At 38.9% G+C, this 72,089-nt stretch overlaps 1 protein-coding gene across 2 annotated transcripts; it reads right to left on the reverse strand.

Annotated features, from left to right (window-relative positions):
- Nucleotides 1-2,881: 2,881 nt before the first annotated feature.
- Nucleotides 2,882-51,826, reverse strand: LOC131326319 (uncharacterized). 2 transcript variants are annotated; one of them, XM_058359061.1, is made up of 17 exons: nucleotides 51,726-51,826; nucleotides 51,389-51,686; nucleotides 51,143-51,276; nucleotides 49,413-49,470; nucleotides 45,274-45,489; nucleotides 42,366-42,641; nucleotides 40,720-40,854; nucleotides 40,512-40,637; nucleotides 38,960-39,004; nucleotides 38,208-38,315; nucleotides 11,547-11,689; nucleotides 11,332-11,455; nucleotides 9,948-10,022; nucleotides 5,901-6,272; nucleotides 5,663-5,755; nucleotides 4,105-4,264; nucleotides 2,882-3,371 (listed from the first exon to the last, which is right to left on the reverse strand). In XM_058359061.1, the coding sequence occupies exons 2-17, from the start codon at nucleotides 51,599-51,601 to the stop codon at nucleotides 3,073-3,075; spliced, it is 2,577 nt and encodes an 858-aa protein (XP_058215044.1). In that variant the 5' UTR covers nucleotides 51,602-51,686; nucleotides 51,726-51,826; the 3' UTR covers nucleotides 2,882-3,072. The 2 variants fall into 2 exon arrangements, with proteins under 2 accessions (XP_058215044.1, XP_058215043.1); XM_058359060.1 differs by lacking the exon at nucleotides 51,726-51,826 and having other exon boundaries at nucleotides 51,389-51,696.
- Nucleotides 51,827-72,089: the final 20,263 nt, after the last annotated feature.

A 72,089-nucleotide genomic window follows, 5' to 3' on the forward strand; every position in this document is an offset into this window, starting at 1 on the left:
CACAACATTTACTACTCATAAAGAAAGGACTATATCACGCATGCTATGCAAACTTTCCTACTACTATTTTTCACCAATTATACTCCTTACAACAGTACACAACAGTAAATTCTAATAATTTGCATTAAACAGTTTGTTTAAATCACTCGCGTCCGAATCGGTTATCTATTTTTCACAAGTCACCGAACTATTTTTTTTCCTAGGGATTTGTTGTTCATTCTTTTGCTTTGCATGTTTAATCTATAACTCGCATCTTATTGCCGCTTCAATTGTCGTGGGCAGGGTACAAAACAGACTTAATGGCTATAAAAATGATTAGCCAACACATAATAATGATTAGCCGCTTCAATAACTACTAAACTGGATGATTGATCGGTCATTTGCTTCAATTCTTTTGCTAAATTGTATGCCGCTTCAATTCTTTTGCTTTTGCATGTTTTTCGTGTACGTGTAAGGGGGGGAAAATGATTAGCCAACACATAAAAGTTAAAAAAGTAAATCAAGGCTTACACTGGAATTGGAAGATTGCTCGGTCTTCCTCTAAAAGAAATTGTATTTTTTCAACCAATAATTTAGAGTGTGAAATTATAGTCACAGGAAGAAAAACAATAGCAACTATATGGAGATAGTAACATTAAAAAATCAGTGTTCATATAAAGTAAATTAAACTTACCTCAAACTGCATGTAGTTCCAGAGCAAAGGTAGGGAACGTAATGAGAAGAAGTGTACAGAAGGATTTTCAAATCACTGCTTTTGGTAAATTTGTTTCAATAAAAGAAAGCATTCGAAAAAAATTTGAAAAATTACTGGCTTGTATAAAGAAAATTTTCGTAGAGAGAGAGAAGGAAGATTAGGATGAATTTCAAAATTTGGCTGATTACCATAATTAGTCTCTAATTTTTGAAAAATTAGTCAATTAAAAAAGAGGTTTCATTCAAAGGCATGTAAAAAGATTCAAAGGCATGTTTTGTTTCCCAAATTTGAGAGAGAGACAGAAGATTAGGATGAATTTCAAAATTTGGTTGATTACCATAATTAGTCAATTTAAAAAAGATATATATTGAAAGAGATTTCCATGAAAGATGGTAAAAGATGATAAATCCACGTGTGTAAAATAAGGTATGTATTTTGGTTAGAATTGTATTTCCAATCCAACGGTGAAAAATATAAACCACCCTCCCATATTATATAGATATATATATTTATTTATTTATTTATTTATTTATGGAGCAAATCAATGGTTAGGATTTATAATGAGATAAGATTCAAAAAAATTTCTCCCTTATTATGTATGTGTATATATATATATATACAGCACATATAACATTTAAACCCCTTCACTAATACTACACTACAACTCCCACAATTAACAAGTTATCCCACATTGACTCCTACATTTTTATTCGCTTTATTAAACTCAAGCTCTTTTTAATCATTAAAAAATTTCAAATAATGAAATTTAAATTGCTGTTCTCTACACTAGCCACCCAAGCAAACTGAGCCCAGGCGGCTCCGCCCGCATAAAAGTTTGGTAGGGGATAAAAATGGATTGGGCTTCGATGTGAAATATCAAAGCCCTAGTTTTCTTTTGACATACCACGTTCGATGTCTCAACACGCAATGCTCTAATAATTTTGTTATATAGCATGTCTTAAGAATAATGAGAATATTTTTTTCTATGGCAATAGAACTTTACTCTATTTATTAATATCTCATCAAATTTTAATTTTTTTTTTCGAACTTCAGTGAAGAAGTTCTATTTACTTAAATAATTTCCTTATCTTTTTTTGTTTGTCCACTAGTTTGATATTATATACATTATATTCTAATATATTATATTACAATATATATAGAAAGGAGTTCTAATACATATGGAAAAAATAGAAACTAAGAATGGGAATTTTTCCCAAAGGGAATCTGGAATCGTTATTATCTCGACACAAGGAAGGGTGTGGCAAATTCCTTTTCTTATGTGGAAGACTAGGAAGACGAACAGATAAATACATAGAGAAAATTTCGAAATACCTCCCAACCTTTACACCAAAATTCAATTAGACTCTCAACCTTTTAAAAACTTCAATTTTACTCCCAATGTTATCTTCCGTTAATCAAAACGCCCCCTTCCGTCCGAATGACTACCAGATTTCATAAAAAGCTTTGTTAAATAGCTTTCCGATTGCATTTCGATGATCCAAGTAGTTCAATAAAAAACTGTCCAGATGAAACCCTTCTTGATCTTTATTTTTTTGCTGATTTCTAGCGGATACCCTTAAAATCACGTTCTAATCACATTGAGCGGCTCGGATCATCGAAATTTGATCGGAAAAAGGGAGGTATAGACCGAAGCAAAATCCGGACGTCCAGACTTGAACAAAATTCGGATCGATCCGCACCTCCCCTTTCCCAATCGAATTTCGATGATCCGAGCCGCTCAATATGATTCAAACATGATTTTAAAGGTACCCACGAAAAATCAACAGAAAAAATGATCAGGAAGAACTTCATATGAACAGTTTTTTATTGAATAAACTGTTTAGATGAAGCCTTTTTCAGTCTTTTTTTTTTTTGATTTCTCACGGGTACTCTTAAAATCACGTTTTGAATACATTGAACGGCTCGGATCATCGAAATTCGATCGGAACGCTATTTAACGGAGCTTTTAACGAAATCCGTTAGTCATTCGGACGGAAGGTAGCGTTTTGATTAACAGAAGATAACGTTGGGAGTAAAATTGAAGTTTTTAAAAGGTTGAGAATCTAATTGAATTTTGGTGTAAAGGTTGGGGGGTATTTTGAAATTTTCCCAAATACATATGCCAGAATAACTTTCAATACATATGTATTTTCACGTGAATACTTGAAAAGGGGGACAAATAAGTACACGATAAAACGAATTGTGCCAAAAAAACTCAGTTATCCAAAAATAGGCTTCCATTGCTAAGGTAAACATACAGAGGACAAACCTATGACTATATTTTGGTATAATTTTGCAACTTCTGTATTCTTATCTAAGACATCTTAAAAAATTTACCTCTTGAAATATAAGTTGTAATCTCGTCTTGCTTGGGTAAACTATTTTCTGAGCAACATCTTTCTGAACTCATCGTTGGACTTTGGCTTCTCGTCTTCACCTTCCTCAGCTACCTCCATTTTTACAATATTCTTGTCGGTCCAACCAAGAGGCCTGACAGTTCTTGGCACTGCAAATGTGTTCTTTCCTTTAAGCTGGATATTGTCACCATCATTATGAGGATTTGTTGATTTAGGATCATGTCCTCCCGTGGCCCCTTTTGATGTATCAGATTTATCTTCCTTAGGATCAGATTCACCGACTGTACTTGTTTGGCCATTCGCATGCTTTGACATTTCACCTTAAAAAGGGAAGAAAATTTCAAATGCTGCTAAAAGTGCAAGGATGAACCACGGAAAAGAAATAATGAAAGAGAGCACAAACACAACCATAAGTGAAGCGAAATAGCACTTGACAGCTAATTTTGAAGGCAACATTAAAAAAATCAACAAAAAATGACGGGAGCAATGAATGTGAGTTATGAAATTTGAACTCCAATGACGTCAAAATCTGACCACATGGGCTTCACTGAAAATCCAAAGATATATCTCATAAGATGCTACCTAAATCTCATAAGTATGATAGTGAAACACATTTCAGTTATTTTTGGCATTTGTGAGAAACATAAAGCTAATGATAGTCAACATCCTAAAGAATTCCGTTAAAAAAAATAAAAACCATCCGTAAGAATTGTTTTCAAATTTCAATGAAGAGAAAGAGAGAAAGAAGCCGGCGGCAGTTCATTATTGTGTGTGTGGGAATGGGAGGGGCTGTAGTGCACCCGCCGCACTACACCGTGTAGCGCGGCCGATCCGACCATCCATCTCAGTGCGAACGGCTTGGATTTAATCCGAGCTCCTACAAATCCTAGCCGTCCATTGTTCCGATGAAAATCCGAGCTGTTCATTGCCGAGATGGACGGCCGGATTGACCGCACTACACATGTATAGTGCACCCCCCGGATCCGTGTGTGTGTGTGTGTGAGAGAGAGAGAGAGAGAGGCTATTCCTGTGAGAAGAAGAATATAAGCATACCATGTTCCACAGGGGCATGACGGCCAAGAGATTCCCTTGTTTTCCGCTGCTTTGGATCTGAGCGCGCAATGCTCAATCTCTTCCCGAGTAGTGTCCGCTTGTTCTTTGCCACAGCGGCTTCAAGGTGTGCGTCATTGGCAAAATCCACATATGCCAATCCCTAGGGATTTGATAGAACAGCAAAACTCATTAAACTGCTTAGAATGCAATGCTTAAAAATTAAAATGCACGGATAACCCCCATAAATTTCAAACCCTTCACCATCATTAGTGCCAATGTGACTTTACCTTCACCTTTTTTATATCAAGGATGAGTAGGACACATGGTAATATTTGCAGGTATCACTGCCCATCTCTTAATCGTCAAATACATCGATATTAAATCACACAAAGACAGGTTAGCTAGACCTTCTATGACAACCACTAATGCCAGCTCTAAATGACGAGAGAAGATCTTTGACCTGGATGGGAAAAATGACCGAATATCATTGACCAGCATCCAAGGCTCAAATTCAAATCAACTATGTTAAATGGTCACAAGTCGAGTCACTGTAGAACATAAATAACAAGACCCTGGTTGCACATCTAAGATAATGCTTGTGTTTATTCGGACCGCTAGAATTCCAAAGCGGCACTAGTTGGTCTCCCTACACTAGCGTGAACACTAACTGCGATCATTTGGAAGCTACAGTACCACTACAACAACTAGTTAGAGCTGCTGAAGTGCAATATATTTGTCAAACCAGTCAAAAGACCTGACAAGTGCTATCCACTGGAGCACGGGGAGCTTTTTGGCAAAGAAAAGCAGCAAAAGCCAATGCAACCAATCTTAGCATTTGAGTATTCATGTGCAAGGACTCACCTTTAGATCAACATGTCCCCACGTATCCCCAAAACCCTGATCCATTCCATGCCCTTATATGGTTAAAGGGGAAGAAGGTGTATCTTAATTTGAGTCCAGAACCTGATTCGTTCTCAGATTACAAATACAAATGTCCAAAACTAAGACAACCAAGATAATAATTAAGGAGCTCTTTTAAGAACCGTGATATTATCGTCAGTTCGTCTCAATTTACACTCAATAGCATTGGTCAGCACTGCAGTCATCATTCTGCTACACTTTGTCCATGAAGAACTGCCACAAAGATGCATGTTTAACTAACTGCTTGATAGGACTCATGTCTGTGACTTCTGGTATGAGATTCAAAATATCTACCAACATGAAACACATAAACAAGTGCTATTGGGTATGGGAGAGCCTCTCCCACGCCCTTCTATAAGCTTCCATGTGCACTGGGTAAGACACTTATAACTTGAAACACCTAATCAATTCGCTATTGTTTTAACTTTGAGACTTCCAGTTTTCTCATTTCACATTTTGGAAAACATCTGCACCCCCAAGAACTGAGGAAATTGTATATTACCAAAGAAGAGAAAGAAGTAGATAGAAGAGAAGCAAGGCCATAAAGAAATCTTTAGAGGATAACAGTGAGTATCAGCAAATGTATGTGTTCGAAACTGAGAGAGAGAGAGAGAGAGAGAGAGAGAGAGAGAGAGACCCTTGATTTTCCACTGTATTTGTCCTTTAAAATGCGGATAGCAACTACTCCACCAACATCACTGAAGAAGCCACGTAGATCATCGTAAGTTGCCTGTGCAAGGCATCCTTAGATGAGTTAGTTCTGATACCGAAGGAAACCAATTCCGTTACTGATATGTATATGCAGGTGCATGAGAGAGAGAGAGAGAGAGAGAGAGAGAGAGAGACTCGAACAAGTGGGGCAGTTGGCAACTTGCCTGGAAGCCTAGGTTTGATACAAAGGCAGTGCACTGGTCCTTGTATTTCGGTTTTTCTGGGGTCAAATCTTTGGTTTCTTTTCCATGTGCACTGCTACTTTTGCCATCCTTGACTTGGGTATTTTCAAGTGTTTTTGTTTCAACTGAGCTCTTCTCCCGAGCTTTATCCTCTCCCTTAGCTTTCCTCATGTCTGGAGCTGTATTTTTCTGTCGCTTTGCTTTTGGCTGTTCATCACCTACATTTGATCCTTGCTTTCTCTTTTCAGGTGTATTTCTCTTGGAGATGTTTTCTCTCTGATTTGTCATCAAACCAACGTTTTTGCTTTCCTGCTGCAACCTGAATAACTGCAGCTCTTCCAGACGTGGAGTCAACTGCAAAGAGAGGAGAAAAATCATGCATAACTATCCAGTTAACAGCTGTCTTTCAAGTTTCAATACTTAACCCATCAGAGTTACTTAAGTTGAAGTTTGCAAGAAGACTCCATGATTTACAAAATTCATGCGGGCGAGGAAACAAAAAAGGAAGTAAGGAACAGTAAGCATTACTCCCTATTAATTCATACAATCATTACAATGTAACCATTCAAAGAATGATGTGGAGCTCCCTTCAATCCCCAATTTCTTGTGGAGCTCCCTTCAATCCCCAATTTCTGACAAGTAATTTGGATGTGTAAGTAAGCAGCCAGTGAAATCTCAAAATGTACTATGTAGTTTGATTTCAAGAGTTAATGTGGATACCAATCCCTAGAACCAAGGTCAAATCATGGATAACTGATGTTAAGCTTGAATGAAATCCAATCTGAGCCTTGCTAAGGGTGTAATAGGGGAAGAAAGAGCTTTTTCGAGACAGAATCCAATTCCCATCTCGCTCACTGAAGAGTACAACGTACCTATACTTTCTTTCCTACCTTTAAAAGGATGACATGAGGTGATGTGAGAAAAAAGAACATTACTTTGACAATTCCTTGATAAAACATAAATTCATTCTTTACCCTTTTTCTGTTTACTGACACTAAGCTGTTACACTGCATGCTCTCTGTTTCACAGGCTGTCATGCACTCCTAAAACATAAGTGATAAACAACACAACCAGCTATAAGGGAAACAAAGTATTTCAACGAAGTACAACATTGACAGGGGAGGACAAGAGGTCCAACAAAGGAAACATGGAGAAATAAAAAATATCTAAGATCCAACCTACAAATCGTACAGCTCCTTCAAATCTCTACCCCAAAAAAAAAAAAAAAAAAAGGAAAACAACTAAGGAATTCCTTCAATGGAGAAGATATCAAAGCCCAATAGGTGTTTCAGATTCAGTTGGTTCGATCACATGTTGTACCAACAGCAAAGTTGACTGATAAAATTGATGGCAATTTGAGGATACAAGAAAACCAGAAACAGCACAGAGAATCCATACAATAGAACTCGAGGTGGTTCAGACATGATCAAATGCAGCAGCAGACTTAATAACCAATTGTTTCTCCTTCAACTGCTTACTAAACAGCATGTTGATTAGAAAAAAGTCACTTACAACAAACATGATGAGGACTCCGTGCGAGTTTAACGAGTATTTTATGATGAGTGAGGACTTCATTTGATTTTAAGAATTATGCTATTCTCTATGACTGTAAATAACTGACGCAATATATAATGATTCCCGAAGCATAATTCCAGAACGAATAAATAATGATTGAAGGGAAAATTCAAATAACCAGTCTGTTTGCTACTCATCCATACTCTATTATCTCCAAATACATCTATAAATTTGGTCAACTAACTGATTCCAAAAATTTATTGTTGTAAACACTCACACCAATACCACACAAGCCTAGCTGCTACATTACGGTAATTATCCACCCAAAGAATAAACCATAGAACTCCAGGTTTGCGTCTAAACAGTTTCATGACAAACAAATCATCAGAGAATCTATGGAGCATCTGATATTTCTCAGAACGTGGTAAGTACCACTAGACTAAGCCCTGTTCCTCAAGGCTAAGTTCATGAAAAATACAGCAGGTTGATAAAGCTTGATGAGTGACCTATGCAGATAGATTTCACACCGGCCATTGTTTGAAGCAAAACTGAATGAAGCCAAACGTTCATAAAATATTAGTGGTGCCAAAGTGCTGGCCTCTCGTGTTTGAGGAGCTATAGGTGGGAAAGGTACCAAGGAAAAACTTATAACCATCAAAGGAGCACTTTATAAGTTTACAGGAATTCATTTGTCTATCAAATCTAGATATCATTCTTCAGATTATGCGCAGTAATTGTTAATTTTCACTTATCTGGAAAAGCAACTGTAACTTACAAAGGCAAGTTTAAAAACATTATTCTGAAGGGTTAATTTTAGAAATAGTCCCTCTAGTTTGAGTGCAATCTCAATCTCGTCCCCTAGTATTAATTGTGTCATTTAACCCTATAGTTTATATTTTGTCCCTCTCACTGACAGCGTTATTAGAACCAACTCTGGGGCAAAATTGACATTTCCCTCATAGAGGGACGAAATTGAGACAAAATGCAAACTAGAGGGACTCTTTTAAAAATTTTACATTTTATTTTTTATTTTGCAAAGACAAACTCATACCTAATATCTTTCTCACCTTAATTATTTTTCTTTGATTGAATAATCAAAATATGTTGGGGAAATTCAAAACATTATTTTAGAATATAATATAGATAATATTATGAAATTCGAAAAGCATCCCTTAGTTAAATAACATTTCATTGGGTTTTTTCTTTCAATAGATTTATCATGATTTTTACAATCCCATTATGTTCTTTTTTACGCTATTAGAAAAAAGAAAAATGTTTGGTAACAAAATGTTTCATCACAACTTTTTCCTTATTCACCAAAAAAAAACTTCTTTTTCTTTATTTTCGCTATTAGAAAGGAGGGAAATATATACAAATGGTCCTCCTAGTTTCATCCGAGTCTCATTTTCGTCCTTCAAGTATCAATTACAACTCTTTTGACCTTCAAGTTTGGTTTTCGTGCCAAATTAGTCCAATTGATACCTTCTGTCAGCCAAACTAGACGGAAATAATCAGATTGATGGTAGTTTGGACGTTGCAGTTCATACCATGTTGGCCCAATTGATGATCTATGCCCTCAATCTGATTTTTTCCGTCAAGTTTGGATGTTATCAATTAGACCAACTTAATACGAAAACCAAACTTGAAGGTCAAAAGAGTTGTAATTGTTACTTGGAGGACGAAAATGAGACTTGGGTAAAACTAGAAGGGCCATTTCTATAAATTTCCCTAGAAAGAAAGAAAAATATTTCATATAAAGATTAACAAAGTGTTTCATAACAACTTTTTTTTCATAATTGCATAAAAAAGAACATATAAAACGGGATTTTAAGATAAATCCATTGGAAAAAAATTGGTGCAAAGATATTTAACTAAGGGATGCTTTTCGAATTTCATAATATTATCTGTAATATATTTGAAAATAAATTTTTTAATTTCCTCAATATATTTTGATTATTCAATCAGAGAGATTTTAAGTGTAGGTCTGTCTTTGCAAAATAAAAATTAATGTAAAATTTCTAAAATAATGCCTCTTGTTTGCATTTTGTCTCAATTCCGTCCTTCTAAGAGCAAAATGTCAATTTTGCCCACGAGTTCTGTTAGTTTTAATAACGCCATTTTAATAACACCGTTAGTGAGAGGGACCAAGACAAAATATAAACTATAGGGTTAAACATGACAGTTAATACCATAGGGACGAAATTGAGATTGTGCACAAACTAGAGGGACTATTTCTAAAATTAACCCTATTCTGAATGGTCGTACAACTCTTCTGATTATATGAAATAATTTAACTTCCAAGGGCATCAGATGTCCACCAGATGTCCACCAGATAGATACAGACAATATATTGCAACTCTAAAAGAATCAAAACTGCATGCATACTAATTATTCTCTACGTCTACACATCCCACACGATTTATTGCCATTGCATTCAATAAATTATCAAAACTAACAAATAAAAAACATGGTGTCTGTCAAGAATCGAAAAGAAGCAGCAGCAGGAAAAAGTACCTTTTGTATAGCACGATCAAAATCTTCCAGCATGCCAAACTCCCTCTCGAAGCGTAACCAGGAATGGCATATGTCCTGAATGATTCTGTTTTTTAGGAAAGGAAGGTATCATCTAATCCAAATTGTACTTCTAAGTTCTTAAATAAACCTTTGTCCAAAAGTCAAAACCAGCAGTTAATGAATAGAACAAGAGTATCCTTCGATGAATTACTTCTCAAAAAAAAAAAAAGAAAGAAAGACATGCTGACCATCTTCAAATTATAATACCCCGAAAACTGATACTATAACCCTCACTGGGCCCGAGTATTATAAGCCATGGAAACAAAGAACTAAAAACAGTATAATTTCGTATAAACAAGATGAAACAAAATAAGTAATGCAAAATCTGGATCTGAGGACAGAGGCATCTTATTCCTCAAGTGAATGTTCATTAAACCCCTACCAACAAATTGGCGATGCTGAACATTGTGAACAATAATTTAGAAGAAGAGATATTCTTAGATAAAATCAAATAGTGAATATTAGATTGCATGGGTGAACCCACAAAATTAGGAAAATTGGGCCACAGGAAAGCTTAAATTGGCAATAGAGTTTAACTGATCAAAATTTGCGTATCATTGGGTTTTGCAAGTAGTCTTCTGATGGAAATTATTAGGCATTGTATACCCCGGTCGTTGAGCCTAATCGACTCGACAATTTATTCCTCTGGAACATCTAGGAACAAGAATATTCAATCAGAAATAATGGTTACAGTCCAAGGAAATTTATAAAAAGAAAAAGAAAAAGAAATCATCAATGGGTCCAATTAAGTATAGCGGATAGAGTCATGATTCACCTTTTCTTTTGTTAGTTGATTTCTGATCTTTACAGTGGATTTGATTGGCATAATGGATAGTAGAGATATTTGCCGATTAAACAGTTGACTTATTTATCATTATGGATGAAAATTACAATTTACTAAACAATGTTCGACTTTCGAGTTACTATACCATTATCATAATAAAGTCTGATTGAGCACAATCTTGTCACACCATTCTAGATAAACATTGTTACACTCCTGAATCCTGATAGAACTACACCGTGACAGACAACAATTTTTCTCCCATACTGCTATTGAGAATAATGACCTCTTGTGATTTCTATCGTTTAAGTATTGCCAGTCTCTTTAGGTTAATATTGTGACATCATATATCAAACAAGTCATAGATCCATTGCACGATAAGCGCAATTTGTCATTCCGATACGAACTATATTTGCTTTGGCAAGGATTAAGTACACTAGATAAGTGAGATCTAGTAAGCAATTCACAGTAAAGAGGAACTGGTGGAAGAAGACGACAAAATGGAAAATATGGTTGACAGTTAGAAAGCAACTAGAAACCAACCTCTGACCCCGTCCCAGGAAATCTTTTGCTGTAGCATCTCCTGTAAAGAGATCTAGCTTCATTTATGTTGCCCATTTCGGCTTCCATTGCTATATAACCTTTCCAAGCATCCAACATAGAACCACTGCGTCATAAGCAGAGTGTGACAAGAAAGCAATGCGCTAGGAATGCAAAGCAACAAGGACCTTATGAACAAGGTAAAGAGATTATCGAACCTGATTTTAAGCAAGCACTCCCAGACTCCACGAGCTGCAACTAAATCTTTTCCCAAACTGGACTCTAATCTGGCCCAGTAAGAGTGAATTCGCAACAAACCATCCATGTCCTTGAGGTGTGGTGATAAGTAATCAGATGCACGCTGGAATCAACAGTTTAACATGTAAGGACATTTACTTAATAAAACCCAGTTTTTTTCCTACTTTTCGCTAAACGTTGGATGTTAATGGTTAAGTTGGTTAGATTACTACTAGGGGTGTCGATGTTGCTCCATCAACTTGACTCCAATGCCGCACACCTCAAAGTGGTGCTACATGACCGCTGGGCCAGCTGCCCTGTTAAAACCCAGCTTACTTGCCATGATATGCACAAAAGTTATTGACATGGCCAAATTAGAAGAAATTTCTTCCCTATTGTTTGTAAAGCACAGACCATGGAGGCATATACAAAGTTATTTACCTTTTCCAATGTTCTAAAAGTCGCTCGGCGTTCGTCGCTCGGTCGACCACCTTCGAGCTTCGAGACCTATTAATCGTCGATTAATCGGCTTATAGCAATTAGTCGGGTTTTTATTTATTTATATATAAATACTCCTCAATGACAACTCTCATAAAAAATTGAACATTCATCTATCAATCCAACAGCATCAATTGTTTTTCAAATATGACATAGAAATCTCTCCTTTACAGAAAACTGTTAACATGATTATAACACCAGCTGGTACTGGGTATGGGCCGTTCATTTATTAGTCACTTACCAATTATAATAACTTTATTTATATACACCAAACAATACTACACTTCGTGTTAAGATTTAATAAAAAATATTACTACACTATGTTTCCAGAATCACTAACGTGTTGATATGGGTATGAGCTTTTAAAAAAAAAAAACACTAATGTTCGAGGTTAGTGGAGACGTGGAGTGAGAGGAGATCTCGAACTTGAGAGAGAGAGGCGATAGGCGACTCGGAGATCTCGTGTTTTACACAGAGATATGACAGGTGACTCCGAGATCGATCAATCGATGACTGGGTGTTGAACAAGCCCTAAAAACTGTGATTCAAAACCCTTAAACTGGTATGAGTATATAACAGTTACACCCCCTTAATTTTCCAAAATTATAGATTTTACCCCTATTAATCGCCGATAGCCGACTAATCGCCCATTAACCGATTAATCGACTTATCGCCGTTAGACGCCGACTGACTAATCGCCGGTTAATCGCCGACTAACTCCGATTAACCTCCTGACCTATTAATTCAACCTTCTAGGCATTAATCTAATCGGCTAGGCCAAATTTCTGATTAATCGCCGATTAATCGGCAATTAAATCCGTCTTTTAGAACACTGACCTTTTCCATAGGTTTTTTTTTGGGTAAATACCTTTTCCATAGGTTAGTTAAGGAGATTCTAATTTGGGTCTCTTTAATGGGGGAATGCAACTGCAACAATGACGGGTGTTCTATGAGGGACAACTTTACACAACAATAAGCAGAAAACTATAGCCTATATGCTGATAGAGTGAACACACTTAAATTGTCTGGACCAAATACGAAAAAAAAATCTTAAAGTTGGAAATTTGAGATTAATCCACTATTCGAATAGCTGCAGCTCTCAGAATGTACAGTTGCTATATCCCAATGCATGAACAAATACACTTACAGCCATTTGGAGGATGGAGAAGGGAGGGGGTCAAGGGCCACGGAGTCTTAGTTACACGAAGCAAGAGTGGGGACGGGAGCGGGGGCGGGGACGGGGGAGCGGATGATCATAGAAGTCTGGGAGCGCCATTGGGAGCGGTTAGAAAAAATTATTAAAATTATAAATATATTTTGGAATTTTATATTGCTAAATGTCAATATAAAAATATTATTCTACCACATAAAATATTACTATTAAAATTATAAGTTTCTAGTCATATTTCAACATTTTTATTGTAGCACGTGATTACATAATAGAGCTCTTGTGCATATTAAGTAGGCATAAAAGTTAAAGGCATTAGTATGACTCTAGAAGGTTAATATCAGGTGTGCACACCAACAAGAACAAAACAACTTTAAAGGTACCAATTGCAGCTTGAATCGTAAGTCTCTCAACCGTTTTTTGGGTGTAAGTTTCCATATAGTTAAGGAATGAGTTCCCGTCGTCATTGGGACCAGTTTCTTGGAGTTTCCTTCGACGGGAACGCGGAAACGCATTTCCGTCGAAGAAATGTGGGCATAGTTGAAGGTTCCTGCAACTAACCTCGCAGTATAAGCTAATCCAGGCCCACTCTTATCCAGTGTTCCTTCCTCCCTTTGCACCCATATTGCAGATCCGGAGGATAGTGAAGTGGTTTTAAATCGCGGTATCAGTCAGCGTAACAGTCAATGTGTAACGGGAATTGGACACCGCACTCGTGAATTTTTTTCAAGCACTAGCAAGTTCTGAAAACTTCATTGACACACATGCTCTAACCTTATTGATGACTAAATTGAATGTTTTGACGCAATATTTTACTTTTACATGTAGTTTTAAGTAAGATTTGATCAAATGTCGCGTTTTAAGAAAGAAATTGAAGTTTTTTTTCTCATTCTAACAAGAGTTTGGTTCTCGAAATATTGTTTTAGCACGTGAAGGCATCTCAAAAAGTTACAAAGAATACATTGTAGGATCACATGAAGGTCTCAAAAAGGAAAAAAAAATAGAAGAAAAGTTATTTGCGGCGTTCTGTAGGCGTAACGGTCCCGTAACAATCCTGCAACGGGGTGTAACGGCCGGTTTTTTAAACCCTGAGTGAAACCCCCCACCCCTCAGGATAAGCTTATCCGGGTGGGCGTAATTGCTGGTATGCCCCTCAAACTTCTCCATACCTTTTTTGTATTCTCAAAACAAGGGACAACTAAGTATGGTCTCACATTATTTCTCTACCCACCCTTTCTTATCCATCCATTTCAACTACCAAACAAACTCATTCTTAGTTAATCCCTCCTTAACTAATTGCGCCATGTAACATATCCACCTCTTATCCACTCTTCTTCCTTAACCCCCCAAAACCTTATCCGCCCGCCAAACAAGCAGTAAGCGGCAGGATTAATTGAGATATTTCAGCAATGAAATTTCACGGGAAAATCCTTTAAGCTATATGGTATTGATGTTGTTTCTCTGCTATGCCAGACAACAAACATTTGTGTAATCTCCTGCATAGCCAACATACCTAGGTGACACGTTGAGGATATTCCTAGTCACAGTAAGGCGGCACTTTCGCAGTTGCCCAGAAATGTTCCCATCTCCTCCTCCTTACCCAAGAATGTCTACTACTGGCTCCAGACACCACCCAATCTCCACCAACCTACTTGTAAAGACATGTAGATTATTTTCATTTTCTTTAATCACTTATTATGTGGAGGATCATTTTTTTTATTTGAATTAAGTGATTGGTTATGTGGTTGTACGGGTGAATTTGTGTATATAGTTAAAATACGCGTTTTGTGGTTGTGAGGGTATTTGGGGGTGTTGTGGATGTGTTTGGTTATTTGGTTCTACACAAACTCACCTCCAATCTTCAAGATCTAAGTGTTCCCAACTTCAATCACACTTGATTTTTTCGAATTTGGTGAACAAGGGGTAAGTTCTATATCTTTGCTCACTCCTCCACTCTCAATCACGTTTCTCTCTCTCATCTCAATCACGTATTGATCCACACTTGCTTATCTTGTTTTTGGGTTATATCTACTCTAGTTCTTGTAGCAAAGCTTGGGATGAGCTAGTTCTCGGTAGATTCAAGCTTGTAACACTTGGTATACATAGGGTTTTGCTCAAAACCCACTTTGGTAGGGATCTCTCTCTCTCTCTGCTTATGTGTTGATTAAGTGTTTGGCTCCTCAATTCCTTCTTCTCTATTATTGTTGATTTTACCGATGTTTGAAGAAAAACCCATTTCTTACTTGTGAAATCCTTGATCTTGGTTAGGGTTCTTGATGCTTCAGTATTATCACTCCTAATTGAAGTTCTGTAACATGTGGTGCTCTTATTTTGAACACTCCTTCATGATTCTTAGTGGTATTTATTTAAGAAATTGAGGAATACTTAGAGTTTGGAATTTCGCTACGTGAGTAAAATTGGGGCTTTTGTGTTTTCTTTCTAGTGTCATAGGAGTTTTTTTTTTTTTTTGGTAAATGATGCGTTTTAAAGCCAACCAAACAAGAATCTCAGGGGAGAACCCCTTAAACAAACAATCTTTACAAAGAGAACCTACAACACACTACAAGAATCAATCAATCTAGCAAACTAGCAGAAATGCGCCAAAGATCACATAATCTTTGGTTCGTTACAGTTTTAGGGATGTTCCTCCACGTACAAATTCTAAGTCTCATATTTTCTGTTATACAAGCTAAAATACGATCTGGATTCTTTGGACTCCCTCCAAAAACACGAGAGTTCCTCTGTCATAGGAGTTTGTGCTTGTGTATTTGAGACACGATAATGTAGAGATGGTATGAGATTGTTAGGAGATGAAATTATTAATGCATGTATGTGTGGTATGATGCATTGTTTGAATGATGAATGTGTTGATAAAATTAGGATCGATGAGAAGAAGTGGTTGTTGTCTAATGGTTAGAACGGGGAAGTCACTACAACGCAAGGGGTGGTAATGCAGAGACCTAATCGGGTGATTTTCATTGCAACGCAAGAGGTGAAAATGCAGAGTATGGGTATGAATGAGTGCTTGATTTTGGTTAAGGGTGGCGATACGTGTTGTTCCTCAATTTATGAATCTTTGATTAGGATTATGTGTGAATCCCGTGAAATCGAATGCTATAGAGTTATTGATTTATCATTTCTTAGTTATGTGATTTCCCTTATAGCATGGTTCATATGACTTTGCATTTATCATCTCATTCACATGTAGAGTTAGTTGAGACTTTCCTACTGGGCTAGTATAACTCAACCCTTCATTTTCATACACATGAACAAGGTGCATAATCAGGAGTTTTTGGCGTGCATGGAGTCACCATCTCATGAAAGCCTTATTTGAAGAGTTACATTGTCAACTTCACACTTCATATTTTGTAAAAGAAAAATGTAATTTCCTTCATAAACACTTTTGATTCAGGGATATGCCTGTAACAAACTTAATTCTCTTTCCTCATAAGACTCGCAAATCATGTGATTGTAACTTATCGGATTTACATATGGAAAGAATGTCAACTTTATGAAATGACGTTTGTTTAAGGGTACTTATATTATGTATGGTGTTATTGGTATTTTATTTACGAAAAATATTTTATTAATATGTTTGAAAATCGAGGGCAAGACATTACTAATCCTCCAAAATCTTCTTTACCTTGTATCCCTCGGCCCTTTTCCCTCTTCTATAAGTTCTAGATTGTTCCAACTCAATATGATTGTCACTCACTAAGAACCCTAGTTCAAGATTGCCTTTGCTTTACAGTGTACTTCGTGTCTTTCTTCAAGCAAAGGTAAATAATTTGGTTTTCTTTTTGGATGTCACAAAATAACGTCACTGATAATCCTAAACTAAAATTTACTAGTAAAATACGTTTTTCATAAAACCCAAGCCTGAAGATGGTATCACGAATGTGATATATAAGCTATTGGTAACAAAATATGACGCTAAGATTTGACTAATACTGCCAAAATGCTTACGAAATGTTAAAAATATTTGGTGCTTCCAAAAAGGGGTGCAACTAGTGGGAATTGATCACTCTCAGAAGAGTCAATTTTCAAGCCTTTATACAAGAAAGACTTATGCTAGTCTTGGTCATGAAATATAGACCTATTGCTTGTCAAAGACCACATATATGAACGAGTCTATGGAAAACCCAGTCCATGCTTTTGTAAAGGACATTGTGGTCAAATGAAGATTAACAAGGTTTGTATAAGCCCAAATACATAATCCTAAAGAAAACATCAACTTGTATTTGTAAAATAATTGGTGAAGAAAGAAATCTAAAGGGAATATTTCAAAAAAGCCCCTGAACTTTCAGCAAATTTGCAAAAAAAACACCTGAACTTTAACTAATGATAACAAGACACATGAACTTACCATTCCGTTAACAATTCGGCCCCCACCGTCCAATTTTGTTAATTTGTAACGGATTGAGCTAACAGAAGGTGTTAACCTTCTTCTTCTTCTTCTTCTTCTTCTTTTACTTTGTACTTCTAAAAATTATTTTTAACTTTTCTTTTAGTTGTAAATAAATATCCAATAAAGTTCTTTTTATTATTTATCAAAAATTAATTTATAACTTTCCCCCTCCCTCTCTCTCCCTCTTTTTGTTTTTAGAAATTCGACCCACACCAACAATCAACCCCACAACCAACCGCCAAAGCTCTAACCCCAATTTCAGGAGAGAGAGAGAGAGAGAGAGAGAGAGAGAGAGAGAGAGAGGAGTATAATTTGAAAGAAAAAATGGGGGTTAAATTTATTTTGGTAAATAGTAAAGAATAGGGTTAAAGTAAGGAAATTGATATTCACACACCCTTTTTTGCTATCCACACTTCTTCTTTTTTGTTGAAAGTGTGTATTTTTTTGCTAGAAGACAAAAGTGAGTGTGAATAACAATTCTCTTTAAGTAATTTTTTATAAATTAAAAAAAAAAACTTTATTGTATATTTATTTACAAACCAAACCGAGCCTTAAGTCTCAATCACTTGGGGTCAGCTACATGAATCTTTTTCCTCCATTGAGCTCTGTCAAGGGCCACTTGTTCACAAACCTACTATACTCATATCGTTGCGCACCACAGCATCTAATGTCAATTTAGGTCTACCCCTCCCTGTAGCATTGCTACCCAAAGCTATCATATCCGCTTTCTTAACTACTGCATCTCCTGATCTACGGTAGACATACCCAAACCACCTTAGCCTATTTTCCCTCAACTTTTCTTCTATGGGTGTTACACCTACCATCTCATGAACCGTTTCATTTCTAATTATGTCTCTTCTAGTCTTACCACACATCCACCTCAACATTCTCATTTCCGCTGCACTCATCTTGTTCACCTGTTGTTTCTTAATAGGCCAACATTCTGTCCCTTAAAGTATCGCTGGTCTGATGGCAGTTCCATAGAATTTTCCCTTCAATTTTATGGGTATCCTCTTGTCACACAGTACACCAGTAGCACTCCACTTGAGCCACCCCACTTGGATCCTATGGGTCACATCATCGGCAATCTCTCCATCTCTACTAATGATTGAGCCTAAGTACCTAAAATGATCGCTCTTAGATATCTCCTAGTCTTAGATCCTCACTCTTTCTTCGTGCGCACTGCTAGTACCACTAAACTTGCACACCATATACTCAGTTTTACTCCTACTTATTCGAAAACTCTGACTGTAATGCTTCCCTCCAAATTTCTAGTTTTGTATTCACACCTCTAGCAGTTTCATCTACGAGGACAATGTTATCTGCAAACATCATACACCATGGGATATCCTCCTGAAATTGTCTAGTCAATTCATCCATAACTAAGGCAAAAAGGTACGGGCTCGAGGCTGACCCTTGATGCAATCCTACAGTGATTGGGAATTCACTCGTTTCCCCGAATGGTGATCGAATGGTAGTGACGGCACCTTCATACATGTCTCTAATCACCTAGTTATACACTTTGGTCACTCCCTTTCTCTCCAGAACCCACCATATGATGTCACTAGGCATCCTATCATAAGCCTTTTCTAAGTCTAACCATATGGAGATCCTTATTCTTTGCTCTGTGTTTTTCTACCATTCTCCTTAATAGGTAGATAGCTTTCATAGTTGATCTTCCAAGCATGAACCCAAACTGTTTCTTTGACAGCGTAGTCACCATCCTCAAGCGATGCTCAATAACTCTTTCTCATAACTTCATCGTATGACTCATCAATTTAATACCTCTATAGTTGTTGCAGCTTTGAATATCCCCTTTATTCGTATAGATAGGTACTAGAGTGCTCCTTCTTCATTCGTCAGGCATCATCCTAGTCATAATAATCTTGTTAAACAATTTCGTCAACCAAGTCACCCCCAGGTCACCTAGACTTTTCCACACTTCAATAGGGATACCATCTGGTCCTAATGCCTTACCCGGTTTCATCCTTTTCAAAGTTTTATGCCTAATTCTCTTTGCTTTTCAAAAAGAATTTTTTTTAAAATTCCCCCTAGATTCTCCCTATATTCTCCCTACTTCCAACATTTCTCTCTCTATCTCTCTCCACTTATTACCCCTACTATTTTTCAAAAAAAAATTCAAAACACAAACCAAACACAGCATTAACCACTTTGAACTTTTATATTCTCCGATAAAATTCATATTTTATGTTCTCGCTAGGTACATACTCTTCCTCCCCACCAAAGCCTCCTTCATGTTTCTCATTTAACAACTTCTCGAAATACGACTTCCATCTATCCCTAATTGCCTTGTCTTTTACCAGCACCACCGAATCAATATCTTTTATACACTTAACTTGAGAAACATCTTTAGCTCTCCTTTCTCCCAACTTGGCAAGTTTATAAATAATCTTTTCTCCATCTTTATTGTATATTTATTTACAACTAAAAAAAGAGTTAAAAGTAAGTTTTAGAAGCCAACAGTAAAAAAAAATTTAAATAAAAAGGTTGAAAGTAATTTTGAATCTTTGAAATTGGGGTTTGGGCATTGGAGGTTGGTTGAGGTTGATTGATGTAGTATGTAGTAAAGGTACCTGTGTCATTTTGTGCTCTTAGTAGTAAGGGATCTATATATATGTGTCGGAGTCCATTTAGTAGCTTTTTATCATTTTAAAGAATTATCTATCAAGAGTTTAGACTCTTTTGTATCCCTTTTGGGAGTTTCTCTCTACATTATCCATGGGTATTTGGGTTTGCATCATTTGGTATAAGAGCTTCTAGGCTCAATCCCCACCACTCATCTTGCCGGAGAACTCACCGGAAACCTGAATCTCACCAGAACCCTAGAAGGGCGCCGGAAAATCTTGCCCGAGACACCATTTCACTCCAAATTTCGAGATCCGCTCAACCCAACCTATTTTGCACCATTTCGAGCTTGACCCAGCCTATTTCACACCTTTTTGAGCTTGACCCAGCCTTAAATCGAACCCTAAAACTTCGAATCAGACCTGTTTTCACCTAAATTGACATACCCAAGCTCCAAAAACCCTAATCGCACCAGTTGTGATTTCAAGCAGAGCTTATCTTTGTTAAAGCATCCAACTCCAAACCAATTGGCAAAGAGTGGAGAGGCCGCCAAGGCTCATATACTAGGATAATTAACCGATGTGGAACAAACTCCAACACTCCCCCGCACGTGGGACCTCCGACTCGCATGTGGAGAGGTAAACAAAGGATTCATAACATTTGGATCACAACAAATAACGGTGCACTTATGGCACAAACAAGGGAGACAAATTCTCCGAAACCTTAGCTCTTATACCATGTTAAAGCATCCAACTCCAAACCAATTGGCAAAGAATGGAGAAGCCGCCCAGGCTCATATACTAGGATAATTAACCGAAGTGGGACAAACTCCAACAATCTTGTCCAGCACTCGCGACCTCAAAAGCTGCGTCCCTGAATATAAATCGCGACCTATCCTCTTCGATTTCAACTTGAAAATTGAATTCATGCTTCATGGAATCAGATCTACTAATTTCGGACCAATTTCTACCCTAATCCAACTTCGCGAGTTCAAATCTGGCATGCTTTAGGTGTGCGACTGCCTTTTTGTTGTTTGTTGATTGCTCGTCTATGTTCTAGGGTGGATAAGTGTCAAATCTTTGCTTTCTTTGCTTGGTTGTCGATAGATTGCTCCATGGTTGTCGATTCGAGTGTGTTTACTGTTGATTAAGTGTTTGTTGGGTTTATGCATGTTGAATTAGTGGCTGAGTTGACTGGGTATGGGTGGATTTTGTTGACTTGTGGGTTGATTTGCTTGTATGGGGTTGATTATTGGCGTTGAAATTGCTTGTCGGGCTAGAGGTAGAAGAGGAGGTAGAGATAGAGGATTTGTGGTGAACAATAGTGAAAAGAATGAGTTTGTCAACCAAAACCATGACGTGCAAGAGTTGAAACAACAAGTCGCTACCCTTACAGCGATGGTGCAAGGCTTGCAAGTGTCGGGTGCGGGAAGTGAAGGGTCCAAGGACTCTCAAAGTCACTTTGACAATCCTTTTGGTGATCCAAATTGGCGTAGGTCACCTTCCACTCACTCTCCTTATAGGTGGGAGAAGAACATCAAGATTGAACTTCTCAAGTTCAATGTTAGTCTTAACCCGGATGAGTTTGTTGATGGGATAAATACCGTTGAAAAAGTGTTTGATTATGGAGAAGTCTCTGAGAAGAAGAAGGTGCAGTTAGTGACTATTCGTCTCAAAGGAAAGGCTTCCGCTTGGTGAGAGCAATTACAAGGAACTAGGCTACTAAGAGGAAATGAGAAGATTAGAGAATGGGAGAAAATGAAGAAGAAACTCAATGAGCAATTCTTGCCTTTCAACTATATGCAAAACCTCTACAAAAATTTGCATAATCTCAAGCAAGTTGGAAGTGTTGATGAGTACACGGAGGCATTCCATCAACTTGTTGCTAGAGTTGAATAGAATGAAAGTGAAGATCAAATGGTTGCGAGGTACATAAGTGGATTGGCGACCACAATCCGAGATGCAGTTTCCATGCAACCCTTGTGGACAGTTTCCGAAGCTTATCATCGGTCCTTGGTGGCTGAAAAAAAGTTCTTGAGATCCGGGCTACAATATCAAGGCGGTTCCAAGTCCGGGCAGCCCTTCTACCCCTCTTTCTCAAGGTGGTTATTCTTCTAGTGTTGGCCAAGTTGGTCCTCCTAGGTTTGATGACCAAAATTGTGGGGATAAAGCTACAGCCCCTGCTCAAAACCAGCCTCAATCCAGTGCTTTGAGGGCTCAAAACCAACCCCGAAGTGGCGGATTCAAATGCTTTAAGTGTGGGGAGCCGGGGCACAAGTCTTCGGATTGTCAAAAGGCTTCCAGAAGTCGTAACAAAGCACTTTTTAGTGAGGGAGTGGAGAAAAGTTATGTTGATATTCCCTTGTATGATGATGTCACATGTGAAGAGATTGGTGGTGACTTGGAATAGGAAGTGGGCCTTTCACTTATGATCAAGAAGACTCCCCTAACACCTAAGCTAGACAGTGATGAAGATTGGTTGCGCCAACATATTCTACACTACTTGCAACATAGGAGGGCATGTTTGCAATATGATCATTGATAGTGGGAGTTGTGAGAATATGGTATCTCAAGAGGCGGTTGACAAGCTTCAACTCAAAGTGGAGGAGCATCCCGACCCTAATGTTCTTTCTTGGTTCAAAAGGAGAAATGAAATCGAGGTGAATAAGAGGTGCTTGGTGTCCTCCATCCGGCAAAAGTACTTTGATGAAGCTTGGTGTGACGTGATACCTATGGACGCTTGCCATATCTTACTTGGTCATCCGTGGCAATACGACCGCAATATTCTTCATGATGGAAAGAGGAATACCAACACCATGCATAAGGATCAACAAGAAGTCACTTTCTTACCTATGAAGGAGAAGATAACTAAAAAATCTCATTGTTGCCCTATGTTATTAGCTTCTAAGGAACTTCCTACACTGAATTTGGGTATGATTTTGGGTATGATGGATGTTCCCAAAACCACCCACCTCTTGAAGGACAATGATATTGTGTTTGGTCAATAGTTGACAATGAAGAGTTTGGAAATGACTTTGAAGATTTCCCTATCAATGATGAGTATCCTGAAGATGACTGATAAGTAGGAAATACCCTCCCAAGGTCAGCCCAGACCAGGAAGCCTAGCACAACATGAAGGGCCATGTAGGGGACCTAGTGACATGGAGCTTAGCTTGAAGAACTGAGCTCAGTGGACCAGCCTAAGGGCAAAGGTCATCCCAAGGTCAGCCCAAACCAAAAAGCTCGTGAGCACAGCCTTAAGGGCTCGAGCTAGAGTCCCAAGAACATGGAATCTAGCCTATAAGAACTAGCCTCTATTAACCAGTCCAAGGACGAAGGCAAGCTCACGAGCACAGCTCATAGAAGAATACAGAGCTCAGCTCACCAGGTGAGCTCGGTAAATATGACAAACCTACAGCTAGAGACTTATAAAACACTCCACGGCAGAAGTTCGTACAATCTATGAGACTCATAGAACAGGCAGGACTTTATCTCATCCGAAGAGATTAGGCCACGAGCCTTAGAGGATAAACATAGAGATTCATCCACCGTAAGGACTTACTCTTGATCTGGATAACAATCGCAGAGTCCAAAGGTGAAGGGACTCTTCAAACCTGATAAGGATCAAGGGAGTCCTAAGGTGAGGATGACACTCCATCACCAACCTATTTCCGTCATGTACGGATAAGCCTAAGAGATCCCAGCACCGTAAAGACTCTTAACCTGATAAGCAGGTACAAGAGTCCAAAGGTGAAAGGTGAAAGGACTCCTCAAACCTGATAAGGACCTAAGAAGTCCTAGGTAAGGAGGACACTCCAACCTATTTCCGTCATGTGTAGATAAGCCCAAGAGGTCCCAGCACCGTAAGGACTCTTAATCTGATAAGCAGGTACAAGAGTCCAAAGGTGAAAGGACTCCTCAAACCTGATAAGGACCTAAGAAGTCCTAGGTAAGGAGGACACTCCAACCTATTTCCGTCATGTGCGGAAAAGCCCAAGAGGTCCCAGTACCGTAAGGATTCTTAACCTGATAAGCAGGTACAAGAGTCCAAAGGTGAAAGGACTCCTCAAACCTGGTAAGGACCTAAGAAGTCCTAGGTAAGGAGGACACTCCAACCTATTTCCGTCATGTGCGGATAAGCCCAAGAGGTCCCAGCACCGTAAGGACTCTTAACCTAATAAGCACGTACAAGAGTCCAAAGGTGAAAGGACTCCTCAAACCTGATAAGAATCAGGGGATTCCTAAGATAAGGAGGACACTCGAACACCTATCTATACCCGCCACGAGCGGATGAGACTTAAGAGTCCCGGTCCCAAGGGATTCCTCCCAAAATGCCTATATAAAGATCACATCTCCACCTCACAAAGGTACGCAATGCAAAAAATTACAGAACTCATACTCAGTCCATACTCTCTTCTAAAGCAGATCGACTGACTTAGGCATCGGAGGGGTGATGGCGACAGCCACGCCGGTGCCCATAGCTTTTCTGTTTTGTATTGCAGGTCGTTAATCGAGCATGCAGGAAGCCGTTTCATCCGCTGAAGGACTAGATGGACGGTTGAGGTACCCCTCCTCCGAAGGTGACCAAAAACCTCTTCATCAGCTGGCGCTGTCTGTGGGAAACGAAAATCATTCTAAACCCTTCACGGTGAACGGTTTCCACACTGGATACTCGATTAACGGCTTTAGAAAGTGATACTCAGTCACTTTTAAAGAGTCGCAATCCATCTCCTTTAGAAGTTCAGATGAAGGATACCGCACCACGGTGACTTGATCTAGCGTCATTCGCCGCCTGAAATAAGCTGATATTATGCAAGGAGTAATCGAACCCTTGCAAGATCGAGTGGAAGTTTTAACCCAAGGGTTAACGGACGCGACACGAATGAATGGGGAGTTAAACAAATAACTCACCAATTTGGACGAAAGTCCATGATAAGTATGGTAGACCTAAGGAGGTCAGCACTACAAGAAGCTGAAAATCTTGGTTTCCGTGCGCATAGTCGCTCTGATTAATTTAAGTCGATTTTATTTTGGAAGCTTCTAAGTTTATTTAAAAATTGTAATTTGTTGATTTATTCAAAACGGTTGTGATATAATGACATTTGCTTTTGAAATGGTGACGCAGTAAATCTTTGAATTTCTTTTGTGGAAATAATATTTTCATTATTATTTTTAATGTCTCCGAATTTTTGGGGCGTTACAAATGGTATCAGAGCTCTAGGTTCAAACCTTCGGCCTTGGGTAGTTTGGGTAGATCAGTTTCCAAGAGTGTTATCCAGGGTAGTTATGCGCTTAATCTATCTATTATCTTAGCTATTATACGATATTTTATTTTATTATAAGGGTAGTATATAAATATGTCTTGTCGCCCGAAACAACTCCATCAAAGTACTGAAGTCAACGACTCCAAGAAAGAGATAGAAGAACTCACTCCTATTGTAGATAAAGAGTTGATCAACGAAGTCAAAAAAAAAAAAAAAAATTCTAGTTTGAAGACGAGACGATAGACCTTGACAATGTTGGAAGGAAGAGACTGAGGTCGAAAAAGATGCTATCTAGGAGATTGAATACTCGCTGAAAAAGGTTTTCCCTTCCCGTCGAGACTATGATCAGAGATAAGTTGGAAAGGGTAGGGTCGTTGTGTGAACATACCGTGAGAAAACTTAAGTCTTGCATGTTTGACTAGCAGTAAGGGCTAACTGTAGTAAACATGCGTGTCTGGCCCATGTGGCACTCTATGCATAGATACTTTCAATAGTTTTTGTTCATTTTATGCGTGTTTAAAAAAAAAAAAAAAGGGGGTTTTGTTTAAAAAAAAAAAGAAAAGAAAAGGAAAAGGAATTATTTGCATGTCATTGTATAGAAAAATTCAAAATTTATTTTATTCTTGGAATTTCAAAATCCTTTGCTACGAATCCGTAGTAGAAACCCTTTAACAACTTCGCATGAACACTACTGCCGACGACATCCACGTTATCAACATGTTTACGCCAACCTCGAGGTCAACGCAACAGAAAGCCCAATGAGATACAGAGTAATATGGAGGTTATGTGACTTCTACTAGTGATTGCCACATCGATCATTCGACACCCCAACCTCAAGCATTGTAGACTTCTCAAAATAGTAGATCAATGAATAAAAACATGATGCTGTCAAAGATTCACAATCATCACCCAACTATATATTATGCAACTACCAACGACGACGACATCATTGTAGTTCAAACAGATTGAGAGGAGTTCAAGGTCGTGAATATTCTGAGAAGGCGGCGACCATTCTCTTGCTGGGAGGTTCTATTATTTTAAGGGGGATAGAAGAGCATTTGCCGATTATTCATCTAAACTTTACTTCTCATTCAATTGATTTTATCCAAACCGCTCACTGCTTCTGATCTCTCTTTACTCTTTTTACAACCACCTTCATTGTGACTCTTCATTGTTAGAACTATGAATTCAACCCCTAAATCGTTGAACTCCTTGGGAATTCCAAACACCGAATCCTTGTGACATTATTTGTTTGTTTCTGTGAGTTTGTTATTTGTAAAGATCATATTGTTCCAACCTTTCTTAAATTGAATAGATTTGACTGTGAAGTCAACGGTTTACTCAATTACGAGTCTAAACTTCCTAATCCCTTGCATACTGCATGCTTGGAGCAATCCTCGTTTATTTTTTGACCAGCGCACTATCAACTATTCACAACCTTCAATTCTTTTGATATTCCAGCAAGACATGTCTTCGACATTTCAAAACTCTAATTCCGTGAACGTAGTTCAATTTTTAATGTTGGAGTTGTCTAGTTCTTGAATAAACATATTGTTATATGCTTCACCTTCTTTGGGCTATGTACCCTGTTTTGAGATGATTATAAGATTCAATCATCATTTCATCAATTACTTGTTCTATTCTAAGAATGGACCCAAAAGTCGTCGTTTATTTTTCGCTTGTACTCATTATTATTTTTCCTTCTTTTAAACCACCATAGTTAGATACTTGTTTTGAAATACGTTCGGCTGAGGTGACACAAAACAAATATCTCGTTCGGTCTCATCATTGGATCTTGTAATCCTTTCAGAACCTATCGCAGTAAATTTATATTTTGGTATGAGAATCCTTGTTTATTCCATAGTAATATTTGGAAGCCCAAGTATTTGTGTATTCCATTCACATGTTAGACTTTTTATCAGCACTATTTCAATGATGAAATTCTTCAAATCCAAATCATTGAGTTCGACTTCGGTTAACTTGATTCTCGTTGTCCTCGTGTTCCAACTCAACTCAAAACTACTAGTACTTCGACTCGTGGAGGAGGATCTGTTCGTACTTTCTATGTTGTGCAAAACCTTTGAACATTCGACTCATGTTTGAAACCTCATGAAAATTCTGGTAATCTTCTCGTTTCTTTTGGAGAAAAGTACCATTCACCGTCTAAGAGGCAAGAATCAAACTTTCAAGAACTGACCGATGAAGGCGATTTGTTGACAACTCCTGATCACTCAAAGCCGATAAAAGAGCTACGCCGACAAGAGGATGAGACCATGGACTTTCAACATACTTTTTATTCAAACCGCACCGTGGGATCATCCAATTTGGCAAGAAAGGAAAGTATCGCCTCGCTACATTGGTCCGTTCGAGATCTTGGAGCAAATTGGCAAAGTAGCCTATCGCCTAGCTTTACCGCTGCAGATCGCCAAAGTTTCACAACATTTTTCACACCTCCATGCTATGGAAATATATGGCCCATCCATACCTACTTGTTCAACTGGGAGGAAGTCACACTGAATGAGGGTACGACTTTTGAAGAGCAATTGGAGGAAATTCTTGATCGTGCAGAAAGAGTTACTCGAGGCGAACAATTAAACTAGCCAGAGTTTTATGGAGGCGAGGACTAGAGGAATCAACTTGGGAATGTGAGGACACAATGAATGCCAACTATCCACAGCTGTTTCAAATCGAAGGTACATCTTAATTTCGAGGACGAAATTATTTTAAGGGGGATAGATTGTAAAGACCCGGTATTTTTTTTAATACATAATTAATAATTATGAAAACAAAAACATTATTTTTGTTCAAAAAAAATTATTTAGGTCGTCACACTAAATTTTATTTCCGCGATCGATTATGCGGGCGCGTACCTAGCGAGTGTTTTATCCTAGTGCGTGTACGTGTTGCACCGGAGCATTCCCTTCCAACAAAACCTTTTCCCATCCTCCATTATTTTCTCGGCAGAAAGGGGAGACAAATCCCCATATTTCCTCCTTATTTTCCTCTCCATGTGACAACACATATTTACCCATGAGTTATTATCCTTCCCCAAAAATCTTTATCCATTAAATACTCCCATTTTCTTCATCCTGTTTCCCAGCCAACTTCGGCACAGAGAGAGAGAGAGAGAGAGAGAGAGAGAGAGAGAGAACTCGGCTGCCATAGCCACCGTGCACCTCCTCCATACCTCCATCAACTCTCGGCCTCCCCGCCTCCGGCCGTGCACCACCAGCCGTTCCCACCCCCGAAACCTGCTGCGTTTCAGCTCTCTTAAACCGCACCAAACCAGCTGCAAGCCGGCCCCGTTCCAGCCTTGTTTCAGCTCTGAACGCAGCTTTGAAATCAGTCCGGAGCCACCACCACCGGGTCAACACCAGGCGAGCTCCTCGCCACTCCGACCGCCACCAAAATCTCTCCGAAAACTGTTTCGCCAGACGAGAGGTAGTCCGAACTCACCTCCCTAAATATATGTTATATTCTGTATTGATTGTTTCGTGTTTCGGTATGATAAGATTCGAACCCGACGTCCCCGATTGAAATCAGGCCGAAACCCGGCTAGGCGGCCACTGATTTTACAAACGTGCAGGCTACTGTTTCATTTTGAAAATCTTTGAATAAATCACGGTTTAGCCCCTCATGATGTAAGAGCTTATAAATCTAACTCTTGAGTAGTAAAAGTTAGTATTAAGTCCCAAGGTTAATTAGTTTTCGATTTCGATGCCGTTGGCAGAGAACCACTGAAATTTCTGAATTCATGGCCACTGTTTCTTTCTAAAATATTTTGGATTATTTATAGCTTAGTCCCGCAAGTGTGTTTAGTTTGTAAATTCTACCCCAGTGTATTAAAAGCTAAACGTATAAGCCCCAAAAGTTAATTAGTTTCGATCTGACCCTAGCTTTGTTGCAAATACAAACTATTCTAATATTGTCTACACTTTGAGGTGATGTAGATTAAGCGTAGACTTTAGTTTGAAAAAGAAAATAGAGAATAAAAGAAATAACTTAATTTATTTTAATCACATGATTTGTGTTATCACAAGGAGAAATATTTTTAGCATGTTGGTATGCTTATTCGGATTATTGAATCACATGATTAAATTTAAAGTATGATAAATTATTCGCGTGTTTTGGCTTATCGCATGATTTGTTGTTATTGTGAATTTAATTGCTGTTATAGCCCGTGAGCATATTTCAAAAAAGAAATATTGAACTGTATGAAATGTTGTTGTACTGATAGATTGGACAAATAGGTTCCCGGGGTTGGTTGCGATGTACGGATTTAACATATTAGACGTGAAAGTAGGTTTAATGGATAATGTGAGAGGATGTGATTTTGGATTCCGGGCAATCCTGGTTTGGAACCCGTGGTGTTGTATTATTGATGAATGATTGGTGGTGATTTGTTGAAAGTATGGATTTACGAACCCTGGGTACGGCATGGTGGTGATCGGCTCTCGGATGTTTGGGATGGGACATAAGGGTGGTATTGTGCTTGTGTCACAAACCGGGACAGAGTGTGCTCGCGTGCGCACCCGGGAAGTTTTATCCGAACTTATGGTCGCGGATGGGATACCGGGTATATAACTTAGGTATTTTTCATCCGGATCTGGAAAAGGGGAGTCGGATCACATCAGTGCCTTACGCCGGAGGTTATGGGTAGGAACGGATCTGTGGATAAGATTCGAGATCTCACATAGGTTAAAGGATAGTAATGAAAGAAAAGTTGATTTCCCTCTTTTAATGTTATTTTTAATGCGTACCAATTATATTCCTATTGCTTGTAAGTTATGGGTTCGGATGGGTTTTGGCTATTGAGCGTCATCGCTCACGGTACTATGTTGCCCTGGTAACTCGAACGCCAGGTACCAAAGATGGAACAGAAGTGTCGTACGATTCGGAAGAGTTCAATCCTATCGAGGAAGAAGCTGAAAACCTTGGTTTCCGTGCGCATAGTCGCTCTGTTAATTTAAGTCGATTTTATTTTGGAAGCTTCTAAGTTTATTTAAAAATTGTAATTTGTTGATTTATTCAAAACGGTTGTGATATAATGACATTTGCTTTTGAAATGGTGACGCAGTAAATCTTTGAATTTCTTTTGTGGAAATAATATTTTCATTATTATTTTTAATGTCTCCGAATTTTTGGGGCGTTACACCACATGCTCGACAAAGCAAAAACGGGCCAAAGCTCTCGACAGCTCCTCGCTCTAACGCCACAGCAAATCCAAACGCGCACTGAATGAGGACAGTCCTTAAGAGGCGATGGTAAAAGGGGCAACCAGTCATAGGGCCAATGGCCCACATGAAACAATTACACAATCTAAAAGTGTTAAGCTATTTTTCCAACACCTTAACACTTGGGGTAGTAGGAAGCATGGCTAGCACAAAAAATAAATATTTAAAGAGCTTTGGAAGCAAGCCTGAGCTCAGCTGACAAAGCTTACCCAGCCATAAAAAGCTTACGGAGCTTGAACAACCAATGGGTAAAGCCCAGTCCCAAGGGAATCAAATCCTGAAAAAAAAATTGGGCATGGCTTGCGTACCTCAACCAAAAGTCAAAAGCAACATAAGTGTTAGAAATTTAAGCATGACCAGCAAGCCTACTCGGTCACAACTCAAGGCCCAAAAATGACCAGCAAACCTGCTCGGTCACAGCTCAAAGCCCCAAAATTAGCCAAAGCAAAAAGTTTAGCATTGAACAACCAAGGTCTGCTCAGAAGAACATAGTTGATAAAGCATATCTTATTCTCAATAAAGCAAGTGCAAAATTGTCACGACAATAGCAGTGAATGAGTAACTCACTTCTACGGAAACAAGAAAATTTCTAAGGAAATACACAGATAAGAGCTCAGACTCATTCAGAGAGCTGAGCATGAAAGGCAACATTGTCTAATCATCTTCGAGGATTGACATGGCGCCATCATCAGCCCAGCTATGTGGACCACCAAGTTACTCCAACAAAGGATCTTGATCATCTAAGGTGGCTGAAACACCTCCTACGGGAGGTGAAACATAAAATATCCTAAGGGATAACCCAGGAGAGTACCTCAATACGAGTACCCCAATTGGACAACAGAACCTAGCCCGTCAACAATCCCAAGGGATAAAGATTTAAAACTAGCTGATCTTAAGAGATAAGCTCAGCCAACACAATAACACATGACAGAAGAGCTCAACTAAAAGTCCTAAGGGACATGGTCTCCTTGAGCACAGCTTAGTTAGGCCAAGCAGATCATTATGTTCAACTCAACACAAAAAGTTCAAGTAAAGACAGTCTTAAGGGACAGGGTTGCCCAAGGTTACAACCAATAGTTGCAATGCGGGTACATGCCCAAAAAATGACCCATGTTGCTCGCATTCGATGTGCCAGATAACAGCACGGAAAGTAATCACCCTCTCAAGAATCACCCTCTCAAGTGTTTCCCTTTTCCTGACCTAACCAGGTCTAAAAAAATAGGAGAATACCTGAAGCTGAGTATAAACCAGACCAGCTCATCCCAAGGGACAAGCATAGCAAGCACCACGGTGCAGCTCAGCACATTAAAACCAGCTCGATCACAAGAGAGCCAGCTCGATATACGTATCTAAGGACTTAACAAGTCAATTCAAAGAAAAGATCCCACGGGATATGCTTAAAGAGTCCTATGGGATAAGCATGATAACCCAGATGCTAAGTAAGGACCTAATTCTAACAGAATTAAAAGTCCTAAAGCAAGAGGGGATGATAATGGCCAAGTATCATAGTACCTTGGTCAGATTGAGAAACCTCTGAGCAGAGGATCTCCTTCCCATAAAAGTTGACCCTATGAGGGGACAGATACGGAAAACCTAACCTCTTAAAAAGCCAGCCAACTTAGAAAACCTCACATAGCTTGAACCTAACAGCTCTGACAAAAGCTAAGCTCAACCCAAAGGTTGATATCAGCTTTGCGTAGCACAACTATGCAATAAAAGGTGCACAGGAAAAATTTCCAAGCTCAAAAGACGTATCTAAGGCTATGCAATAAAAAGAGCTTAGGAAAATTTCCAAGCTCAAACAACGTAGCACAACTATGCAATAAAAGAGCTTAGGAAAATTTCCAAGCTCAAACAACGTAGCACAACTATGCAATAAAAGAAGCTCAGGAAACATTTCCAAGCTCAAACGACATAGCACAACTATGCAATAAAAGGAGCTCAGGAAATATTTCCAAGCTCAAGAACGTAGCTAAGGCTATGCAACATATTGATTATCAAAGAGTCAAAGCTCGCAGAGCTCAGACCGACATATAATTTCAAAAGTATTGACACGTCCGCTTGATCCAGCCCCAACGTAGGCGCTGAAGGGCCTGAGCTTACGGAGCTCAGGCTAAAAACCTAAGAGTGTAGCCTACAAGCCTCCTCAGCCCAGACCAAAAGAGCTCTAGACTAATAAACCCGAGTTCAATTACTAACTCGATACCTCTAAGGCTAGCCAAGGACGCCTAGGGGACTAACAAACCCGAGTTGAAATAAAATCTCGGAAAGGTGCTGAGTCAGCTAAAGCGCACAGCTGCTCAGTACGTGAAGACCTGGACTCAGCCATTGACCCGATAAATCTAAAAGATCATGGGCCAGCTAAGGACACCCTGAAAAATGAAGACTATGGGAAACCTCATGCTAAAGGCATGAGATGTTGTTCCAGGTCTCAAGCTAAAGGCATGAGATGAGCTTCGAAATAAACCTTATGCTAAGGCATGAGGTGTTGTTCCAAGTCTCATGCTAAGGCGTGAGCAAACCTCATGCTAAAGGCATAAGGTGCTATTCCAAGTCTCATGCTAAGGCGTGAGCAAACCTTATGCTAAAGGCATAAGGCATGAGCAAACCTCATGCTAAAGGCATGAGGTGTTGTTCCAAGTCTCATGCTAAGGCGTGAGCAAACCTCATGCTAAAGGCATAAGGTGCTATTCCAAGTCTCATGCTAAGGCATAAGGCGTGAGCAAACCTCGTGCTAAAGGCATAGGGTGCTATTCCAAGTCTCATGCTAAGGCGTGAGCAAACCTTGTGCTAAAAGAATGATGTACTATTCCAAGTCCCATGCTAAGGCATGAGCAAACTTCATGCTAAGGCGTAGAATAACCACACTAAGCCAAGCATTGACGCTCAGCAATCCTGAGGCCGCTCGTTGTTCCAAGGCTTATCAAATGAGCCTTGAAGAGTCAGAGCTCAAAGAGCTCCAGACTATAATATTCAAAAAGTGGCCCATAAGCCGCTCGCACCATTGCTTATTAAAAGCATTAAAGAGTCCCAAGAGGCTAAAAGTCCAAGGGACGTGGCCAACAGGCCCACTCGGCCAAAGCTCAAAAAGCTTTGAAAAGCAAGTCCGAGGGAAGTGGCCTACAAGCCCACTCGGCCGAAAAGCTATTGAGGTGCCAAACTCTAAGGCAAAATATCAACACAAGATTAGTCCTAAAAGGACACAAACTCACAAGTACCATGTTGTTTTTCAACAACTCCACGCTCAAAGGATTGGGGGAGTACCTAAAATAAATTAGTACCCTCACATCTGAGCTATTCCAAGGTATTCCTAAGGGAACTAGCAAAGGACAGAGCTAATGTAAAGCTCCAGAGCAAAAGCAGGCTTTACTAAAGCTTATCTCCCTCGAACATCAAAAATATATATTTTTCTTTGCTCTGCCACAAGCATTGCTGCTTAGCAATGCTAAAGGCAAACACCCCCAAGGTTATAACAACTACTATAGATGGGTGTAGATCAAAGTAAAAGGGTGTGCTCTGTTCATTCCCCTGAACATTCTCATCGGTTTGCTATTCAGCAAAGCCGGACAGCAAAGCCGTTCAATGAGGTCAAACACGACAACGTGATCATAGGACTGAGGGTCCACAAAATTCCCCTAAAACAAGCAATGGCTATGTACATCGCAACCTGATGAAAATCACACATGATACATAGGATAGGCCGGCATGGTCGTCGATTCCAGAGCAAATAGTGTTTCCAAATCTTCACTTATGTTCTTACTCGGAAACAGGGGAGTAGCTGATAAGTAGGAAATAACCTCCCTAGGTCAGCCCAGACCAGGAAGCCTAGCACAACATGAAGGGCCATGTAGGGGACCTAGTGACATGGAGCTTAGCTTGAAGAACTGAGCTCAGTGGACCAGCCTAAGGGCAAAGGTCATCCCAAGGTCAGCCCAAACCAAAGAGCTCGTGAGCACAGCCTTAAGGGCTCGAGCTAGAGTCCCAAGAACATGGAATCTAGCCTATAAGAACTAGCCTCTATTAACCAGTCCAAGGACGAAGGCAAGCTCACGAGCACAGCTCATAGAAGAATACAGAGCTCAGCTCACCTGGTGAGCTCGGTAAATATGACAAACCTACAGCTAGAGACTTATAAAACACTCCACGGCAGAAGTTCGTACAGTCTATGAGACTCAGAACAGGCAGGACTTTATCTCATCCGAAGAGATTAGGCCACGAGCCTTAGAGGATAAACATAGAGATTCATCCACCGTAAGGACTTACTCTTGATCTGGATAACAATCGCAGAGTCCAAAGGTGAAGGGACTCTTCAAACCTGATAAGGATCAAGGGAGTCTTAAGGTGAGGAGGACACTCCATCACCAACCTATTTCTGTCATGTACGGATAAGCCCAAGAGGTCCCAGCACCGTAAAGACTCTCAACCTGATAAGCAGGTACAAGAGTCCAAAGGTGAAGGGACTCCTCAAACCTGATAAGGACCTAAGAAGTCCTAGGTAAGGAGGACACTCCAACCTATTTCCGTCATGTGCAGATAAACCCAAGAGGTCCAAGCACCGTAAGGACTCTTAACCTGATAAGCAGGTACAAGAGTCCAAAGGTGAAGGGACTTCTCAAACCTGATAAGGACCTACGAAGTCTTAGGTAAGGAGGACACTCCAACCTATTTCCGTCATGTGCGGATAAGCCCAAGAGGTCCCAGTACCGTAAGGACTCTTAACCTGATAAGCAGGTACAAGAGTCCAAAGGTGAAAGGACTCCTCAAACCTGGTAAGGACCTAAGAAGTCCTAGGTAAGGAGGACACTCCAACCTATTTCCGTCATGTGCGGATAAGCCCAAGAGGTCCCAGCACCGTAAGGACTCTTAACCTAATAAGCAGGTACAAGAGTCCAAAGGTGAAGGGACTCCTCAAACTTGATAAGAATCAAGGGATTCCTAAGATAAGGAGGACACTCGAACACCTATCTATACCCGCCACGAGCGGATGAGACTTAAGAGTCCCGGTCCCAAGGGATTCCTCCCAAAATGCCTATATAAAGATCACATTTCCACCTCACAAAGGTACGCAATGCAAAAAATTACAGAACTCATACTCAGTCCATACTCTCTTCTAAAGCAGATCGACTGACTTAGGCATCGGAGCGGTGATGGCGACAGCCACGCCGATGCCCATAGCTTTTCTGTTTTGTATTGCAGGTCGTTAATCAAGCATGCAGGAAGCCGTTTCATCCGCTGAAGGACTAGATGAACGGTTGAGGTACCCCTCTTCCGGAGGTGACCAAAAACCGCTTCATCAATGACGAATGGTTCGAGGATGTGGAGCAAGTGGTACAAGAAAGCCTCCGAAGCGCATTGGATTCATATTCAAAGTATGAGATTGTGGAAGATCCTCCAAGCCTTAAAGACCTTGTAGTGCCAAAGGGTGTGAATTGTTTTCAAGTTTTGCTTTCCACGTTGCCCCAAATGCATGACATACAAGTTTGTGAAGAATTGGTGACCAAACTAGGCTTCATGGGACAACTTGAAGATCCCTTGGGAATGGTCTTCATTCAAGAAAGTCTTGGATACGGCGTGTTCCTTGTCTTTGAATCTTCAAATGGCGATTGGTCAAGTTACTTTTTAGGAGAATGTCTTAGAAAATACTTCAATGTAGCTTTGCCTTGTTCAAGACATGCCAAGCGGATTGCTTACTCACACACAAGCAATGTTCTAAAAGTCGCTCGGCGTTCGTCGCTCGGTCGACCACCTTCGAGCTTCGAGACCTATTAATCGCCGATTAATCGGCTTGTAGCAATTAGTCGGGTTTTTATTTATTTATATATAAATACTCCCCAATGACAACTCTCATAAAAAATTGAACATTCATCTATCAATCCAACATCAATTGTTTTTCAAATATGACATAGAAATCTCTCCTTTACAGAAAACTGTTAACATGATTATAACACCAGCTGGTACTGGGTATGGGCCGTTCATTTATTATTCACTTACCAATTATAATATCTTTATTTATATACACCAAACAATACTACACTTCGTGTTAAGATTTAATAAAAAATATTACTACACTTTGTTTCCAGAATCACTAACATGTTAATATGGGTATGGGCTTTAAAAAAAAAAACCCACTAATGTTCGAGGTCGGTGGAGACGTGGAGTGAGAGGAGATCTCGAATTTGAGAGAGAGAGAGAGGCGATAGGCGGCTCGGAGATCTCGTGTTTTACACAAAGATATGACAGGTGACTCCGAGATCGATCAATCGATGACTGGGTGTTGAACAAGCCCTAAAAACTGTGATTCAAAGCCCTTAAACTAGTATGAGTATATAACAGTTACACCCCTTGATTTTCCAAAATTATAGATTTTACCCCTATTAATCGCCGATAGCCGACTAATCACCCATTAACCGATTAATCGACTTATCGCCGCTAGACGCCGACTGACTAATTGCCGGTTAATCGCCGACTAACTCCGATTAACCTCCTGACCTACTAATTCAACCTTCTAGGCATTAATCTAATCGGTTAGGCCAAATTTCCGATTAATCGCCTATTAATCGGCGATTAAGTCCTTTTAGAACACTGCACACAAGCATGGATGTGGTGGATGTGCACAAAAACAAGCTCATGTTTAAGATCAAATGTGCTATGAGGGTCGTGTTGGGTCGAAGCACTACAACCGTAACTTGAGGACAAGTTTCTTTTTAGTAGGGGAGTATGATGTAGTATGTAGTAAGGGTACCTATGTCATTTTGTGCTCTTAGTAGTAAGGGGTCTACATATATGAGCTGGAGTCCATTTAGTAGCTTTTATCATTTTGAAGAATTATTTAACAAGAGCTTAAGACTCTTTTGTATCCCTTTTTGGAGTTTCTCTCTCTACATTATCTATAGGTATTTGGGTTTGCATCATTGATTGGTGGTGTTGAGTTGAATTTCTAAAATTCTCAATGGAGGAAAATGATTCATGTAGCCGACCCAAGTGATTGGGACATAAGGCTGGGTTTGGTTTGGTTTGGTTTAGTGAAAAAAAGAAATTCATTGCATATTTATTTACTACTAAAAAAAAAGACTTTAAAAAGCAATTTTTGGAAGTAAAAGTAAAAAAATAAAATAAATAAAAAAGAGAGGGAGAGAGAGTAGGTTAACACTTTCCGTTAGATCCATACGTTCTGAATTGACGGAATTGGACAGCGGAGACCTAATTGTTAACGGAATGGTAAGTTTAGGTGTTTTTTTTGCGAATCGGCTGAAAGTTTAGAGGTTTTTATGAAATTTTCCCAAATCGTAACAATATTTAAATAAGTAGAACCCAAAAGAGCACAAGTAGTCATATACGGTTAGGAAAGCACACATGCGATGCTTGTGCAAGTTGAGTGTTGTTAAAGTCTTCACAAATAGCTTGCCGCTTCTTCATAAATCTTAGAATGTATTACAAACCAGCATATATAACAAGAAGTTAAGATTTATGAAAGAAAAAAAAAACCTGAAATGTATCTCTTATTACTGCATAGTCCAAGGCATCCTCTACTTCACCAGCTTGTGAAATTTTCCGCCGTAAACCGTCAACCCTAGTCAGGAATATATCCAGGTACTGCAATATATAACAAGTTGCAATGCCAGATTAGAGTCAAACTTACTTCCAGCAATGAGATACAAGAGTATTTTGAAAAAAAAAAAAAAAACAGAAGAAGAAAAGAAAAGAGGCTAAGGTCTTTAATAAATGAAGTAACATCAGAAGAAATCTGCATTTCAGTTTAAAACTACATGACAACGGGAGAAGAAACAGACAGAGAGAGAACGTTGAGAAAAACAAGAGAAACAACCAGAAAGAGAAGAGAACAGAAAGGGAAGGGGAGCAAGCTTATATGTATACTAAAACTTTATTGTTCGGCAAAACCTTAATTCGTCCTTCGCCTAAGTGGCCATTTTACAGGCCTTATCAAAACCCCAGTAACAAATAGTCACATGCAAAATACATATAATATCTAGCATGGTAGCAACTTCAGCTCTATGATACAAATCATAACTTCATAATTACAAACAACAATATGTGTAACAAAAATGGAAGATTTCAATATTGCATCACCTAGCTGCATCATGATGACTCCACTTATTAACTAAGCTTAGTAGCATCTCTCACCACACAAAATGTTAGCATGCTATAAATGTGATATAAAAGTAGAACCAGAGAGAACTACATAAGGAAAAAGAATTATGCAGAATTATGTTTCATACCTCATCGAAGCTTGAAAAAGTGCACAAAATAGACTTCTCAAAAACCTGAAATATTGATCATAGTTGCATCAAGTTGTCTGACCATATAAAGAAAAGGAAAAAGAAAATTAACCGTACCACGGAGTAGGAGGAAAAGAACTGGAGACATAGGGGGTCAAGGGGGGTAACTTGACTCTTGACCACAATGAGGTGGCAATGTCCTATAGGATAGACAAATTTTTACGAGAATCTTACAGATTTGCTTATGTATATTCTAAATTCTTGCCCCAAACAGTAGCAATATTTACAACTCCTTGCCCCTTACAATTCTAGACTCTCTCTGTCTAGTCTCACCAAGAAATCAAGAATAGAATATCCACACTGAGGGCCAAAAAGAAGCACGAAACATAAACCGATGTATATCCTATATTCTTGCCACAAAGAGTAGCAATATTTATTATTTACAACTCCTTGCCCCTTACGATTCTAGACTCTCTCTGTCTAGTCTCACAAAGAAATCAAGAATAGAAAATCAAGGCCAAAAAAGAAGCAAGAAACAATTTTATGAAGCTTTGTTTTTTGCCATTGAAGAGTCAAGGAACTTCATATCACCACTCCAACGGTTAAGAATGTTTGAGCCATTAATCCTCCTCACGACACAAAACCAGCTTCCGCAATACCATTATCAGGTAGAACACGAACCTCTCAATCTCCGATTTCAAATACCAAAAAAAAAACCTAACATAAATGAATTTGGGACAAAACTGTTTAATCTCTTAAATTGTGTGGGGTTTTTTTCTTGTTCTCTTTGGAATTGTAGATTTTTAAAGCTTGGGGAACCTTGATTAGATTTGGCATTCACAAGTCAAAGTCGGTTACACAAGTTTTCCCAAACTTCATAATAAATATGTAGGTAAATAATATATATTGATATGTATTCGATTGTTTAAGTGAGTTGGAACTTGTGGTCGAGAATTTAGTTAGAATTTAAATGCAATAGGCACAATGCCATAGCAGAACAAGTAACATTTTCCAGTATCCTGAGAGCATTTTCTATCAAGCTTCTTTGGGAGATGGTAGAGAGATCCATTCTCTCATTTTCCATACCGAATTTGACTTGGATGAGTTAAAAAGTAGTGCATTGATAGACATGTAAGCTAAATATTGGGATGTGCAAAGTTCAATTCAAGTTTTTACAGAAAATGGTTTAAAATGATGTTTCTTGGAATTCGATGATAGTTGGATCCACAAAAAACAGCTATGTTGTAGGTAATTGACCCCACTGCAATTAAATCCTGGCTCTGCCCCTGAACTAGACATGGAAATTGGTTTTCATTTGGATGCTACAACATTGTAAATACTAATCAGTGGCTTTCTTTCTGAACCATATAACTGTAACATCATTGTTTGAGAAAAATCATGACTCGTGCATTCAAGTTTATAACGTATGGAGTACAGCTAAGTTTCAGACAGCCTTGGATGGGATACAATTCATTATCCGTTCTTAGGACAATCAAATTGAACCCCATTTACCAAAGATACATTTCAGAGAAGGGTGACAACAGTCACTTACAGCAGATATCTCTTTCTCAGAAGCACGACCACGTTCAAGGGAGAGCAAGTACCGAACCCACAGCTCTCCCACCCATGGACAATTCTTTGTTGCCCTCAAATAGACATCCCTTACAATACTAGAAGCCTGGAATAAACAAAATGATATATCACCACAATGGAACAGCTAGAAGTTAGAACAAAGCATCAAAGAAGAAGTTAAAGACAACCTTTAACGTACTGTCCATATAGCGAGTATAATCAAACCAGAGAGCATTAGATATAGGAAACTCTGTTATAGCACGTTCGTAAAGAAGTTGAACCCGAGCTGGGTCCCCAGAAGACTGCTCAAATTTCAGGTAGGCCTGCAACAACATGAAACCAACATTATTGCAAGAACATTACCAATACCATACACATGGTATTTATCAAGTTGACAGAGCAATAGAAAAAGGGAGTTTAGACAGAATGTAACTGTTGAAAAAAGATGCATAAGTACAGAAACAAATGGCGTGCATATAACAAAGGATATGGATTAGCAGAACAGAAAATCCCATAGCAGACCCAGGAAGTGGGAATCAAGCTTTCTTGGATTGGAAGATGTATTTTGTCTTCTCTTCAAGGTCAAACTTTAATTTTAGACCCCCTAATTGTCTTCATCACATGGAGGAAGGCTTCGGAAAGAAATTACCAGTATATGAGATGACTTTGCGGGGCAAGTTGATTTATCTGAGGTAGCGATACAAGAAAGTCACAGGTGGTGTGGCCAGGAAAAGTTGAAGACATAATACCCGGCTTCATTTTATCTTCAAACAGACAAGGATGTATGCACAACGACCTAGTTTTTACTCGTCAATAAAAGGAAAGCGATCATGTCGCAAACTGAAAACGGAGAGAGGAATCACATACCATCACCATATTATCCCTCGTTGCTACCAACTGCTAACTGAAACCATTTGACACTTTCAAGTACTAGAAGAGATTACGAAGTGACAAAACCAAAAATATCACGGTCAACGTATTAATCTCGTCTGGTTGAATGTATGTACAGCAAATTTCCAAACAGAATGTACTGATAACGAATACCGTGGAAATAACAAATACCATGGAAATTTCCAGGGGAAACCTTGGCAAACAACCATAACCCATGTCTTTTTCCTTCCTTATCCCATAACACTTTATCCATGGCATTACTCGTCTCCAATTTAGACTATCCACCACCCGTGAAACGTAGTGAACTACACATCCCACTCAACACGCAACAAGTAGCAAGGCCAGAGGGATACTGTTTTCAATAAGGAGGTAATCGTCAGGAGGGAAATTCCCCCTTGCAACCTACAAGTCTTTGCTGAAACTTCAACACACCATCAATGGTTTCTCTCCGAGAGATGGAGCCAATAGGAGCCCCATGTGACACATGAGAAGAAAGACCACGTTACAACTTAATTTACCTGGAAAAGTAGTGGCAAGAATCAAAACCACCAACTCTCCGGTCAAGAGTTAACCAAATTTTGCTCGAGTTTTCCTTGGGACGGATACTGATACAAAGCACACACACCAAGGTAACAGAAACAACCCTCGCCACCAAAATAAAGAAAGGTATTATCCACCAAGAGTAATGGATCCGAAAAAATATTCTATAAAAGAAGCAACACGAGGGTGCAACCCGCCTATCCTATCGTGTCATAGTATATGAGTCCGACACAATGATACCTGCGCCTACACACATACCCGGGTACATATAAGTTGCAACATAGCAATTTCTCTACATTTTCTTATTCAATGGTATTTCTCCATTACCCCTGAGAAACATAAGCTGAAAGTATTCAATAATGTTTCACCTCTTATAAATGCAAGCATATTAATGGATACAAACCATGTATTCTTGAAGTCTTTCAACGTCAGGGGCATCCAGTCTAGAAACCCGTTCTTCAAAAAGGACACGAGCATTTAACATCTCCAATGCCTTTTGGTATGCTGATGCAACATAAGAAGAAACTCCATCCAATTCGCCAGAGTTGGCATCAGGAACTGTCCCATGTTCTGCCTCCCAAGACTTGTAGGCAACTAGCGTTGACCTGAGCTCGCCAAGTGGGATAGACATCTGGCGGTGGAAAATATGTCGAATGCGCTGGATCTGCTTTTCTCTTGCCTGCATCAAACGTACCAGTACCAATATATATCAGAAGAAAACCTAGCTGCCATAAGCTCCATTCATAAGCAATAACCAAAAATCAACATGGTATGGAAGAACAAGAAGGATATAGCATCTCATGAAACAGGAAAGCAACATAGCCAAAGACCTATGTCTTGTGACTGTAAAAGCATTCCAGTGGCGCTGACTGGGTTAATTGCATAGTTCTAAAAGTCGGTAGGCGTTAGTCAGGTAGCGGAGGGTATGCACCTAGGTCAGCTAATCCCCACTGGTCGACCTAGTCGGCTTTATATTTTTAAAAATTATTCCCCCCTCCCCAAAGTTTGAGTAAGTAGAACAAAACATCAAACAACATCCAAAATGAAAACATCAACCATTCCTCCACCCACTCATCAAAACAAAATGTTTCAATGCTTAGTTTTGCACCTCTAAACTATTTGTTGGTCCTCGACTCTACATCATCAAACATTCCATCAAAGTGAACTTTCATTTGTCTGCTTCCTTCTTAGTAGTTATAATATTTACTTCCCCAGAAGTTTGCATTGCTGTGATTTAGGTTTGCATTTATTGCGATTTAGAAACCCTTCTATTATAAAAGAACTTCATACTGTACTACATTTGGTCTTCTAAAGCAATTTCATAGCTCAAAAAGGTATACAAATCAAAAACCCAATCATTAAGCAACCTATACAAAATTCTTCCTCGTAGTTGGAAAAAAATATGCACGCATACAAGCAAAGACGCAGAATCCCCCCTCCTTTCCCATTCAATAAGGTCTTTAAAGTTACATAATGCCTTTATGGATAGAGGCCGTCATTATACATCAAGAAAATTCAGAACCACTTAGCAATGAGAGAGAAAGAAATACATAATAAAGTACTCCGACATGGTATCTTGACTTATTCAGCCATTGCGAGAACACCCACAGAATGAACTATCAGTCAGCAAGTGGGGGGAAAAAATTGTGAAATCTGAAGACGCATTGCACATTTGCAGTCTTAATAGCAAGCGCACCACAAATGTCAGCCAATTGTCATGTTTCTAAAAGAATTTTACAAGCAATATCTAGAAAATCACGAGTCCTGAGCTGAGAAACCAATAGTTGAGTCTATGATACGATACGTTTTGGACAAGACAGACTGAAAAAAAAGTGAGATGTACTGACTCATTTTTCCAAGGACAGGTATCCTTATCTTCCGCCCATCATTCTTATATCAACATTTTGCAGACCAGTCACAAGACACCAACCCTATTACAAAATCCAGCATGGATATGGGTTCATGGCTATGCAGGACGGACACGGAGAAGGACACAGGGACATGGACACGGAGAAGGACACAGGGACATGGACACGGAGAAGGACACAGGGACATGGACACGGCAGGGGATACAGACACAGAACGGCAAGGGACACGCCACGTGTATATTTATTATTTATGTATGATTTTACGAAATGGATGAGTACCAATACCATTCAAACTATACAAGTATACTACACATATTCTATATACATATACCAGTATACCATATATATGTCGAAAGAGAGAGAGTGAGAGACGACATACATCAAATACACACACATATATACATACAGAGAGAGAGAGACATACGTACTGAGAGAGAGAGAGAGAGAGAGAGAGAGAGAGAGGGCGCGCGTTTAGGGTTGTTGATCACGAGAGAGAGGAGAGAAGCTGTCGATCATGACTGAGCCGATTAAGATTTTAAACTTCTAATCAGTCAATAAATGTTTATGTATAGGGTTAAATACGTTTTAACCCAAAACTTTAAGTAATGACATTTACCCCCAAGAAAATTTAAAAAATTACAGATGCACCCCCGCCGTCTCCCCATCCGTGTCCCACCTGGGTCACCCCGTATCCCCAGCCATGTCCCACTCCACAAATTAAATTGGACACACCACGTGGCGTGTCGGACACGTTTCTAGCCTTGTCCCCCGCATGTCCGGAGTCTCCAGACACAGCAACCTCTAGGAGTGTCGGTGCATCATAGGTTCACGGAAATATCTATACAGGAGAGGTATCTATATAGGCTTGTAGTTGTAACACAACAATGTATCCATTTAGCAAGCACGAAAACTCTATGAAGTTGGTGCGAACGTGTCAAACATTGGCATGTGTTGGACACTCGGTCAATACTTGTCAATGTTGTCATACTACTTATTCTGGAGCACGGAACACGATTCGGATACTTTGAGGATCCATGTATTGGTCGCTTAAACATGTATGAAACCCACTACAAGTTTGAGTACAAACTTGTACTCAAACTTGAAATTGCACCCAAAAACTAAAAGTCTAAATCAACCCCCAAACGAATAGTTTTAAAAAAAGACACAATATAAGCCCTCAATCACACATTAACGGAGGAATATTAAGAATCAGCAATAACCAAAAGACACTATATTGCACCAATTATACTTCTAGAAAATTGCAAAATGCCTCCATAATCCACCACAAGTGGGACTTCCACTTGCAACCTTTTAAGTTGTAAGCATTAACCAATAGAATTGTTTGCAAACCACTATTAAAAAAATCCATAAATCTGTTACATCAAATATAATGGATGAAAATAACATGAGCAAAAATAACAGACTGATGAACAATGTTCTGACCTCAACATCAGTCGCATCAATTGTGTAAAAGATAGCTTGCTCGAATTCCCTGTATGCTTCCCATATCCTATGACCTTCAGCAACATGCAAACCAGCAGCAGTAAGAGCACGCTCAAATAAGTCCCTTGCCTTCAAAATACCCACAGGTGAACATTCACGGACTGATGGTTCGTGCTCTTGCACAAAATTCAGATAGTCACACCACAAGGAGACAGACTGCATAAAAAGAGATTAGTCATTTCCTTCAGATCTACAAATAGAAATCGAATACATCTACAAAAGATACAAGTTTTTTGCTCCTTCACCTCAATAGGATAAAAGAGGTTCTTTTAACAATTTACACTTGGGAAATTACAGATGTATTAGATAACGATTTCCAGTGAGGACATCTATCTGATATGGGCTGCAATCTCAAAACAAAGCTGGGGCCAACTAGTGCAGAGAAAAAGGCTTAAAGACAGAATTCACGCGTCTACATTTTCTTTGGGAACAAGACAAGAAAACCTTTGGCTGCTGCAGTTAAATTTCGGGAAATGGAAAGATAAGAGGGTCCAAATTACTCAACTCCCTCTATTAAAAAAAAAAAAACGCCCTTTCCTTATCTGACCACCGGTTAGGGGTTAAGTAGATAACTAAGCATCTGCAGGAAATGAAGAAAGACAAGATATAGGATTCCACCACTTTATAGGATATGGTCGGCTCATTTCGGTGATCTCACGTTGCTGGTTTGAAGATGATACATAGACTTCTGCATATAAGTATTCTCCTAAGCAAAAAGGCCAAGGGGAATGGAACACATACAAATTTGGGACAAACAACCCATGTCCCACAAAACATCCAAACTGAACCAAAAGTCCTTACAAAAACCAAAATTGGCTGGAGGATGGACCAAGGGCCCCCGAACCAACCATACACGAGCTACTATTCCCTCTTAAAATGGGCTCTTCCTCCCAGTCAAATTTCTCTTGCGTTCTTCCCATACGAACCACATAAAATCAAAAAGCACCAAAACCTAAGCCTTCACTTTAGCTCCCCCCAAAAACTAACCATTCCAAACATTTGAACCTGGTTTCAAAGGGTTTTACAATGATAACTGGTAGACGGAAGGCACAAAAATGAAAAAACCAACAAAAGAAATGCCAATGCCGAGAAGGGAAGGGGTAAACTTTTGTCATGTGGGAAGGGGTTACATTGCCCTCCTAGTGGCTCCGAATCATTGACGAAAGCACTAGATGGAGGTGAATTAACCGATCTGTGCAGTATTAATTATCCCTCCAATCATTCCAGTCTTCCAGAATCCAGATAGTGTCTGGAATGTGGGAGGGTTGAACAATATGGTGAAGAGAAAGGTGATGAAGCGTAGTGGAAAGTACATTTGGTGTATTTCCAAACACATGGAGACTATTGATGGCTGGGTAGTGAAGAACATATGATGGTAGTTTTAGACACCCAAAAGGCTAGAGAGTTTGGAGCCATTGATTTCGCACCATGGAACATGTCTAGGCCTACCAAGAGAGAATTCCCATGCACTCACCTCCCATGGAATTTCCAGAGTGGACAACGCAAGTTCTAACTTGACCACAACTTCTAAAAATTCAGCCAAATTCCTATTCTGTTTTTTGGGAACATAGGATGGTGAAAGGTCGAAAGGAAAGAAAAGAAATTAACAGTAAGCTTTGATATGTTTCAACAATCCAACTCCCTGTTTAGTGCAACAGAAGACAGTCTCCTATAAGCAATCTGCAAAACTGTAATCTTTTGTTCCCCTCTTTTTATCAGCCAATACGTAGAGGTATTACCTCTCTCCACATTAACCAAGTGAACATTTTAGCTTGCTAATCTATTGACAGCGTATGATTGATTCCCAATGAATCAACCACCTGGAGAGATGGAATCATACCACCAGAGGCAACTTCACACGAGTATTTTGATGAGTGGGAACTTTCAGCCGGTCTTGGGGACACACAATCAGAATGGAGGTATGTCCACCATGCTGGAAAACCCTCCAGCTAATCAACTATGATGGGAGTCCACAAAATCACCAAGTTGGTCCAAACTAGGCAAAATTGACCCTGAAGGGAGTCCACAGAATCAACAAGTTGATCCACCCATGTAATCGCTCCGCCAAGGTTTTCAAATCGCGATATGTATAGTGTATCGGTTTTTTCATTTTACGAATCGTATCAGGATACGTATCGTGTATCATAAGATACGGTAACAAAAGTTAATTTACACTAATTAATCATAAATACATAGCAATAAACTACAAATTGATAGCATATATGGGAAAAAAAAACCACATTTAGGGTGCAAAACCACACGTCTTAGGCCATCTAAAGTGTTCCAAAAGATTAAGGTGTACCAAAAGATCAAGTATTAGAGACTTACATTCTCTATCCACCTTAAATGCATGGTTTATAACCATTTACTACTAATATGCTAACTTAAAAGCTCAAAAGTCAAAAGTAATAAGTAAACAAAACATATCAAGTTTGTCTTTTTGCTCAAATCTCCTATTCCTCTCTCAAGACAATGCCGTAAAGATCATCATCATCTTCAAGGTCATTCCCAAGCACCACCCCATCATCAGTGGGTTTATCCTATTGAATAGTGTACTGCGTACAATAGACTTAGAAAGTGCAACAAAAACAGAGCACTAAACCTCTCAAAGAGGACCAGATTTACGAAGTGAGATCAGAGAATAAATACAGAGAGCAGTCGGCAGGGGAAGGACCAGAACCATACCTCTCAGTCAGCGAAAAGAACAAAGCTTCAGAGCTCGGAGAGTAGCAGTTGGAGAGACTCATCGGAGAGTGGAGTCGCCCATGGTTTATCTCAGTGGGTAAAAGAGGAGTATGGGATTAAAGCCGAATCGAGGGTATAAAAAGGTATGTTTTAACTGCGTTCGAAAATCGTACGAAACCACAACATATCCTGATATGTATTGAATCGCACGATACGCCTACTGTATCCTACGATTTTTGTGCAAAGCCAATACGCTGAGCAATATGTATAGATTTCCTTACGAAACATATTGCGTACCATACGATTTCAACAACACTGCACCCCACCGCGTCCTTTTGGAACCCTCAATGCATCATAAATGTAATCAAGTTAGGACCAAACTTAAAACTCATATGCCCCCTTGCAATGTATAAGAAGATAGCCAATCGTCTCCACATCAGATTTGCAAATGCAGCACCAATTAACTACTAAAAGCCGGTATATCTTAAGTAGATTGTCAACAGGAAAATTCTTTTCATAAGCATCATTTTTCACAAAAATGTGAGACTTTATAAGGGGCCCAACCAAACATACTCGTCTACACGTGAAACCGCACCCACAAAGCATGACCTTTGCTTTTCTTCATGAACCAAAATTTATTTGTATTTTGGACTCTGATCATACAAAGGAGCCTAGTTCATTTGATGCAGCAGGGTCGAATGTTTGCTCTCGATGTGAGTCTCACATGAGTAACATGAATGGGGCTCTAGGATTCTAGTTAACAATATTTACATACTGTGGTACAGGAAACAGATGTAACTCAAGCTCCTTCGGAAATGATAAGATCTTTGATGCAAGAATAGGATGGTTCATCCGCATCACTTCACTGAATGTGCTTTTTCTATTTTAAGAATACTGTGTTGTGTTCTTATCCTGAATGTACGAAATAGAAAATGTATCCTGTCTTCAAACTATGAAAGAAAGTCCTTTTTTAGCAGGAACTGGCTTCTACTTGGTCCAATTTAAGGAAAATATTTTGTGATGACTGGTGAGCCAAAACTAGATGGTATATAAAGTTCCTTCGTCTAGGATAAAAAGTACTTTGTTTTCTATGGTTCTAGTCGGGAGTTGTTAATCCCTATTGTAGCAATTCTTACAGTTCGCTTTACACGAGGAAACAGACTTCATCACAATCCTTCTTGTTTTGTATACAGATGGCATTAACTTATTGTCACCATTTAATTTGATTCATATATCATAAAGAAACATGGATACCATGAGGAAACAATATTGCTAAAACTAAATTGTTGCACTGTTGTAAGTGCTCTTTTTTTATCTATATTTTTTCAGTTCTGCTTTATGAAAACATTGAAGGAAAAATATCATGTCAAGTTCATTGTAAGTATGAAACTAACCAGATAATCGAACACGCCGCACTCATAAAGCTTCTCAATTTCAGGAAAGGATTCAGATCTGCAAAAAGAATGTCACCCGTGGAAAACTCAACAAAAACTAAATAATATATAGGTGTGTGTCTATGGGTGTTTGTGGGTGTGAATCGTGTGATAACCCTAGAAAAAATAAAAGAGTAAGTCTATGACAGCCTAATAAAAGAGTAAATCACGTGATCCGATTAACAAGACAAGAAAAAAAATCTTGAAAGGTTAAATAGTAGACCAAATTCCCTGAAGTAAAAAATTAGATGAAATTCTAAATGTTAATATCATAAAAGCTACAAAGGCACTTACCATATCATTCTATTGTATAATGAAAGTGTAGTGCAAGAAATGGCATGAAAAATAAATGGCAAGCATATGGAATTTATCTTTTCCCCGTTGCAATGCCAACATGGCCCAATCCTATGGAGAAAAAGTTCCAATTGAAGAATAAGGTCTTCATTCACACACCTTTGTTAATCCTACCACTTCACATTGGATAAGTTAGTAAGTTACAAGCTGTGATTATTTGCTTAATCCCAATAGAAATGTGCACGAACATAGTGAAGAGGTAAGTACACCAATAGCAACCCGTAAAGACTAACGACACGATCACAAGATAAGAAACGCATGAAAATCACAAGAATCCTAATATGAGTAACAACTAAGGTTCTGTTTGAATAGATATGGATTTTGAATGAGGACATATAATGCTCAATTTCAACAGAAATATAGGAGGTTTAGCTATAGGTGCCTTGTGATGGATATGAGGTCGAAGAAAAATATTTCCTAGGATACTTAGTACTACAATAAAGCTCCATAGAGCTCCCAAACTCAACTTCAAAATACATATCCATGCTGTCAGTTCTAAATTTCAATCAAATCTCCAAGTAAATGTCCAATCCCTTCATTTGAAATTGGTGGATATAGCAAGGGTGTTGGTGATGTGGCTCAGTGTCATCCAAAAGGGCTCCTCATAGTTCTATGTTGGAGCATAACAGTGTGCTTGTTCCCTCGACTGATACCTCTACCGCCCACCTCTTTGGTCTTAAACACTTGTCCTAAGAAAAACAAAGAATTAATCCAAATTTTAATTTCAAACAACTTCCTGAACTACGATATCCTGATTCATGAAGCAACATTTGTGGACCTCAATATCCACGGAGCCTTAAAATTATAGGAAACTGCAGTTAAATAAGATATTCCACCTGCAATATGTATGCAAATATCTTACTACCTATTCTAATATATATTGGGAGAGCAAATGTTTTGTGTGTACAGCTGGCTCACACTTTTAAATCCACTATTACCGCAAATTAATGTCAAATGCACGTTGAGAGTTTGGGGACACATTTGTCAGTTAGCATTACAATAACCAAACATCACCTTCGATAACCACCATTCCCCTCCACTTCCTCTTTTAACTGCTTTAATTAACTACTCTACCTTTTTTAGTGGTGTTTTCTTCGTCGTCACTTGATGCTAGCATATTATAGAGCTGTAATCCATTTGCCAAAGCCCTTTTTTTTTTTTAAATTTCAAAAAAGAAAAAAGAAAAAAGAAAAATCCACCTCTGATTGCTAATGCTTCACCTAAATCTTCCTTCTCTCCCTTTCCCATACTCTCCCTTCCCATGCATCGCATCATGTATCGCTCACACACACGCACATAAGCAAATGATTGAACGAAACGGAACAAAAAAAAATTACCCAGAGCCCAGAGAGGCTTCATCTTTAGCCCAGTCCTGCCACATTGCAGGACTCAACGGGAACAACTCGCTCATTGCCTCCCTTGCTTTCCTTAGCTTCTCAATGTCCCCCTTCTTTCTCAGAGCTCTTATGTACTGGAACAAGAACAAGAAAACCCAACACCAAATCAACACACACACACTAAAAAACACAACCAATGCTAATAAGAATGGATTAAGAGAACAGGGGAAGGAAGTGCACACGTACTTGGACGTGAGCGTCGTAGTTGGCCGGGTTATTGGAGAGCTCAATTTCTAGGGTTTCTATTTGGACGGTTTGCTGTGCCTCGTCGTCGGAATCGTTGTCATCTGATTCGGACTCGGAATCGGACTTGGAAGGGTTTTTATTAGGGTTTTGCTGAACTTCGTTCATCACTTCGTCGGTGGGTTGAGGATCCGAAGGAACTAGGGTTTCGTCCATCGTTGAAAGTTTTTACTGGGCTATGGTTCTGATGAGAGACGAAGCTCGTCCTTCCAGTGAGTAGAGCGGGTTCTCTTTCTCTCTCTCTCCTCTGTATTTTATTTTTATTTTTTTTGATAAGTCATCTCTCCTCTGTATGAAATGGCGAATTTTTGTGAGGAAGAAATATGGGCCGAGCTTCGGAATCTGAAGACGGGTTTGGGCTATTTTCCAGTCCAGACGGGTTATAGCCCAAACGAAACGAGACCTCAATAATCGAGTCTGTGGACCTTTCAAATTAACAGACACGAAATGAGTACAAATACAAAATATGTTAGGATCGAGAAATATAAAGCAATAGAGAGAAATAGAGAAAAGTATTATTGGAAAACACACTGACTTTACTGACTTGGATATTACAATCGGTAGAGTCCTCCTTTTATAGGGGTAAGGAGGAGATACAAACATAACTGATTTCATCACTGATTGCCTCATACAAATAGTATCACACATAATTGGTTCACATCTGAATAGTACTACACATAATTGATTCACACCTATTTCGTACTACACACCTGCCATACTACTGTTATTAGTCCACACTTATTACACTTACACTATTACTACTAGTCCACACCTGTCATATTTTGAACAGTACAAACCAATAATTTCACCACCTCCCAGAAATGAAAGGAGCAAAACAAAGTAGTAAGAATCTTGCAGCCTTATTTATTTTCTTTCACTTCACTTATTCATACACCACATAAAAGAGATAGCTGACCTAAGCACATGGTTGTTTCTCTATATCACTTCTTCCAAAATAGTCTTCAGTTCTGTCGGTCAAGTAATAATTATCCAAAAAATAACAAATATTCTGGCGCCATTCTTCTGGATATGTATCATTGAATTTCCAATTTGCAGATTCATAATGGAGGAGAGATGAAGGAAATTCTGCAAGTATCAATCCATTAAATGAACACAGTGTTTAAGTCATGACAAGTTAATTTCCACTGTTGATCTGGATTCACTGAGACTTTGGATATGCAGAAAGGAATATAGTGTGATACTCCTTACGCCAAGTGATAGAACCATCTAAATTAGGAAGACTCTTGTTGTTGCAACTTGTCCAAAAAGCAAATTGGAGATTTCCGCCTGCACTGTTTGGGATTTCTCTAATCTTTCATTGCCAGAAAGATATACTTCCAAAGAGCAAGAGGAATTTCAAAAAGAAATCTTCTGAAGGATGAATCTGATTGAATGCAGCATGTGCTAAATAAGCCAATACTGCTGATTTATTAAAACAGACACTTATAGTATAAACATTAACTAATTACCATAAAAAGAGGTAGGCTTCCTTTTTGAAATAAAAGATATTATGGTCATATATTTCAAATTGGGTGAGAAATGGGTAGACAGGATGGAAAGGTAAACCTCCTATGGGACCTTCATCGAGACCATACTTGAAAATGCAGAAATGTTGAAGGTTTTGACACATTTGGAAAGAATGGTTAACTCTAAAATATGACACTGGAGGGGGACAGAAAGATTAACTGGGTGGAAACAGAAAATCAATGGAAAACAATTAAGAGTAAATGAATATGGCTTTGGTTTTGAAAACTAGTTAATTTCATTTTTGAGTCTAAACAGAAAATCTGGAAGGACATTTGTTTTCCTTTTTATGTGAACAACATCAAAACTCCAATTGGAAAACTAATTTGCTCATCTTAGCAATTGTGCTTTTGGAAGGTGCTTTTGTTTGAACTTGAGCATGTTTGGAAAACTCATCATATCAGTCTCAATTAGGACATGACTAATTAGATGAAATTCAAACTTCTCAATACTCCTTTTAATTGCCAGAATTTCTTTATAAGTAGAGTGGTAATGAAGTTCTGCTGGAGAGAATGCACCACTTTTGTATCCACAAATTTTGCGCTTTTGATATGAATTTTCTTCCAAAAGAAGTGTTCCCCAATATAGATCAGAGGCATCTGTCTGAAAAAAAATTCCCCATCTGAAGGTATGGTTAATGGAGGAAGGATTTTGGCTATGGCTTTGTGATCTTTGATGGCTTTGGTACAATGAGCTTACCAAGGAGGAGGTTTTTTTTTTAGTGGAACTGAAAGAAGAATACGGTATTGGGCAAGGTTGGGGATGAAATCAGCCATATAGTTAAAAATTCCAAGGAACTATTGAACTTATTTGACTGTGAAATTTTCATCTGGAAAATGATCAAGTTGGGAGGCTATATGCGGTTGGAGGACATATTGACCTTTAGAGATATGCATCCCTAAAAATTCAATTTCTGATTAAACAATAAGCATTTTTTTTCTTTGAGAGCATGATATTATGGGTTTGGACTAGGGAATGGAAAGTTTGTAGTAAGACAGCATGACACTCAATATTTGAAGAAAAGAGTAAAATATCATCAATGTAAACGAATGCTAAGGAAAGAATGAGGGAAAATACCCGAATCATGGCCTTTTGAAACAATGAGGGCGCTATTTTTAATCCAAAAGGCATAACTGACCACTGAAAGTGGTGATCTGGAATGTAAAAACTAGTTTTGGGATGATCATCTGGATGGATGCCCAGCTACCAGAAACTTGCTTTCAAGTCAAACTTTGAGAAAATTTGAGTTTTAGGCAAATTTGCAAAAAGAACACTTTTTCGAGAAAGATGGAGTTTGTTATCCTACAGAAAATGATTCAGAGGCTAGTAATTGATAATCAGGTGAAGTTTTCCTCTTATCTGCTCTGTTCTTTTATTTACATAAAATGCTTCACATGCCCACTGAAAGGTTGTATGCTCGATCAAACCTTCTGACTGGAGTTGCTGGAGCCCTTGAAAAGCAAGCTGGTAGTGTTCTGGGTTCATTCCATGATGGGTGGCTTTGGCGGGGATGATGTCTTCATTTTTCTTGAAGGGAAGAGAAATGAAGAATTCTGGGTTTTTCCATAATGGGCTGAAGCATTTGGTGAGGAACTGGGAATGAGATTCAGCACAAGAAATTTGGATTATGGCTTTTTTGATGGAGGAGAAATTTTCTATGGAAAAAAGACTTGGTTGAGTGGTCTAGGGTAACAGGTAGTATTTGTATTTCAAGCCTTCTTTTGAGCCAGAAGACTGCGCTAAGATTTGGAGAATATCAAAACCTAATAATAAATCTTTTCCTGTGAAATCAGAACCATAAACTTGGTGTTTTATGGTGTATCTAGGGAAGAGTTGGATGGTAATAGGCTTACTGATTAGAGTGATAACAAAAAGTTATCCATTGGCTGTTATAAAGGGTCTGAAACATGATTGCCAGTAGGATATGGGGAGGATTGCTGGGTTGAGGATGGAGGCTGCAACACCAGTACCAAAGAAGGTGATAACCGGTATGGGTTTCTCATATTTTTCAAGCAAGATCTTGACCTTGGCCAAAGGTTGAGCCAACACGATGTTTGAGAACCCAAATGTTTGGATTTCATAAGGGAATGAGTCAGAATCTTCAGATGAATCATCGGATTCTGATGAATCATCTGAATCATCAAAGGTAAATGCTAGGATTGCTTCAATTGTTGCTTCATCATCAATAGAAAATAAGGACTCGACATCAGCATCCTTAAGATTATCATCAATGAGAGCTAAAAAAACTCACCATTTTTGTCTCTTGCTGCTTTATTTGGACATTGTTTGGCATAGTGCCCTTTCTTTCTGCATATGTAGCAGTGATTAGACTTTCGCTGCCCTCTAAACTTCTTCTTCTTGAAAAATTTTCATTTTCTCTGGCGTAAGAACTTGCCAGATTTTGAAAACTTTGGAAACTTGCCAAGAGATTGGAACTTCCATTTCTGAAAGTGTTTGGATTTCTGATATGGAGGGCGGCAAGTGCACTTCTTGTCTTTACACTTTATAGATAGGTCTGATCAGTCACATGCTTTGCCAAGAAAATTTCCCTGTTCTTCAAGAGTTCTGAGAAATTTTTGGTGATTGCACAATTTTCTAAGGCAATCAAAAAGTGCTTGTAAATACCGCCAAGAGATGCTGCATTTAGCGTCAATCATTTTGTTTGAAGTAACCTTGTTGTCTCATTTTCCAATGGTTCAGGAAGAGAATTGAGAAAAAGCTTGCTTGAGGTTGACATTATCCATGCCGTTGAAAAGATAAAATCTCTGAGACATACAGTCATAATGAATCTCCAAATCTTTTCTTTTGAATGAACAACACTTCATAAAATCTCTTTTGTGTTGTTATGATCTTCAAGAAACTCAGTATGCAGGACTGAGATGAATTGATCAAGGGTTGGTAGCTTTTTAAGCTGTAATTATCGGTACTCACCAAGAGCCAAGTACCATTGGCGTAGACGGCCAAGGAATTTTGTTGTACTTAGTAATGACAATACTTAGTGTAGCATTTGGGAAAAGCATAGCAGTAGTGCACCAAGCATGATTCTCATAAAGCTTATCCAACCATTTTAATGGTGGAATGTTATCAAAGGAGAAACCTTGGGTATGGATGTTGGAATGTGAGAAGGAATCAAAAGTTGAAATTTTTGAAGGTGTGTCAAACTCAGAACCTTCTTCAATAATAGGATCTTCGACATGTTCCTCTAGAGAATTTTCTGGGTTCAACATGAAAACATGAGGAATTGGCACAGAATTAGTGGATTCAGTATCTGAATTAAACTCAATGGTTGGTTTAGGAGATGGGTTTCAGGTATAGTGGCCAAGGTATGTAAGAGAGTAGAGATTGGATTTTTGAAAGGGCCAGAGGTTATTTGAACCATTAATTGGGGTGACTTTGAATTTGGATCAGATGGTTTAGAAGGAATGGAGATAGTTGGAGCCGAGGTAGAGGTAGATGGTGGAGACAGAACTGTTAGAGGTCAGATAGGCTTTATCTGGGGTTTTGGGAAAGAAAGTTTTGGTAGAGATGGTCTTTTTGGTGAAGGAAGGAAGTTGATGAGCTCTCAAAGATGGAGCTTAACTCACCAAATTTTGAGGTAAGATTTATAGGTAAGGGTTGAGACATTTGAGAATACCCAAACAAACTTTGTTAAGAGGAAGATGTGAACATGTCAAATTAGTTTTTTTGCTCAGAATACTGCTGAGCTTGGAGAGATTGAAGATGATTTTTTAGATGCTTCATTTCAACATCCTTTTGGTGAAAAGCTACTGAAAATGCTTGGCTGGCATATACCATATGGAAAAGTTCTTGGTGAACATTTTGAATTTTTTGCTACAAATCTCTGATAAGAAGTTTCAAAGATGATAACTTCTTATGAACAACATTCTCTGAATTTTGCTGAGAGTTAGCAATTCTCTAGAGAATTTTGTTTTGAGTTAGAGAATTTACTGACTGCCAATTTATTGCTGCTTCCGCTGCTGACACTACCTTGGAGCTACCATCAAGGAGAATGGTAGTGGAGTCTGGAATTTTATGACGGTGGGTTGTCTTTTCTTGAGAATTATGGAACTCCAAAGGAGGAAAATTTGCTTCAGTCCAGGAAGAGGATGAGATGAACATAAAACACCCACTTGGTTGAGCCAAATGGCCATTATTAGATGGAGGTTCAGGAGGAGGTGGAGATTTATAAAGAGTAAGAGGTAAAGGAGAACATAATGGACATGGATCTTCAGAGTCCTTTTCATCTTCTAGAAGACTGTCTTCTAGACACTCATCACAGTCACAGGCATCAAAATAACAATGACTTGTTTCTAGATTTTTGAAATAGAAAACTTGAAAGCCACTGGGTTGAAAATATTTAATTGGAGAGCCAGATCTAAAACCATCTATAAATATGTCTATTTTTTAGGAAAAAATGATAGGATGGGTGGAGAATGAGGCAGGGGCTTCTTTTAGGAACGAAATCTCCACTGTACCATCAGGTTTTGGGATGAACGTCGGATTTGAAGATTGAACAGGAATGGGCTTTTGTTGGTTTTTCTCATAAGCTGTAACCCAAGACTCTGGGAGAAGCTTGAGAAGCTCAGAACGAGAAATCTGACGTGGAACATGGACATAGGAAGCTTGGTGAGGTGCGTTGACAGTTAGAAAAAGGGCTTCATCTGTGGAGGAAGGTAATGACATGTCTAAGGCATGGTTTTGAAGGTGATATGTCATTTGGTAGTAGGGGGTTGCTGCATATGTGGTGGAGATTTGGGAGGCATCACCAATTTGGACTTGCACCTTCAGAGCTATTAGCAGATAAGGATTTACTAGTGGCATGTTGAAATTAGGGTAAAAGATATAGATCACAGTTCCAGCATTTAAGGTGGTTTGGACTGTATCAATACACGCATGCTGGTACTGTATAAACCTGGTGTCTAGCAGAGCAAGTCTGAAAGTGACAGGTAAATCTTTTCTACCATGTAAAGTGACAGCCAATCTGATTGCTCCAAAATGAAGATGAGTAAATCCTTGTTGTTACCAAATGCGAGGTAAATCAACTGGAATTTCCAAGGGTAAAAGTTGTTCAATTTCTGTTGCTGGTATAAAACACTGATCAAACTTTGAGGCTTGGACACTCTTTACAGAAGTTAGTCGTTTTGTGGAGAAGAGTTGGGTGACGGTCTTTTTTACAGAGATTTGTGGTCTAACAAAGGCATTATGGGGATTTAGGAAAGGGAGATCAGTAAGAGGAACCTTACTATCATTAGGAAGACATTCAAATTCATACAAGTACTTAAGATTAGAAGAAGAGGCGGAAGAATTTCGGCTGGTGGAAGATCGTGAAGGAACAAGAGACAAAGTGGCGGAGGAATGGGTAGAAGACAAAATACTTCATTTTTTAGAAAAAAATTTGGATTCTTCGTTTTCTGATATAACAAATCTTTTTCTTTCCAATGTAAGATCTTTAACTAATTTTGATTAATAAAATTCTGTATTCTAAGGTAGATAAACCGAGACACACCGCTTACACAAAAGCCAAAGTCTCAAGGTACTTTTAACCCATTGATACAAAATTTTTTAATCAAAATAGTTAATGAAGTTTTTGATGTGGAGGATCCTTGAAGGCAACCACAGAGCATACACTTCAATTTTTCTTTTAGAAAATATTTGAAATAATTTTGGAAAAGGTTTAAACTAAAATAAACAATATTAGCTCTGATATCAAATTAACAGACACGAAGTTGGTACAAACACAAAGTAGGTTAGGATCGAAAAACAGAAAGCAATAGAGAGAAACAGAGAGAAGTATTATTGGAAAACACTGTAACCCTGATTTTTAGTAAATAAAAATTTCGTTAAAAATTTAAATTTTATTTTTATTACTTGGATTTGCTTTTAAAATTTTTATTTTTATTTCTAATAATCCGTCATAATTAGATTTAAGATTTATAAAATTTTATCTATTTAGTCATTTTCTAAAGACAAGTATGCTTATAAAGGCACTTGTATATTTTCCTAACGAGTTAAATAAAATCTTTAAATTATATTTCTTGGCTAGAAATCCTACTTGGCTAGTAGAATTAGTTGGAGAAACCCAACCACCAATTCATCTAATTAATTTCTCCTAACCCTAGATGAACCTTTACCCATTGGACAATAAAAGTTAAGGAAACTTTTATCCATTGGACAATAGAAAATCTAGATTTTTTATTAAAGATATTTTGTGCTAGATTTGATAAAGTACTCATATATAGTTGTATATAGACTTATATACACATGCCTAAAGGACATTTGGTTATTTTAAATATTATTCAAGTATATATTACCTTATTCCTTTTATCCATTGGTCAAAAAATGCAAAGGAAAATATTATCCATCGGATAATAAGTTAGTTTTACTAACTAGTACTAGGATTTATTAAATAAATCACTTCCTAGATTTTTCCATGTGTTTATATGCGTTAAAGATATGTGAATATCTAATTTCTTAAATTTCTAAGTACACTAATAAATATATAAGTACTAGTACTTATTGAATTATTCTAATAAAAAAATTTTGACCATATATTTTATTTGATACTTGGAAATCTTGATGGATTATATGGTACCTAATAGTACCTACATTTATATTTGAAAACTTTAACATGTGTGTGTATATATAATAATATAATAAGAACATGTGCTTATTAGATTAGTTTATTTGAAAATTTTGATCTTATATTTTTTTTATTGGGTACTTGAAAATCTTAAAAGATTATATAATACATTGTAAAGTATTTTACTATACACAAATATATTTATATATGGGTATATGTACCTTTTGGCCTATTATTTTTCTAGAAAAATCTTAACCATTGGACAATAATTGGTAGGGAAAATTTTATTCCTTGGGTAATAGCCAAGACTTTTGCTATAAATAGTACCTCATTCTTGCCATTTAACTCACACCTTCCAACCTTTCAACTTCTCTCTCTAGAAATTCTTGAGTTCTTACTTCGTTCTTTCTTGTTCTTGGTGTTCTTGAGTTTTTCTTGAAGTTCTTCTTGAAATTCATCCTAAGCCGCCACTAAACCGCCACCCGACCACTCTCTCGATCCAAAAGTTAGTAGTTTTTAGTCAAGAACTAGTTTTGAGAGAAATCTTTCTCTTTCGAAGCTACCGGAAGCTTACTGTAGGAAGTTACTTCGTCCGATAGCCGACTTACTTTTCCGTAGCTGCCCTACCGCCAAGAAGAACGGTAGATTATTCTTATCCCCTAGCTCTAAGTATATGTAGAATATCTCTACTTACTATCTCTAGTATAAATAGAAGTTAGATTATTGCTTATAATGTTTGCAATGCATGATAGTTAGTAGACTTGTTGTGCTAAAGGATGTATAAACATGTTGAATAAACGACTTTTACTTCAATAAACATATGTTGTTTTGAACTTCTCACAAAGGAAGAAAGAACGGATTTTTGAATTTATAAACTTGATTAGAAGTATTCGTATTTTGATCTTTGGGATGGTTATGAGCATGCATACATGAATTTCTTGTATTACTTGTGGTGTGATAAAGCATAAGTGATTTTCACTCCAAAGGCGTCTGTACAGGTGGCGTTATGCTTTAAGTTGTGATTTGAGCATGCTAAATAACATAGAGTTGAATGATCTTGCTAGTTTAGTTTCAAGATTTCAATGAATGATTTATGTATACGTGAAAAGTCCTACCGCGGAGTCTATGCATGTGACGAGACACAAAAATCAAGGAAGCTAGAAACATGACACCTAGGGTATGTTAATGACAAGGTGTGTTTTGAAATCGCAATGTGGCCAGACTTGCACATTGTGGGAATGTGTGTGTGTGTTCCAATGGAAATTTAGATCAGCGGAATCATTGTGAGGTTGTGTGCGTTCCTATGGGAACCCGAAGCAGCGGAACCATGGTGAGGAATGGCTTGGTTATCCGTGGAGAAGAGCCAATGCAAATTTTGTGTGCCAATGGGAACCCGGAGCGGCGGAACCGAGGTTGGGTGTGTAAAAACGATTTTGGAAATGATGATTTGGTTTATGAGAAACGAAAAATGGTGACACGGTCTACGACGAGTCGCATAGGAGAAACTCCGAAATTTTGGACACCAACGTTAGTTGAATAGCGAATGTGGATGTGTCATTGTTAACTGTTTGTTAGATATGCATGTACTGCATGGAAATCGTTAATTTTATGATCTATTGTTTGAAAATTAAGAGTTAGTGGGTATGGATTATTCTATTGAGCTCTCGTAGCTCATGGTGTTACCTTTGGTGACCCTGACATATTATACTGGTGGCGACGCTGGTATAATGTGATAGACTTTGTAGATGATCAAGGTAAGCTATACACCTTGAAGGCATTTGGAGCTGAAGAGTTGGCTAGGATGGAAGAGCAGACGGAGCTGTAGTTAAGAACCCTAGTTTTCCTTCTTTTTGTAATGAAAGTACTCTTATGAAGGTTATAATGTAATAATGAGCTAGACTTTATTTAAATATTCAATAAAATTATTTATTTAACGTACCTAGAAATTGAGGGCATTACAAACACACTGACTTTACTGACTTGGATATTACAATTGGTAGAGTCCTCCTTTTATAAGCATAAGGAAGAGGTACAAACATAACTGCTTGCATCACTGATTGCCTCATACAAATAGTAGCACACATAATTAGTTCACACCTGAATAGTATTACACATAATTGGTTCACACTTGTTTCGTACTACACACCTGCCATACTACTGTTATTAGTCCATACTTATTACACTTACACTACTATTACTAGTCCACACCTGCCATACTTTGAACTGTACAAACCAATAAAATTATAGGTGTGCAGACTAGATGGCAGACGGATGTGAAATGCTTGCGACCAATTCTTGTGACGACATCAATACCCTTTATCGTGCTATGCAATCCAGGCCCCCATTCTGCATATAAAGCATACCTAGATAAGCTAGATAACGAAGCACTCCGCATTTGGACAGAAGGAAATGCAATCTTTGTCGTCCTCCAAGAAGCCCTTTTCACCTCTGTGGATCAAGGAGGAGCACAAGAAAGCTAAGAAGGATATCGCTCAGCGGAAATGTCTTGGGTGCCGCTGTGCGAGAACACCACATAAGAATGCCAAATTCACGAACCCAAGCATGTCCCTTGTCGAGCACACCAATGATGTTCCACGTCCAGATATACGGGGAACCGTTCTTGGACTTACTAGGGTGGACTTCCGACTCAACCACTGCACAAGAAAGCACCTCTAGATACAATCATATAGTAGTACATGGCGTATTTGGGTGGACCCTAGGATTCACAATTTTCTAAGTATTGCCCTGAGGCTATACACTTTGATTTTTCGGACATTGAATAACTACTCCACCTTATTTTCCATTGACTTGTTTATTATTGCCATTAAATCTGTTCTGGAAGAATGGCGTTGGCGTAAATCCTATCACCAAGACACTGAGTACCTTGTAATGAAAGATGAATTTTAGTTCCATGTCAAGACGAATTTTGATTCCATGTTCCGAAGTGCAGTATATTTGTTTTTAATCAACAATTGGCCATGAAAAATAAAATACAGAGAGCTATTTAATAGTTACCATGCAAACATATAGATCCCAGTTGAACTGCTTATTGAGACGGTAAAATCATCATACGATAATGCGTTAGACTTATAAATGGCCCAACACGAAACTTAATATATATTTCATTTTCAAATCTAATATGTCGTTTCGAAGGCCCAAACAGCGTCGAAAGCCCAAAAACTGGCGCACATCATGGTAAAGCGATGATTATTTGTCGTTGGGCCAATTTTGATCAAACATGTATGGACCCGACCCATATTTCCACCGCATCCACCGCATCATATTTACGGTAATGCCACCCAGAGGTTAAACTACATAAAATCACATGTCTATTATGAACCCTCATGTAGGGGCCACATCATAATGACCATTTTGAACCAACATTATGTAATGCCAAGGAAGCCCTGCGCGTCAAGACATTCCCAGTTATTCCTCCGCTCTCCATCTCGACCGTTAATTCAAATTAAAGTAGCCCGCTTTAATTTGAGGGTGAGGATGGGCTGCGCAATCACCTCAACCTACCCCGTTATGCCACGTGCCCACTACCGTGGGACCCACTATAAAACCCCCCTGAGGAGGGGAGGCCCAGTAATATTAAATGGGCCTCCCCCTCCCCTCATATATAAGTCACACCAACACCAGAACCAGGAGTCCCTATAGAGAGCTCTCTCCTGGTGTTACCCCTTGGTTTTAGTGATGCATGTGTTGAAAAGCTTAGGGATGCTCTAAGCTTGCAGTATTTCTCACGTCGTTTAAGGTTTGTGTTTGATAAGTGATATGATGCTTCCCATGGACATATAGTTGTATCCCCTGCGGTGAAAGCTGTTCTGAAATATGTGATTGTCACTGGACATGTGACTGGGAAAGCGAACCTGGCTTGTATCGCCGCTTCGCCATGAACGCGGGTATTGGAGATCCTGACTTTCACTATTCCTGTGGCGTTAACTAGACGTTGTGGTTTCTACCTAAATTTGCACTGATATATCATCAGTGCCTTTCGCCGGAATAGAATGCCTACTACTCTGGCCTCATTTGGACAAAACATTTCTAGTTATTCCTCCGCTCTCCATCTCGATCGTCACTTCAACTTACCCCGTTATGCCACTTGCCCACTACCGTGGGACCCACTATAAAACCCCCCTTTAGGGGGGGAGGCCCAGTAATATTGAATGGGCCTCCCTCTCCCCTTATATATAAGTCACACCAACACCAGAACTAGGAACTCCTATAGAGAGCTCTCTCCTGGTGTTACCCCTTGGTGTTAGTGATGTCACTCATCGTAGTTTCCAAGAAATACGCGGTACCAAAGTAATATTTGTAACCGACAACCACAACGACCGCTGCGCTACCACATTATACCAAAAACGTAGTAGGCACTCTATTCCGGCAAAAGGCATTGATGATAGATCAGTCCAAACTTAGGTACAAACCACAATGTCCAATTAACGCCACAGGAATAGTGGAAGTCAGGATCTCCAATACCCGAGTTCATGGCGAAGCGGCGATACAAGCCAGGTTCGCTTTCCCAGTCACATGTCCAGTGACAATCACATATTTCGGAACAGCTTTCGCCGCAGACTATCAAGAACATCCTCCACACTTTCCCGTCCTAATATATCCTTCCTAACGGTGCCGATGGGTCAGTACGGGTCAACAATAACCGAATTCATGGCCGCACGGTGGTCTACTTCAATATTAGAACATCCAATTATAGAGAATAACAATGAAGATCCCGGTCCATCAGCAAGTCAGGTGGAATCCCACAACAGCTTTGTAACCTTTAACGATCAACAGATGGAGAGGATCGTCAAGTCAGCGGTTAAGGCCGCCGTATCAGAACTCACATCGCCACTACTTGCAACTATGCAACCTAAGCATCCCTTGAATGGGCATCTGTAATTAGCCCACAATGTATGTAATAAGCTATGGTTATACATGTCCTTCATATCTTGCATCAAACAAGAGTAACAAAAAAATAGCTGCGCATTCCATTTATTTATTCAATGATAAAATTTTACACGTGAATTAATATTAAACATTATCTGAGCACCGCTCCTACATTCCCAAACTATGAACAAAAGTAATGCGTTCCTAGATATGTTGCTGTAGGATCCCATCGTACAGTCATTTGAATCCCTGAACTCTGTAATCAACTGACTCCCATACTTAAACTCCACATATTTAGATATGTGCAGCCGCGTGAGAGCACTAGGTTCTAAGTTCTCAAACGGCATGTCAATGTGATGATGCTTGATAAGCTTGAAATGGCTAAGCTCGCCAGCCCATATCAAACAACCGATATATGGATCGCTGGACTTCCAATCAAACACATCCTGAAAATTGGGCTTAGAAACGGGGTTAGGATCCGGGTCCAAAATCAAGTACATTTCGCAACAACCGTTATACTTGGGCGTATTATGTTCCACCTCCATAGTAACAGACGGCACTTCACGCACCAAAACTCCCTCCATGTGAATGCTCCAAACCTTAATTTTTTTGCCATGGCGATCTGCATGTTTGTCACCCAAGCACGACATGTCCACGGCTTGTGAATACGATTCTGCATTGGGCGCAAGGCCCCCTTCCTGAAAGACTTCCTCCAACAAACCCGAGTTTGGGAAGGTCTGTTTACATCCACGTCGTGAAGTCGTCCTCCGGTAGTACCGGCGATGGGTAGATGATGACGCCTATTTTTGGGAATTTATTTTACGCTTGACATTTGCAACGGGAGCAAATGACCTGTACCTACGAGCATATACATTATTGCCTTTCATCATGTTGATGTGTACATTATTTTATGAAGACCTAATGTATTTATATAAAGTGGAAGGCCAAAATTGTAAGGACCACATAGCACATGTGCATTCTGAAAATCACTACCGTGGGACCCACTATAAAACCCCCCCCGAGGGGGGGAGGCCTAGTAATATTAAATGGGCCTCCCCCTCCCCTCATATATAAGTCACACTAACACCAGAACCAGGAGCCCCTATAGAGAGCTCTCTCCTAGTGTTACCCCTTGGTGTTAGTGACGTCACTCATCGTAGTCTCCAAGAAATACGTAGTACCTAAGCAATATTTATAACCGACGACCACCACGACCGCTGCGCTACCACATTATACCAGAAACGTATATTTCCACAATGTCTGAAATTCAAAACTACAAAATTAACGACAACTACATCAATACCGGAATTATCGACGGCGTAGTAAATGAGAAGCCAACGATAATCAACGTAGAGAATCCCTTCATCTGGGCCAAAGTAGTAGGCACTCTATTCCGGCGAAAGGCACTGATGATAGATCAGTACAAACTTAGGTACAAACCACAATGTCCAGTTAACACCACAGGAATAGTGGAAGTTAGGATCTCTGATACCTGCTTTCATGGCGAAGCGGCGATACAAGCCAGGTTTGCTTTCCCAATCACATGTCCAGTGACAATCACATATTTCGGAATAGCTTTCACCGCATGGGATACAACTATATGTCCATGGGAAGCATCATATCACTTATCAAACACAAACCTTAAACGACGCGAGAAATACTGCAAGCTTAGAGCAGCTCTAAGCTTTTCAACAATTACTTTATTGGTTTGTACTATTCAAAGTATGACAGGTGTGGACTAGTAATAGTAGTGTAAGTGTAATAAGTGTGGACTAATAATAGTAGTATGGCAGGTGTGTAGTACGAAACAGGTGTGAACCGATTATGTGTAGTACTATTCAGGTGTGAACCAATTATGTGTGGTACTATTTGTATGAGGCAATCAGTGATGCAAATAGTTATGCTTGTACCTCCTCCTTACGCCAATAAAAGGAGGACTCTACCGATTATAATTTCCAAGTCAATAAAGTCAGTGTGTTTTCCAATAATACTTCTCTCTGTTTCTCTTTATTGCTTTCTATCTCTCAATCCTAACCTACTTTGTGTTTGTACCTACTTCGTGTCTGTTAATTTGGTATTAGAGCCAATGTTGTTTATTCTAGCTTAAACCTCTTCTGGGAACTTCTTTTTCAAAATTATTTCAAATCTTTTCTAAAAGAAAATTTGAAGTGTATGTTCTGTGGTTGCCTTCTGAGCATCCTCCACATCAAAAACTTCAGTTACTATTTTGGTTAAAGAATTTTGTATCAATGGGTTAAAAGTACCTTGAGACTTTGGCTTTTATGTAAGCGGTGTGTCTCGGTTTATCTACCCTAAAATACAGAATTTTATTAATCAAAATTAGTTAAAGATCTTACATTAGAAACAAAAAGATTTGATGTATGAGGAAACGAAGAACCCATATTTTTTCTAAAAAATGTATTATTTTTTTTCTACCCATTCCTCCACCACCTCGTCTCTTGTTCCTTCACGATCTTCCACCAACCGAAATTCCTCCGCCTCTTCTTCTAATCTTGAGTACTTGTATGAATTTGAATATCTTTCTGATGATAGTAAGGTTTCTTTTACTGATCTTCCTTTCCTAAATCCCTATAATGCCTTTGTTAGATCAGAAACCTCTATAAAAAAGACTGTCACCCGACTCTTCTCCACAAAATGACCAACTTCTATAAAAGAGTATGTCCAAGCCTCCAAGTTTGATTAGTGTTTCATACGAGCTACAGAAGTTGAACAACTTTTACCCTTGGAAATCCCAGTTGATTTATCTCGCATTTGGCAACAACAAGGATTTACTGATCTTCATTTTGGAGCAATCAGATTGGCTGTCACTTTCTATGGCAGAAAAGGTTTACCTGTCACTTCCAGACTTGCTCTGGTAGACACTAGGTTTATACAGTTCCAACATGCGTGTATTGTTACAGTCCAAACCACCTTAAATGCTGGAACTGTGGTCTTTACCTTTTTACTCCAATTTCAACATGCCACTAGCAGATCCTCATCTGCTAACAACTCTCAAGGTGCAAGTCCAAATTGATGGTGCCTCCCAAATCTCCACCACATATGTAGCAACCCTCCACTACCAAATGACCTATCGCCTTCAAAACCATGCCTTAGACATGTCATTACGTTCCTCCACAGATGAACCCCTTTTTTTAACTGTCAACGCACCTCACCAAGCTTCCTGTGTCCATGTTCCACGTCAGATTTCTCGTTATGAGCTTCTCAAGCTTCTCCCAGAGTCTTGGGTTACAGCTTATGAGAAAAACCAACAAAAGCCCATTCTTGTTCAATCCTCAAATCCAACTTTGATCCCAAAACCTGATGGTACAGTGGAGATTTCGTTCCCAAAAGAAGCCTCTGCCTCATCCTCCACCTATCCTGTCATTTTTCCTCAAGAATAGACATGTTTGTAGATGGTTCTAGACCTGGCCCTCCAATTAAATATTTTCAACCCAGTGGCTTTCAAGTTTTCTATTTCAAAAATCCAGAAACAGGTCATTGTTATTTTGATGCCTATGACTATGATGAGTGTCTAAAAGACAGTCTTTGTAACGCCTCGAATTTTGGGTACGTTAAAAAGACAATTTCATTGAAACCTCAAAATAGAGTCTGGCTCATTATTACATATCAACCTCCATAAGAGTACTTTTCATTACACACGGGAAGGGTATCTAAGGTTCCTAACTACAGCTCCGCCTGCTCCTCCATCCTTGCTAGCTCTTCGGCTCCAAAAGCCTCCAAGGTGTACAACTTACCCTGCTCATCTATAAAGTCTGACACATTATACCAGCGTCGCCACCAGTATAATATGTCAGGGTCACCAAAGGTAACACCATGAGCTACGAAAGCTCAGCAGAACAATCCCATACCCGCTAACCCATGACTTACAAACAATAGGTTATATACAACAGACAGTAACAATAACACATTCACATTCGCTATTCAAACTATCGTTGGTGTCCATGATTTTCTGAGTTTCTCCTACGCGACTCATCGTAGACCGTGTCACCATTTTTTATATACCGATCAACATTTCCAAAATCATTTTTCAACACACCCAACCTCGATTCCGCCGTTCCGGGTTCCCAAGTATCCTCACAATGGTTCCGCCGCGCCGGGTTCCCATTGGCACACAAAACTTGCATTGGCTCCTCTCCGCGGATAACCAAGTCATATTACCAATGAGGCTACCACATCCGGCCGCATTGGCAATCTTCACAATGGGCTACCAAGTCCGGCCACATTGTGGTTTTCACAATCCACACAATGGGCTACCAAGTCCGGCCACATTACGAGTTTTCATTCACACAACGGGCTACCAAATCCGGCCACGTTGCGGTTTTCACAATCCACACGATGGGCTACCAAGTCCGGCCACATCGCGGATTTCCATACACACAATGGGCTACCAAGTCTGGCCACATTGCGGTTTCAAAACACATCTCTTCATTAACCATACCCTAGGTGTCATGTTTCTACTTTCTCGATTTCCGTGTCTCGTTTTCATGCATCGACTCCGCGGTAGGACTTTTCACATATGACATCATTCATTGAAATCTTTAAACTAACATGATCATCCAACTCAACATTATACCACAAGTAATGCAAGCAATTCACGTAAGCATGCACATAACGCTTTTAAAGATCAAATTCCGAATACTTCCGTTCAAGCGATAACATTCCAATCTTTTAAAAAAAAATTCATACTTTCTTCCTTTGTGGAAAATTCTAAACAACATATGTTTATTAATGTAAATATCGATTATTCAACATGCTCATACTTCCATTCGCCAAAGCTAAGTTCATCATGCATTCCAATCATTATAAACGATAGTAAACCTTATCTACTTTAAAGAAAATGATTAGGAAAGTTATGCTAGGGAGAATGAGTAGAGATTAATCTACCTTGATCCGAAACTAGTCGGGGCCGAATAAGCTAGTTGGAAAATCCTACGGGTGGTGAAACTCGCAAATCTGGACTGAAATTTGGATGGCAGTAACTCGGTCAATCTCTGGCCGAATATAATCGTTCTTGGGTCGAAATCGAAGCTCTAGAAGCGCTCTACAACTTTTGTGAAGGAAGTTGATCCTAGAAACTACTTTAGGTAGGAGAAAAATGGTGATAAAGGAAGAGACAGTATGCTGTCTGGAACTGAAAATCCGAGATTTTTACTGAATTTTGGATGTCAGTATCTTTGTCGTTTCTCGACCGATTAGGGTGGTTCTTGGGCCTAACTTGAAGGTCTCGAAGTGTTCTACAACTTTCTTGAAAGGAGTTGGCTCAAAAACTACATTAAGCAGGAGAAAAATGAAGATTTGTGAAGGGCAGTCGGTGTCTGGAAAATGGAATGGTTTCTAGAGAGAAGTGAGAGCAAATGAGTGAAGGTGTGAGTTGAATGGCATGAGGGTGGCTCTATTTATAGCCAAAACTTTGGCTCTCCCTCACTCTCTCAAGGCCGCCCCCCCCCCCCCCCCCCCCTCTCTCTCCATATCTCAATCTTTAACAACTTGTCATGAAATCTTAGAAAGATCAAGGCCTAACCCTAGGCTTGCATGGCTAGGATTGGTATTTTGGATTGGATTATGGAAGATTTGGTGTTAAACAATCATAGAAGGACAATTGAGAGATAGATTTTTGGCTAGGAAGAAGATACATCTAAAGATTTGAAAGGATGTAAGAAGATCATGGTGATCCAAGCATGTACAACAAAATCTTCCTCTCTCTTTCCTCCTCTCTCTCTCTCTCTCTCTCGGCTCACTCACTCTCAAGTACACTTTATATATATATATATATAATGGCCAAGTACAAGGGTACTAGATTTTCCAAATCCAAAATCCCATTAAAGAAGGAGATTGACTTCTACACTCCCCATTTCTACACCTACACTCCTTTTTTTGTCCTTATTCATGTGAATTTACCTTTTTACCCTTTCATAAGTTCACTTTTTTACACATTAAGGGGCAATAGAGTAAATTCACATCAAATAAAGACAAAAAAAGGAGTGTGTGTGGTAAAAAGGGGAGTGTAGAAGTCAATTTCCTTAAAGAAATCCAATTAGGCACATGTCTCCCTTAAACTAATAGATATTGTACCCTTGGAAATCTGTATCTATATATAATATTGTATATATGTACACATGCCTATATATACATAGGTACCAAGAATCAATAGCTTAAGATTTTCCCATTAAAATAATAATAAAGTACAAGTACTATTTTATTCAATAAAGTACTTTGGAAATCTAGGGCTTAGATATACCCCAATACTTTAATGCATAAAATCACATGGAAAATCTATACTTGATTATTTAAATAAAATCTTGTACCTTGTTGGAAGATTAGTGCTATTACCCAATGGGTAATAGTTTTCCTAATGGTTAATAACCAATGGATAATAGAGGGTGAGAGAATACCCAATAAACAAAGAATAAAAGTCCTTTGCACATGTGTTTAAAACATATATAATACTATATCCATGTACTAATCCACATATTTTAATAGGAGGCCTATTGTCCAATGGACAAAGATTACCCTAACTTCTATTGACCAATGGGTAAAGGCAAAACGGTTCAAGAGGTTCAAAAGGTAACTAGGTGAGTTTGGTTGCTTGGTTCCTCCAAGTAGTCGGTTGGAATCTAATTTGATTGGCCCCGAAGGACTAGAATCTAATTACGACGGATTACTGAAAGTAAAAATAAGTAATTCAAATAAAATTCAAATATTTTACTTACCGAAAATCAGGGCCGTTACAGTCTTCTAGAAGATGAAGAGGACTCTGAAGATCCATGTCCATTATGCTCTCATTTACCTCTCACTCCTTGTAAATCTCCACCTCCTCCTTAACCTTCATCTAATAATGGCCTTTCGGCTCAACCAAGTAGGTGTTTTATGTTCACCTCATCCTCTTCCTGGACTGAAGTAGATTTTCCTCCTTTGAAGTTCCATAATTCTCAAGAAAGGACAACCCACCCTCATAAAATTTCAGACTCCACTACCATTCTCCTTGATGGTAGCTCCAAGGCAGTGTCAGCAGCGGAAGTAGCAATAAATTGGCAGTTAGCAAATTCTCTCGCTCAAAACAAAATTCTCCAGAGAATTGCTAACTCATAGCAAAATTTAGAGAATGTTGTTCATAAGAAGTTATCATCTTTGGAACTTCTTATCAGAGATTTGCAGCAAAAACTTTAAAATGTTTACCAAAAACTTCTCTAGATGGCATATGCCAACCAAGCATTTTCAGCAGCTTTTTACCAAAAGGATGCTGAAATGAAGCATCTAAAAAACCAGCTTCAATCTTTCCAAGCTCAGCAGTATTCTCAGCAAAAAAGCCCATTTGACATGTTCACATCTTCCTCTCAACAAAGTTTGTTTGGGTATCCTCAAATGTTTCAACCCTTACCTTTAAACCCTACCTCAAATTTGGTGAGTCAAGCTCCATCTTTGGGAGCTCATCAACTTTCCTTCCTCCACCAAAAAGACCGTCTCCCTCCAAAACTTCCTTTCCCAAAGCCCCAGATAAAGCCTATCCGACCTCCAACAGTTCTGTCTCCACCATCTACCTTTACCTCGGCTCCAACTACCTCCATTCCTTCTAAACCATCTAATCCAAATTCAAAGTCACCCTAATTAATGGTTCAGATAACCTCTGGCCCT

Source organism: Rhododendron vialii, chromosome 5a (genome assembly GCF_030253575.1).
Source record: "Rhododendron vialii isolate Sample 1 chromosome 5a, ASM3025357v1".
NCBI classification, from domain to species: domain Eukaryota; kingdom Viridiplantae; phylum Streptophyta; class Magnoliopsida; order Ericales; family Ericaceae; genus Rhododendron; species Rhododendron vialii.

Bases quoted from the DNA above. Each gene is read 5' to 3' on its own strand.
- LOC131326319 (XM_058359061.1), bottom strand. From the start codon at position 51,601: ATGGACGAAACCCTAGTTCCTTCGGATCCTCAACCCACCGACGAAGTG. The intron at 11,690-38,207 runs GTTTTTTTTTTC...TGTTGATTCCAG, and splicing joins TAATAAGAGATACATTTCAG to CGTGCATCTGATTACTTATC. The intron at 4,265-5,662 runs GTCTCTCTCTCT...TCAAATCCCTAG, and splicing joins AATACAGTGGAAAATCAAGG to GGATTGGCATATGTGGATTT.